We start from the raw sequence: 72,089 nt of genomic DNA on the forward strand, positions 1-72,089 counted from the left end.
ACCTACAGCCATTTGCGCTTCGCAGTTGAAATCTGTCAGAAGTGTTGCCAAATGTCAGACCCTTCCTTAAGGTGACTCGACTGTAGGAGGGTCTTAGTGGTAAAGAATAAATGTACTAAAACTTCATGCATGATCTGGCATCTTTTCACGTATGTCAGCGTTTATAATACCATATATCCGGATCTACGTGTCATAGAACGATATAATTTTGTAGGTGCATTCAGCGGCGTACTCAAATACTGCCTGCGAAATATGTTGGGAATGAAATTAGTAGCAAAGAAATAATAAATCTAAACTTCATGCATGATGCAGCATTTTTTCACGTGTATCACTGTTTGACACGGTATGTAAAATGATTTAGGCTTGGCATCGTGATTTCGATTACCTAAGATTCAAAAATTCGTTTCCGTGTACCAGTGCAACGTAACCAAACTTGCAGTTACTATGTGTTACACAACTATTTGCTATATATCTACGCATTTTTGACAGACGTTTCAGCCCTGAAAAAAACAATGGAACGCCAAGCGTGCTTCAGTAGCGCAGATAAGCGAGTCGAATTTAATTTGTTCTGTTGTTGTTGTTGTGGTCTTCAGTCCTGAGACTGGTTTGATGCAGCTCTCCATGCTACTCTATCCTGTGCAAGCTTCTTCATCTCCCAGTATCTACTGCAACCTACATCCTTCTGAATCTGCTTAGTGTATTCATCTCTTGGTCTCCCTCTACGATTTTTACCCTCCACACTGCCCTCCAATGCTAAATTTTTGATCCCTTGATGCCTCAAAACATGTCCTACCAACCGATCCCTTCTTCTAGTCAAGTTGTGCCACAAACTTCTCTTCTCCCCAATCCTATTCAATACCTTCTCATTAGTTACGTGATCTACCCACCTTATCTTCAGCATTCTTCTGTAGCACCACATTTCGAAAGCTTCTATTCTCTTCTTGTCCAAACTAGTTATCGTCCATGTTTCACTTCCATACGTGGCTACACTCCATACAAATACTTTCAGAAACGACTTCCTGACACTCAAATCTATACTCGATGTTAACAAATTCCTCTTCTTGAGAAACGCTTTCCTTGCCATTGCCAGTCTACATTTTATATCCCCTCTACTTCGACCATCATCGGTTATTTTACTCCCTAAATAGCAAAACTCCTTTACTACTTTAAGTGTCTCATTTCCTAATCTAATTCCCTCAGCATCACCCGACTTAATTTGACTACATTCCATTATCCTCGTTTTGCTTTTGTTGATGTTCATCTAATATCCTCCTTTCAAGACACTGTCCATTCCGTTCAACTGCTCTTCCAAGTCCTTTGCTGTCTCTGACAGAATTACAATGTCATCGGCGAACCTCAAAGTTTTTACTTCATCTCCATGAATTTTAATACCTACTCCGAATTTTTCTTTTGTTTCCTTTACTGCTTGCTCAATATACAGATTGAATAACATCGGGGAGAGGCTACAACCCTGTCTTACTCCTTTCCCAACCACTGCTTCCCTTTCATGCCCCTCGACTCTTATAACTGCCATCTGGTTTCTGTACAAACTGTAAATAGCCTTTCGCTCCCTGTATTTTACCCCTGCCACCTTCAGAATTTGAAAGAGAGTATTCCAGTTAACATTGTCAAAAGCTTTCTCTAAGTCTACAAATGCTAGAAACGTAGGTTTGCCTTTTCTTAATCTTTCTTCTAAGGTAAGTCGTAAGGTCAGTATTGCCTCACGTGTTCCAACATTTCTACGGAATCCAAACTGATCTTCCCCGAGGTCGGCTTCTACCAGTTTTTCCATTCGTCTGTAAAGAATTCGCGTTAGTATTTTGCAGCTGTGACTTATTAAACTGATAGTTCGGTAATTTTCACATCTGTCAACACCTGCTTTCTTTGGGATTGGAATTATTATATTCTTCTTGAAGTCTGAGGGTATTTCGCCTGTCTCATACATCGTGCTCACCAGATGGTAGAGTTTTGTCATGACTGGCTCTCCTGAGGCCATCAGTAGTTCAAATGGAATGTTGTCTAATCCCGGGGCCTTGTTTCGACTCAGGTCTTTCAGGTCTTGTTCTGTTATAGAACAATTTAGAGATGAAGATAAGATAGTGGCACTGTATTATAAGGTCCATTGTGCCTTTTACGAAGTACAGCACAATAATCGAATTTCGGTCATTGACAAATGCATCTTCACTTGTAAATTAGATCGCTAGTACCATTTCTGTGTTTTGTACTGTTACAGAAAAACACAATCTATATATATTTTAATAAACAACATAGACAACTGTGAAAATATTGCTCAAAATGTATCACAAATATGGATTTTGCTCATTGCCAAGTGGGAGGCGCTAAGAATAAAAATGCAAATTGGCTTTTTCGTTGTAATGGCCGGCAAAATACAAAAGTGTAATTGGCTGGAAAAATACTGTGCTATGACATGACAATAGCAATAAATTAATTTCCTGGATTAATAACTCTGTGAAAGACTAATTAGTATGGCTTAAGACTGAGTTGAGAACCGCTATAATAATGGGTTTTGATTGCGGGATTTAAATATGTGTATTAGCCTAGAAACTGTGATTGGCAGTGGTTTCAAAGGGAGTTACAAATATAGTCGGTCGCAAAAATACTGGACTGAGTTTCGGACATGAATAAATGGCTGGATTTTCTCAAATTTCTCTGACTGTCTGAGAAAGAAGAAGAAAAATCTGTTTGCTCGTTAAAATACTAAATTCTATTTGGGAAATCTTAATACGGGTTTGTGTTTGTCGAAGCACTCCTGTTGTCCAAGAAGTGAAAATTAAGATTCTTAAAAGCTCTCTGTTTGGTCTATGGCCAAGAATGGGGGTGTGGATTAGGAGAGGGGGGGGGGATGTGATTATGACATCATAGAAAGTGGGGTGGGTCACGTGAGTGGAAGGCATGATGAAGACTTGGTACAATAGATGTACAGGGAGAGACACTTAAAACTGGCCACCTGAAAAACTCGGCCACTATTACTGATAGAAGTGAATCTTTCAGACAAAAGCTGCTTATCTTGAAGGGAGACATAGTGTGACGTTCGTCATTTCTTCATAGGTGGAAGGGTAGGGTAGATATGACAGTCAACTTCGTTATTTACCAAGTGTTACCAGCTATGGACTTATTTTTAAATATCATGTATGACATGTGACATTTCACGATATTTTTCCACTTTGAAATCGATCAATGATAGAAACCGGTTTCTCCAAGCACATCGTTGCTGTTGACGTCGCCTGAAAAAAAAAAAAACATTTTTCATATAACAATAAGTCTGAGAAAGCATGAACAATCAAGCATGGAACTTCTACAGTCAGCTACGGTACTGGCGAAATCGATGGGATATTACAAATATGATGTAATTTACTGTGTCGTGCTGAATACGGCCTTCGAACATTAAAAGAATTTTAGATCTTTATCTAGTGGTTTTGTAGAGGTACGTTGTTAAAATGAGAATGCGTGATTGTAAGTAGCAATTTTTTATTTTCCTTAACTCTGAATCAAGTCTATTTACGATGGTAAATTGTGACTGGTTAAGCGCTTCTCCCAACCGAAAGCGGAGGAAATAATGGTAGTTTGATTACGAGAGAGGACATAAGTAAACAATAATGATGAGCAACATTTTCTTCGATATAACAGAATGTATACAGGATGTCATAAAATGGTACCGACAAAATTCAAGATGCTGTAGAGCACTGGTCGTCAAACGTTCTTACTGGAAAGCCAGTACCGACACCGCGAGCGGAACCTTGCTCCGCATATCGTTATTATTAATAACAACACACTAATTTGGTAGGGTAGCAAACTTACATAAATTAGCGTGTTATGAGGCTCCAATTGACTACCTATAGTGAATGCGCGGTAAGCTGGTCGGTGGTCCCCAACTGCTGATCGTTGAAACTCGGTACATTTCGGAAGACCCAGCGTCGACAATTTTCTGTTTCAGATTGCTTGTACTCTCAGTGACCCCAAAGTTGTGACACTGTAGTTACCTAAGTGTTGTTGGGTTGTCTGTGTGAGCGGATGGGTAATTTAATAATAAGAAGAACGCACTTCCACTGAAATGCATTATGGAATGTGATATACGATCTCATACGTTTAATATTATTTTGAATGTTTTTTTATATTCTTTTACTCATTGCGTTGCATTACAACAGCCCTAATTTAATGTTTCTTGCCAGAAATATGTACCGTCTTTTAAGATGGTATCCATAACGCACATTCATGAATCCGTGTTTCTTCCATGTTAAAAGTTATGTCATACCAACTGATGGGTTCGAAGCACACATGTCAGTGAGTTGTCAGTCCTGGAAGACAAACAATAACACACTGCCGCTCTCACATTCTCTACCCCGTAGTGACCGTACTATTTACTTACCTTACGGCCGAATTCACTGACATCAAATGAAACTTAGCGTATATTAAAATATTATCGTTTATGCAAATATTTTTGTTTGTCAGGGACCATAAAAATTACAAATTTTCTATGTCCCTTAACGTTACTTGGTGTTTGTGAATATGGCTGTTAGTTGCTAGATGCATTGTATTATAAAATGTGGCTAAGAACAGCGGTCTTCATGAATATTTGATTTGAACCACATGCCATCCAAGGGCCGCAGTTTAACGATAACTGTTGTAAAGTTTATCTTGAGGAACAAATTGAGGATAAGAACACCTGTCGGGGAACCGCATCTGACGACGAAAGTTGTACGCAGCTGAATAGAAATTCTACTTCTCCCATGGGTCTGACGGCACACATCCATGCCTGCAACAACACAGCTCACATTTCGTTACTCAGCTGTTATAGTTGAAGAAAGGTATTGTCCAGTCACAATTGTTGGCTCCTGTGACGTCAGTATCCTGTACAAACGTTGTATAATGTTTCTGCAAAAATTTATAATCTCAAATTACTCCTCGAGGTGCCCACAATGAATTCTCCGAAAGTTGTCGCAATCGTTCTGTTGCACCCTGTATATAGAAAACTGTAATTTTCCAACCGAAAATTACTCTGTGGTCCCTGTACTTTGCCAGGTGCGGTGGATCGCGTGGCTCAGTGATACAGATAGTCGTACTGTAGATGCAACCACAACGGACGGGTGTCTGTTGAGAGACAAAATTAAGACGGGTAATAGGCTTTTCGGTATTTTCTCGGGCAACTGTCTGAATGACTGACAGATTTGTCCCATGTGACGCTGGCTAGTATACACTGCAGTGCCAAAGAAAATGGTATAGGCGTGCGTAATCAAACACCGAGATATGTAAACAGGCAGCATGCGGCGCTGCGGTCGGCAACAACTGTTTGGTGCAGTTGTTAAATCGGTTACTGCTGCTACAATGGCAGGTTATCAAGATTTAAGTGAGTTTGAACGTTGTGTTACAGTCGGCGCACGAGCGATGGGACACAGCATCTCCCAGGTAGAGATGAAATGGACATTTTCCCGTACGATCATTTCACGAGTGTACCGTGAATATCAGGAATCTGGTAAAACATGAAATCTGCGACATCAGTGCGGCCGGAAAAAGATCCTGCAAGAACGGATTCAACGACTGAAGAGAATCGTTCTACTTGACGGAGGTGCAACCCTACCACAAACTGATGCAGGTTTCAGTGCTGGGACATCATCAAGTGTCAGCGTGCCAACCATTCAATGAAACATCATCGATATGATGCTTTCGGAGCCGAAGGCCAAGTCGTATACCCTTGATGACGGCATGACACAAAACTTTACGTCTCGCCTGTGTCCGTCACTACGGACATTGGACTGTTGATGACTGGAAACATGTTGCCTGGTCGGACAAGTCTCGTTTCAAAATGTATCTTGCGGATGGACGTGTAAGGGTATGGAGACAACCTCATCGATCCATGGACACCGCAGGTCAGCTGGGGACTGCTCAAGCTGGTGGATGCTCTGTAATGGTATGAGGCGTGTGCAGTTCCACTGATATGGGACCTCTGTTATGGGACCACTGATATGTCTAGATACGACTCTGACAAGTGACACGTATGTAAACATTCTTTCTGATCATCCATTCATATCCATTGTGTATTCCGACGGACTTGGGCAACTCCAGCAGGACAATGGGACACCACACACGTCCAGAGTTGCTACATAATGGCTCCAGGAACACTCTTCTGAGTTTCAACACTTCCGCTGTCCACCAAACTTACCAGACATGAATGTTATTGAGCATATCTGGGATAACTTGCAAAGTGCCGTTCAGAAGAGATCTCCACCCCCTCGTACACTCACATATCTATGGACAGCCCTGCAGGATTCGTGGTGCCAATTCCCTCCAGCACTACCTCGAACATTAGCCGAGTCCATGCGACGTCGTGTTGCGGCACTTCTGCGTGCTCGCGGGGGCCGTACACGGTATTAAGCATGTGTACCAGTTCCTTTAGCTCTTCAGTGTAGATGTTCTGCGCTGGTACTGCGAACGGCTAAAGAAAGGGGAAACTACAACCGTGATAATTTTTCCGAAGCCAATGAAACTCTGTTGAATATCCTAATGATGATTAAAAATGTATTCTGGAGGTAAAATGGTCACGTTATCGAATTTTCGGGTGGTGACTACTCAGGAGGATGTCGTCATCAGGAAATTAAAGTGAGAGCTGCATCAAACTACTTGTCGTAACAACGACTCTAAAATATTTAGAACCCCAAGAGGGTTTGCGTCTGTTCATCACGAAGTTTGAGGAGAGAGGCCGAGGCTACAGGAGCGACTACTCGGGGCCGAGGTCTGAAGCTAAGAGGGCGCGGAGCTGTTTCCAAGCCGCCCTCGCCGCTCCCGGCCACGTCCCCACGTGATCACACGACTAGTCTCTGATTGGAGGGTTGATTTACCCAACGCGCTTTGCTGGTAGCGTACCCTCGTCAGCACAACCAACCCGTGGGACTAGAGCCTGACCGAGGAGCACCTGGCAGGAACGTGCCGACCACGGTCTTCCGTCCAGCATCTTCCACCACAGTATGCCCAAACCGGCTACAGCCGTATATTATGAATGGAAAAAATTATTTAATAAAATTTTATCGGCAATGATCCCTCTTGGTGGTCTCCTCCCTGCACAATGTTATCATTTTCTGTTGTATCTCTTTTCTAAAGTGTCCTCTAATTACTTTCAAGTTACTCCGTTTAAAGAGTAACAGAGTGAAGGTGATAACACGCTGAAGGAGACCGGTCACCGTTTTCTTTTTTAAATAGAATTATTGTATGCGGCCTAGACTCTTTAATAGTAACGTAAAGCTGTAATACTATTTTATGACTACTGTTATTTCCGACGACTACGTTTCAAAAAATTTCACTAAGGCAATGTATATCAAAAATGTTCTCGGACCCAAGTGGCATCAAATGTTTAAAACAGCAGGCGCTTTCCAACAAGCCATTGTCATAGTAAGCCATTATATAAACCAGCTGCCAGCTATAACGACGCTGGTGCCTTCGATATTGCCACAGTTGTTGCCTCTACTGTTTCTGCCCGCAATACGATCTCTCGTCTGACGTGCTGGCCCCAATACCGTATTACGCCTGGGAGTGTGAGAAGGTGTCGAATGACACGGATCGGAAAAAAAATGTGCTATTGACATAAAAAACCCGTTTCGCTCTTATCAGTTGGCTGGGATGTGACTGGAGTGACACATAAAATCAACAAAATTAATCAAAATTTAAAACCATTACGTCGAATTCATATCAGGTACCGATAATTTGTGTAATGATGGAAGTATATACTTGAAGACTGCTGTAAATTTGTGGTACCAGAAAATAATCGCAGCATCAAAACCGGTAGTTAATAAAGACTTATTTTATCGCCAGCTCTTTGTAAGTACGATACATGTATTTTCTAAAAAAAACTGACGTACTTATACACTACTGGCCATTAAAATTGCTACACTACGAAAATGGCGTTCTACAGACGCGAAATTTAACTGACAGGAAGAAGATGCTGTGATATGCAAATTGTAGGGAAGCAGCCTACTCACGCTGTAGTAAATTCACATCAGTTTCCATTGTGTGCCAGCCAGTCTGCTGTAACTAGCTCTGACGTCATAAATGTTGCGCAATACCTTAAAAATCAAGCAAATGACCTAAAACTTTTCTAGCATGTCAGGAATAATACTAAATTAATGTGTGTTAAATATCAGTTCGATAACTTCAGCCATTTTTGAAATTTGGACGTTTTTCTGAAAAAATCATTGGCGCAACAGAAAAGAGCTAGAGACTTCAAAATTTATATTTAGATTCATCTTTCATAATGATTGAATAAAAACAGTACTTTGGATTTCACAAATTAAGACTTTAGTGGAAATTCATGATTTTCTGGTTTTCGTCTCAAAACTGAAGGAAGCAAGATAGATTAAGTATGCTAATAAATAAGGCTAGGATGTTTAGATTTAAATAGGTTGGCGGTCCGCAATGACTGTGAAGATGTGAAAAGTTTCTTTTGAATACCTATAAAATTATAGCGATAGCGGATCTCAAAAGGGCCAGTTCAGAGCTCATCTACTGCGTGCAGTGTAATTTAATTAATTCTCTCGCCCAAAATATTTAACTTAGCCACGTCAAAATTTTATTATCAATACTTACCTGCGTGCTGAATGCACGTTTAAATTAAGAGCTTCATCGGCCATCAGCAAAAGAAGCTATAAATTATTATGTAACTTGAAGTGGTGCGTTACTAGCCCAGCGGCTAGTCGGGAGAGCCGATTTGATCAGGCGTTCCCTTAGCCGTCCGCACCGCGGCTATATATATAAGAGCGCTGCGCGAGGAAGGAAGGCCCCAGTTCTCTCCAGACGCTGAATAGCACGTCAGCTGTGTCGGGAGTCGCGTCGCTTCGGTAGCACTGCTACAAACAGCCTTGGGTGCCGTATTATGTTACTAGAGATACGCGGAACTGTGAAAGCATTTCAAGTGAAGGGTTAATTCTGGGATGATTTTCATTATCTAGCCTCAGTTTGCGTATTGTCGTATTTTCACGTGTCGTCGCGGGACAGACATTCTACCAATTATTTAGCGTGGCGTTTGATGAAATATTCTCATCAAATTTTGGCGAGATTTCTTTTTAACATTTAATTCGGACATTTATAGTTGCATCAGCGCATTAGGCTCTGAACTGCTCTGTTAGTTAGGTTGTAGGGATACTTGTGTTTTTTATCAGTGAATTTCAGAATATACTCAACTATTTTGGAAAATCGTTTTTGATTAGAAATCCCGGACAATCTCCTAATTCCTCAGAGCTATAAGCTGCAGCTATAATGGTATTCTCAGATGAAGTGGGCACTAGGATCTCTAATTACCGGCTTCATGTTTGGTTAAATCACTTTCTGGGAGCTAAAAAAGTAAATAGAGAGCCAGTGTTGAGAACGGCGAAAGACAGCATTAACAACATTCTAAAAGCCTGAAACTGATTCAACATTCAAACATTTTGAATTGCAAACATTTATACAGCAATTATTCTTAATTATCACGAGTTAACCGCCGCCCCACAAAATGATTAGCTTTTCAGAGTATTGACACAACGTTGGCGCCGGTGGCGACACCTACAATGTGCTGACATGAGGAAAGTTTCCAACCGATTTCTCATACACAAAAAGAGAAGTTGACCGGCGTTGCCTGGTGAAACGTAGTGATGCCTCATGTAAGGAGGAGAAATGCGTACCATCACGAATTTGATTTTGATAATGGTTGGATTGTAGCCTATCGCGATTGCGGTTGATCGTATAGCGACATTACTGCTGGCGTTCGTCGAGTTCCAATGACTGTAAGCAGAATATGGAATCGGTGGATTCAGGAGGGTAATACGGAACGCCGTGCTGGATCCCAACGGCCTCGTTTACTAGCAATCGAGATGACAGGCATCTTATACGCATGGCTGTAACGGATCGTGCAGCCACGTCTCGATCCCTGAGTCAACAGATGGGGACGTTTGGATGACAACAACCATCTGCACGAACAGTTCGACGACGTTTGCACCAGCATGGACTACCAGCTCGGAGGCCATGGCTGCGGTTACCCTTGACGCTGCATCACAGACAGGAGCGCCAGTGATGATGTATTCAACGACGAACCTGGCTGCACGAATGGCAAAAGTCATCTTTGCGGATGAATCCAGGTTCTCTTTACAGCATCACGATGGTCGCATTCATGTTTGGTGACATAGCGGTGAACGCACATTGGAAGCGTGTATTCGCCATCACCATACTGGCGTATCAAACTGCGTGATGGTATTTGGTTCCATTGGTTACACGTCTCGGTCACCTCTTGATCGCATTGACGGCACTTTGAGCAGTGGACGTTACATTTCAGATTTGTTACGACCCGTGGGTCTACCCTTCATTCGATCCCTGCGAAACCCTACATTTCAGTAGGATAATGCACGACCTCATGTTGCAGGTCCTGTACGGGGCCTTTCTGGATACAGAAAATGTTTGACTGCTGCCTTGGCCAGCACATTCTCCAGATCTCTCACCAATTGGAAACGTCTGGTCAATGGTAGCCAAGCAACTGGCTCGTCACAATACGCCAGTCACTACTCTTGAAGAATTGTGGTATCGTGTTGAATCTGCATGGGCAGCTGTACCTGTACACGCAATCCACGCTCTGCGTGACTCATTGCCCAGGCGTATCTACGACGTTATTACGGCCAGAGGTGGTTGTTCTGGGAACTGATTTCTCAGGATCTATGCACGAAAACTGCGTGAAAATGTAATCACATGTAAGTTCTAGTATAATATATTTGTCGAATGAATACGCTTTTATCATTAGGATTTCTTCTTGGTGTAGGAATTTTAATGCCCAGTAATGTATGTGGGATGACAGAACCTAGGCCTCCGTTTTATTCTGAGTAACAACGAAAGTCAGTCGGATTTAATTTGGCGAGTAGATAAAATGAAAACATGTTAGCTCATTATACACAACATATTGCACTTTAAGTTCCAAATCAGCTACCTGGTACCAATCCATACAGCTCTGTATTCAAATACAAATGAATTGACATTGTTTTGCACACGATTTCGGGGTAGCGAGGTGTGTACGTTACGGTGGCAGCGATGCAGTTATAGGGGTCGCATTTAATGTTTGTATCGCTAATTACGGGAAATATCCCTTTGAAAGCGCGGGACAGAGGCGGGGAGCAGAGCACGCCGCAATTGCCCGCATCGCCGGCAAAGTTGCCACTGTGGTGCGTCTCCCGCTAACCGCGACCGATTTGTCGGCGAGTTTGTCCCTGACGCCGCCATGGCGGCGGCACTTCGTTTGTCGACCACAAAGCACCCTGCGCGCCCCACTAACTGGGAGGACTGTACGTTTGCCGTTCAGCAGGGAGGAGCCGAGGCAGGGGAAGCGGGACGGCAACTCTCAACTGCGATCGACAATCGGTGCTCAGCCCTCGGCGAGTCGTTAGTGGCCCCTGGAGAGCACACGGTCCACGGCCATCGACTGCAGGCAGACGTCTGGTCGGGCCCTAAGGACTCGGGAGGTGCGCCCTACGCACCATCGCCTTTCAACTCGCTGCCCGACGAGAGGACTGGAGGCAATGGTAGTGGACGCAGGGGCTGCAAATTTTGAACGGTTCTTCGATCACATCCATCAAGTACCTTCCAGTTTCCCTTTATATTTTATTCAGCTGATTTACTTCTGGAAATACCTCACCAAGTATCACACTCACTTCACCATTTAGAGAGTGACATGTTACTGATAGCTGTGCCACTACAGCAGAGTAACCAAATAACACTTTCCGAAATCCCTTCACCAGAGAAGAGGAAGTACACACATTAAATAAAGTTTTGCATCGCCTTGGTTCCCAGAGTTCTGGAACCTGTACATAAATTTGGAATACAGAACAACATAAATATCATTTCCGCCATTTTTATTGCTAACGAAAATCACACATTGCATGTTTTACCGCCATACAGCGAAACCTTCAGTGGCGGTGGTCCAGACTGCTGTACACGCAGGCATCTGTAGTACCCATAGCACGTCCTCTTGCATTGATCCATGCATGTACTCGTCATGGCATACTACCCACACGTTCATCAAGGCACTGTTGCTCCAGATTGTCCCACATCTCAACGGCGATTCGGCGTAGATCCCTCAGTGGAGTTGGTGGGTCAAGTCGTCCATAAAAAGCTCTTTTCAATTTATTCCTGGCATTTTCGATAGGGTTCAAGTCTGCAGAACATGCTAGTCACTCTAGTCGAGGGATGACATTATCCTGAAGGAAGTCATTCACAAGATGTGCATGATGAGTGTGCGAACAGTCGGGCATGAAGACGAATGTCTCGCCAATATGCTGCCGATATGGTTGTGCAAACGGTCGCAGGAAGGCATTCACGTATGGTACAGCCGTTACTCCGCCTTGCATAAGCGCCAATGGCGTACATCGGAGCCACATAATGACCCCCCCCCCCCAACCAGCAGGGAACCTTCACCTTGCTGCACTCGCCGGAGAGTTTGCCTAGGGCGTTCAGCCTGACGGTGTTGCCTCCAAACATGTCTCCTTCGATTGTCTGGTTGAAGGCATATGCGACACTCATCGCTGAAGAGAACGTGATGTCAACCCTGAGCGGTCCATTCGGCGTGTTGTTGGGCCCATCTGTACCGCGCTGCATCGTGTCGTGGTTGCAAGATGGACGACGCCATGGACGTCGGAAGTTAAGTTGCGCATCGTGCAGGGTATTGCGCGCAGTTGAGCCGTAACACGATGTCCTGTGGCTGCACGAAAAGCATTATTCAACTTGCTGTCAGGATTCGTCCGAGCTAAAATCCGTAGGTAGCGGTCATCCACTTCAGCAGTAGCCCTTGGGTGGCCTGAGCGAGGCATGTCATCGACAGTTCCTGTCACTCGTTATCTCCTCAGTGTCCGAAGAACTTCGCTTTGGTTCATTCTGAGACACCTAGACACTTCCCTTGTTGAGAGCCCTTCTTGGCACTAAGTAACAATGCGGACGCGGTCGAACCGCGGTATTGACCGTCTAGGCATGGTAAAACGACGGACAATACGAGCCGTGTACCTCCTTCCTGGTGGAATGACTGGAACTGATCGGCTGTCGGGCCCCCTCAGTCTAATAGACGCTACTCATGCATTGTTGTTCAAATCTTTCCGTGGGTCTAGTTACATCTCTGAACAGTCAAATAGGACTGTGTCTGTGATACAATATTCAAAATCAACGTCTATCTTCAGAAGTTCTGGGAACCGGCGTGATGCAAAACGTTTTTTGATGTGTGTATAATTCGAGAATACGAATCAGGAACAACTGCCAACATCAGCAACTTAGGAGCTGATATCTGAGTATACCGAAGCACTAAAAGCCACTTAACAATGGCAGGGCCTCCTGTCCAAACTATATAACACTCACGTCTCTTTTTACAACACTATAATGAACTAGCACATGCTTAGCAGTAGTTTACAATCGCTCGCTCATCTAAACTTTCGTATCTAAGGACTGAAAAGTTTCAAAAGACGCACCAATACCCAAGAAAGGAAATAGGAGTAATCCGCTGAACTACAGACACATATCACTAATTTCGAATTGTAATGGAATTTCGGAATACACACTGCGTTCGAACATTAGGAATTACTTCGAGGAAACGATGTATTTACAGAGAGTCAACGTAGATTCAGAAAATTTCGTTCTTGTGGAACGCTACTACCTCCATATTATCACTAAGTAACGAGTGCTATTGATAGGGGATGTAAAACTGATTTCATATTTTTTTATTTCCTCGTAAGCGACTACTAGTCATATTTCATGCCTATGGAATATCATCTCAATTATGCGAATGGATTTGTGATTTCCTGCCAAAACTTCAAATAGATCATGTCGACCAAATAATATGGAAGAACTGACAGCGACGTATATCGGATGGCAGTAAGATCTCTTGCCTTTTGGTTTGGCAGTACTCGATAGCCATTTCTAGGCGCAAGTAAGTGAAGAAAGGCAGCACGTTTTTTGTTATCAAGTAACGTCTTCATCAATTACTTTAGCTTTAATGTAATCTACGAGTAATTACTGATGTTTGATATTAGCATGAGAAGGATTCCGTAGACAGGGAAAGAACCTGTTCTTGGGAAACTACTTCTATAATGACCAAAAGGCATCAAATGATCTTCAAGTACAGTGTTCCAGCAGCGGTATGAAGAAAATGATAGTAATAATGACGGTAATAATCGAATTATCCGGTACCTTCACACTTCCCAGTGGATTTTCTCGAACTTATAAATTTGTTGAATTTGTGAAAATTTCAAAATGGCTTCACATCGAGCCTATGATGCCTAGAAGAGTCTTTACATGCTGCTGACATGAGAATAGCATAATCTTCGCTTTAGAAGCTTGCTTCTACTTAACTATTTAGTAGACTCGCGTTTTGTCCACCGTGACTAATTTTGTAAGCTAAGCACATCATCTGTTATAGCACACTCCTGGGGCTGGGAAATATGGCCACAATGGTCACGCGGAACGAACTATCACAGGTGCAATGCGTGGGTTCAGGCATTTACTTTTGAGAGACACATAGATTTACTTTACCCCTGGTAACAGCAAGAGAAAGACGTTATAATCCAGAATCCGCATCAAACATCACGTTTCTTGAATGAGATTTTCACTCTGGAGTTTCAAGTTTCATCTCGTTTCTTGATTACCAACTGAGCAGAGCCGGTTTACGTTGGGAAATGACATAGCGGAAGTCATGGTAAACAGAACTACAGTCGCCAGTAAACTTACTTACATTAGAAAATTGCACACTTTGTTACTTCAGAATAGAGGTATATCAGACATATTTCGTGGTTAATTAACAGGGACGAAAGGGTCTTGACAGAAGTCCCGGTTTATTACAAAAATTCTCGTCTTTTATTTTCAAGTTTAGATTTGGTTACTGGTATTGGCAAAAACTTCAATAATTCATGACTCTTCATGGCTAGTCTTCAATATGATTTGATTAGATTAGATTACATTAGATTAATTCTTCTTTCATAGATTATGAATACGATATTTCGTAATGATGTGGAACGTGTCATTTTAATGAAAGATTTCTTCACATACCATGATTCAATTTCTTTACGATTTTTTACTCTCTCTCTCTCTCTCATTCTTTTTGATTTTTATCTCTCTCTCTCTCTCTCTCTCCCCCCTCTCTTTCTCTCTCTCTCTCTCTCTCTCTCTCTCTCTCTCTCTCTCTGTCACACACACACACACACACACACACACACACACACACGCACACACACACATTCTTTTGTTATTTTTATTTGTTTGTTGTGATCGACTATTGGCAAGGCAAGAAAACGTCTGTGAATGAATTTCTTAGTTTTGAGTACACTTACGAAAGAAATATAAAAACAACTATGACAGTTACTGATATATGATGCTTAGTTTGCAGTCAGTTCTGAGTATTATTAGTAACTACGCTCCAGTCCTTAAACCTAGTTACAGAAATGCGAATCAGAAGCATTACGTATTCCAAGGCGTTACAGCCGCGACTTGGAGGCACCAGCTATGGTCACTTCCCAGCCCGCTGTAAGATCACATCGGTTCGTCTTCTTCCTGCTGGTATTGTAACAGAGATTTGGCAACAAGGCAATGTATGTTTGGCAACTCTGTGATCGACAAGTTACTTCCTGGTAGGCACAGAATGAAGCCTCAAAGTTCACTTCATTTTACCTGTCATTTCCATTGAATAATCTGAGTTATTATCGCTTGAGGTGTATAAAAGATTGTAAATTTACGGTTTTCAGCCCAGGAAAGTCGTTGCACGTGGAAATCGCAACTAATCTCGTCCTTAAAATAGCGGTTTACAAGTTCTATTCACTATTGGTCTCGTAAGAGGAAGCTGAGACACATACTTCTTCGCTAGCTCTGTGGTAACGTGCTGACCTCTGAAAAAGCGTCTGTTATGGTTCGCAGTTCCAGTCTCACTGAGTGCGGCGTTTTTATCCCTTCTGTGAAAGAGCTACAAGCAGTCAGAGCGAACATCGATAAGGAAATCTCAAGAAAATACTTTCGGCTCATGGTGAAAAACTTACAATGCTGCACAACAGGTAACGCCTCATTCCGCTGCTGACAAGCAAATTTTGGGTTTCTAGGAACACATAAATTTATTTATGAAATGCCACATTTGCATACCTCTTGAGTATGACACAGCATACCAATTAAACACAGACCCAATCAAAATCTATGTGAGTAGTATTTTACCAATTCTTGTCGATAGAGGCACGCTTGTGTACAGACACTCAGTTTTATTAAAATAGACTTTCGTCGTAAGGTTATCGTGGGTAGTTTTATTTCATTTTTTATAATACATTTCACAATTTTCATAAGGTTTCCGTTAATGTTGTTAAAACAATAGTAAACATGAGAGAGAAATTAATCATCAACGATATATACAAATTCTCTGATGTTATCTATAACAGTCTGAAAATGCACATGCAGTTTATTGATTACATGAATGTAGAAAATTTGTTCTGAGTTAAAGCTCTCAAGCAAGGTTTGAAGAAGAATAAAATGCCACTACCAGATGACAGATAATGTAGAAAATACTTTTCCGACGTATTTTGGCACGATGCGCTCTACCCATACATAACACAAAAGTTTCGAGATGCCTCTACTGTCTGGCTGTCTGTTAAACCTGAAATGAACAAAATGCTGCAGAAGTTAGCCCTTTTTCCACATACGTCTATTTTGGTTGAGAAGTGAAGGGAATTATGTTAAAAGTTCCATTAGATTGATAACTTTAGCAGACAGCAGAACTGCGTTTTAAAAAATATAGTGGTGAATGTACTCGAACTCGTAACAGTTTATCTACCGTGCGCGACACTTACCATTACGCTACTAGCTGACACTTAGCTGTAACACCTCCAGTAGTCAACAACAATTCCGCCAAAACTTTTGCATTCCACAGCGCTGTGGAATAATGCATACGGCCAGGTCAATACTTATGAGAGACAAACAGTTATGCCTTTTCTTTTGCACTGCACGACGTTTTCAACAAACAGATAGCGCAATAGAGTAGCACAAGTGGAAAGGAACACTTCCTATTTAAATATCTGCATCCTACACTGTTTGCAGTTCTGTGTAGGTGGCAGTTACGTTATTTTATTTTGGTGATTACAAAATAAAGTTGAAAGTATGCACTGGGTAGCCGAGGCAGCTAGTTCATGGTGATTCGGTCAACCAAGTAAATGAATTTACTGAACATGCTGTGGGGCGGCAGGTGGAATCAATTATTATATATGTTCCTATTATTTATTTATTTTATGTTGTTGTTTGCCATTCTCAACACTGGCTCTCTAACTACAATATTGGCAACCAGAAAGTGATTAGCAAAACGTGAAGCCTGTAATTAGAATTCCTAGTGCCCACTTTATCTGAGAAATACATTTATAGCTACAGCTTATCGCTCTGAGGAATTAGGAGATTGTCTGGGATTCATAATCAAAAACCATTTTCTCTAAAATGTTCACTATATTCTGAAAGTCACAGGCCAAAAAGAATCCACACAATACAACTAACAGAGCAGTTCAGAGTCTAATGCGCTGATGCAACTGTAACTGTTCAAATTAAATGTTTAAGTGAATGCTCGCCATAATTTGATGATAATGTTCATCAAACGCCACGCAAAATAATGGTTTAATGTCTGTCCCGCAGCGGCACGTGAAAATACGACATAAGGAAACTGAAGATAGATCATTAAAGTCATCCCAGAATTAACACTTCACTCGAAAACGATTCATGGTTATGCGTATCCCAAGTAACTTATTACGGCATGCAAGGCTGTTTATAGCAATGATACCGACGCGACGCGACTCCCGGCACAGGTGGTGTGCTATTCAGCGTCTGGAGAGAACTTTGGCCTTCCTCTCTCGTGCAGCGTTCTTAGATATAAAGCCGCGGTGCGGAAGGCTAAGGGAACGCCTGATCAAATCCGCTCTCCCGACTAGCCGCTGGGCTAGTAATGCACCACTCTAAGTTATCAAATAAATCATTGCTTCCTTTGCTGATGGCCGATGAAGCTATCAGTTTAAATGTGCAATCAGCACACAGGCAAGTAATCATAACAAAAGTCTGACGTGGCTAAGTCAAATATTTTGTGCGAGAGAATTAATTTAATTACACTACACGCAGTAGACGAGCTCTGAACTTGCCCTTTGGAAATACGCTATCGCTATAGTTTTATAGTTATTCAGTTGAAACTTCTCACATCTTTATGATTATAGCGGATCTCCTACTTAAATTTAAACATCATAGCTTTATTTATTCGCCTACTTAATCTATCTTGCTTCCTTAATTTTTAAGACAAAAACCAGAAAATCATGAATTTCAACAAAAATTTTAATTTGTGAGATCCAGAATACTGTTTGTACTAAATTATTATGAAAATGGAATTTAAATATAAATTTTTAAGTTTCTACCTCTTTTCTGTTGCGCCAATGATTTTTACAGAAAAACGACCAAATTCCGAAATTGGTTAAAGTTATTGAACTGATATTCAACACATATTGATTTAGTATTACTCCTGACATGCTAGAAACGTTTCAGGTTATTTACTTGATTTTTAAAGTATTGCGCAACATTTATGACGTCAGAGCTAGTTACAGCGGACTAGGCTGGCACACAATGGAAAGACTGATGAGAATTTTATAAGGCGTGAGTAGGCTGCTTCCCTACAATGCTGCAAATTGATAGAGGGAGCCTGTGTGTCAGAATGCTCAGCCGGTGTGGCACAAAGGCGTTATGATAGAAAAATGTGCCACCGAGAAGAGGATTTGGTGGTCTGTTGGGCTGATGATAGGTTCGTATATCTATGGTCTGTGTTCGATTCCAACTTCGGCTAGTGATTTTAGATAGGGAGAGACAGATTCCATTCTCTTCTGGCTATACCAAGTGAAGAAGATATAATGGCATTGTGCTCTGAAATTCACATTAAAAATGATTTTTTTTCTCTACCACGTAGACGTTATGTTGAGCCACAATAAAGTCTGGAGTGGCGACATGTAGAAACTCTATCACCAGTAACCTTTATTATACTAGTTATTTATTTCTAGTGACGAAGCAAACGCTATGTAGGATCACAGGACACTTATGCCATCTTTTATCTGAGCTTCTGTATGTCGATAAAATTGGTTCTCAACTGGGAATGCAACTCAGACCGCCCTTAACGCGGAATTAGATCCCTTCGTGACAATACAGCTTGGCTACAATTTGTTGTTTGTTCAAAACTGCAGATTCCTCAACATCTCCACATATTATGCGTGAATGGGTTCGAACCCTGGCCCGGCACTAAAGATTTCATTATGTATTATCAAGATCTAGCATGAGAACAACTATCTGCTGGTGGATAATAATTAAGATTTTTAATGTATTTTCATTCGTTGTAAACACTAACGATATTTGACGTTTTTCACTCCCAGTGAGACATAGAACTATTTGCGTGATCACTGTAAGTTTAAGATGTTATTCCGAGCTGCTGGTGGAGAAAAATTCGGTAGCTGACGTCTCTTTGTGTGTAGTCAACAACGATATGAGTGGAGCTCTATGCCCAGTCAACACTGAACTCTTCGTCATACTATTTCTAGTTCAAACATGCTCACATGTCGCTGTGGTGCAACAAACCCATATTTAACGTTCGTTTTCTCTACAATAAAACCGGGAAAATCCCGGGAATTTTTTGCAATTCCGGGAACTTTTCCTTGTTTTAGTTACCAGTTAAATTTTTGTTATTTTGACTGGTAAGAACCAATACTCCAACAAAGGATATTACTGTATTCCACGTCTGCAGGATAATATTGCAGCAACAAAACATTAACAAGAGGAAGAAAAACGAAAATAAAACTTAAGCGGCAAAGGAATTGCGCCATATACAACAAAACACAGTGATCATACAAGCGCCTGCCAACCGAAGTGTGTCAAAGGCTTTAGGAAAAATATGCAGTGCTTCCTAACAACAAATTGCCTCCGATGAGTGTGGCATGACAGCTGTTTACATTTGATTCATTTGAGCAGTTGCGGGCGGGCTCTTGCGCATGCGCAGTTGAGTCGCCTATGGCTAGTACCTTCTCCCGCTTCTGGCTACAGATGTGTGGCTGGGCGCCAATTGCTCCGGTTCGGAAATATCGTAGATCCAGGGCCGATGCACAGAGCAGTCTGAGTTGTAGTGGGGGGGGTGGGTAGTCTCCACGTGACCTTTGTTTACGTTTAGTGATTTTGCTGTTTCCTCTTCGTTTATTGCTCTTACATTAAATAAAATGGGCGGGAGCTACCGAATTAATTAAAATACGTTCGCATAATTACGGAAGGCTAAAATATGTTGTTAGTTCCAGGTTTTATTTTCGCCTTTCTGACAATCAAGCATTAATCACCTTGCAGAACAATGAAGTTATTTTTGTCGGTTTGCTAAAGAGGTTGGGCTTTTATTAATATTTTGCGCTCAGGAAGTCAATTTATTTTAAACAGAGTGTTTAATCTCACGCTGTTGGCTAGTTTCAACTATTCGCAGCATTTCAAGTGCACGTTTTCCATCTTCCAGCTCGTGTGACATTATGCCATAATAAAGAACCAAACATGAGGTAATGCAGTACTGGTACTCCAGAAAATTTACATCCGAATCTGGACATACGATTGTGGACTTTAAGCCAAATTACGCATTTTAGTATGGTTCACGAAATTACGATGCACCTGAAGTATCCTTTGGTGTCTTGTTTCTTTTACGACATAATGCAATATCGCACGTACGAACATATGGGCTTCCTGCGTCATCGTAGCTGCGCTGGCGCGGTGGCGCCTGTTACCTGGCGCTCTCTGGCAACTGCTGAAGCGAACCAGTGTCTAACAGGTCACGGGAAAATATTGCGAATGATGGTTTGAAAAGTGTTACTTTCAAAGTAAATTTCCTTTTACGCAAGATGAACTATGTGCGAGAATGTACGATGAATTTCTTAAACCACAGAGCGTTTGACTCTCATGTAAAAATCAACTCCTTGAGGACGACCAACTAGAATAATTTAGAGCCCAGATGATCAGGCATTTACGTCGTTATTAAAAATTTTACTGGCACATTTGTGTCATGCATCTTAAAGTGTAACACGCGCAAAGTGATCAGCATTATATGTGGAAGCTTAGCTTCTCTTGCAGCTTATTAATCTTAGAAACCAATATTATTTTTGAAAGCTTTGTTTTTCTTCTATCAAAACTATGTGTACTAATTTAAACCATTAACTTTTCTTTTTGTGTGTTCGCGCTACTTAAGAGTGATCTTGCTATTGGTTGACTACACTACGTGTCTTGTACTGTCATCAGCTGTCGAGATCACGTGACATGAGCTATGACTGGCTTACAAAAGCGCGTCGCAATCTCGATGTCATTGCTTCGGAGAGTAACATGCAGTGTTTGGTGGAATTCGAATTTATACCTCCGTAAAACGAAGAAATGCAGCGTACATGTTGCTGCACATCAAAGATCCTTCCAAAACGTGTTTTTTTCCCCTGGGTTTCGTTTTCTAAAGTGCCGGTATATTCTACGTCTGTTTAGAAAACCATAAACATTCTAAGGATGGGTAAGTTTTACAGTCCCGAGGAAAAGTATACTGTCATTTAACACGGAAAAAGTGTATTTCATCCGGGAGAAAGTGTATTTTCAACCGGGAAATCCGGGAAAAATCCGGGAATTTTTTTCCTTGTCCACGTATACATCCTGGAAGTGTATGGAGGGTGGCAGAGAACCTCCCATTTGAATTTCTGCAGGAGTGCTCGACTATGTTGGCCGTATGAGGTTTTTCATTGTCGTGGAGCAGAATGACCCCACGGATGAGATTGGTCGTTTTGATTTCATCGCTTGGCGAAGGGAGGTCAAAATTTGCTAATAGCGCTGATCATTTACTGTTGGCCAGTGCAGCAGGAAGTGAATCAGAAGGGGTCCATCTTAGTCAAAGAAGAACGTCAGCATAACCTTCCGATTCACCTCGGACGGCGACGTAATGCTGTACATGCGGAACTGGTTAACATTGCAGCACCAGGAATTTTATGAGACAGCCATTCACCGCGTTGTGAGACAGCCAGGGTCAATACTTTTAACATACAAATACTGGTTTCTTTAATTATGCCTCCCTCTCGTTTCTTTTTGATCGCCCTTATAATATCTGGTGTTTCCCGAAGAAGTATTATAGGCCTTCTGCTGTTCCTAATCTACACAAACGATTTAGGAGACAATCTAAGCAGGTCTCTTAGATTGCTTATAGATAATGCTGTAATTTGTCGTTTTCTAAAGTCATTAGAGGATTAAAACCAGTTGCAAAATGATGTACATAAGATATCTGTATGTTGCGGAAAGTAGCAATTGACTGTACATAATGGAAACTGTTAAGTATGCCACATGAGTAGTGAAAGAAATCTGAAGGATGTAAATTCAACTGAATACTTAGGAACGATAATCACGAATAACTAATTCTTGAATCCCAGCGAGCAGCCTTTCTGCTGTTGGAAAATGTGAAAGGGGTATGGTCGCGAACACGTTGCCAACCTAGAGACAAGAAGGCATTTGAAGTTTGCAAGGAGAAGGACACTTGTCATAAATATAATGGGTGATCAAAAAGTCAGTCTGAATTTAAAAATTTAATAAACCACGGAATAATGTAGATAGAGAGGTAAAAATTGACACACATTCTTGGAATGACATGGAGTTTCATTAGAACAAAAAAAAAAGTTCACAAAATGTCCGACAGATGCGCGCCGTTTTTACCTGAAGTCGCAAGTGTATCGTGATCGACCGACATCTCTATGAATGCTGAAAGACAACATCCGACGGCAATGCCTCACCATAACTCCGGACATGCTTTACAGTGCTGTTTACAACATTATTCCTCGAGTACAGCTATTGTTGAGGAATGATGGTGGACATATTGAGCATTTCCTGTAAAGAACATCATCTTTGTCTTACTTTGTTATGCTAATTATTGCTATTCTGATCAGATGAAGCTCCATCTGTCGGACACGATTTGAAACTTTGTATTTTTTTCGTTCTATTTGAACCCCATGCCGTTCCAAGCATGTGTGTCAATTTGTACCTCTCTACCTACATTATTCCGTGATTTATTCAGTTTTCAAATTTATACTGACTTTTTGATCACCCGGTAATTTTCTTATGGTCTGCTTGTGACCGACTGTTGTTAGAAGCGTGGGAGCTGTAGCACACCCAACACCTTGTCAAGGTGAAATGAATGAAGACGTTAACAGAAGTGCTGGTAACGGTGAGTCCACCGGACACAAGACCTTCATTCGCAGTTGCTGACCTGCAGTTTGCACAGTGGAGGAATTCCAGCTACAGTTAAATAGCGTGTGCACTTTTTTATCTGGCCGTGAAATTTTTGGGCAGTACAAAATATATCATAAAGGTGTTGTCGCGGGTATATCACCACAAACAGCGCTTTAGATTCAGAGCAGCAACTGCCGAAGTCACACGTTGCCCACAAAATTCGCGCCGTCGGATTACTGAAGATGGAGCCAGCTGTGTCACGTATGCCCACTATCTTCACGCCAGTACGGCGTGTCGCTAGCAGCTTCCAGCGCATCTACACTTTTGCCACCACCAGTCTGATCATTGCCCGGTAAATGCATTACAACTCCCTCTAGAATTCTACTGCCAGTTCCGTTTGTCTTTTAGCAAAATGGCTCTGAGCACTATGCGACTTAACTTCTGAGGTCATCAGTCGCCTAGAACCTAGAATTAATTAAACCTAACTAACCGAAGGACATCACACACATCCATGTCCGAGGCAGGTTACGAACCTGCGACGGTAGCGGTCACTCGGCTCCAGACTGTAGCGCCCAGAACCTCACGGCCACTCCGGCCGGCTGTCTTTTAGCAACTATGATTAAATCCGTGTCAATGAACCTCAGGACCTTCTCACTGATAAAAAGTAAATAGTAATTTTTTTGATATAATAGTAATTGCAATTTATAGTATCGTGGTGAAAGGCACATATGTTTATAAAACATAAGTTTTTTTTCCTTGTCTTCATACAATCTTGCACTTGGCGCTCAAGAGGAGGAAAATACACAGTCCAGGTACATTAGTGCCAGCACCTGACGAAAGCCTGAATAGCAACCTTTTGCAACGCTAGCAGCTGCAACAAATGCAGGTAGAGAGTCAGTGAGTTTCTGAGGTTCTGGGAAGTACGGAGAGGGATGTGGAGCCAAACCGACTCCAGTTCCGTCGCCCGCAACGCTAAGTTTCTCGATTCATGACGCGAACAGACCGATCGAGGTAGCCCCACAGATTCTCGACTGGATTTAAATCCAAAGAGTTTGGAGGTGAGGTGAATACTGTAAACTCGTCTTGGAGCTCCTCAAACCACACAGGTTGTAAGGTACCCCTTCTGTTCGAGCCTCATTATACTTTCATATTTTACAGTTTTACGATTTTGTGTCGCGTCTTTATATACGATGTAGCACTCACAAGGGAACCTCCCCATCGCACCGCCCTCAGATTCGGTTACAAGTTGGCACAGTGGACAGGCCTTGAAAAATTGAACACAGATCAATCTAGAAAACAGGAAGAAGTTGTGTGGAACTATAAAAAAATAAGCAAAATATACAAACTGAGTAGTCCATGCGCAAGATAGGCAACATCAAGGATAGTGTGAGACCAGGAGCGCCATGGTCCCGTGGTTAGCCTGAGTAGCTGCGGCACGAGAAGTCCATGGTTCAAGTCTTACCTCGAGTGAAAAGTATACTTCCTTTATTTCCGCAAAGTTATGATCTGTCCGTTCGTTCATTGACGTCTCTGTTCACTGTAATAAGTTTAGGGTCTGTGTTTTGCGACCGCACCGCAAAACCGTGGGCTTAGTAGACCAAAGGACGTGCCTCTCTAATGGGAACCGAAAACATTTGATCGCAAGGTCATAGGTCAACCGATTCCTCCACAGGAAAACACGTCTGATATATTCTATACGACACTGGTGACGGCATGTACGTCACATGACAGGAATATGTTGTCGACCCACCTAACTTGTACACTTGGCGAATGGGTAAAAATATTCTTCTATCTTGCCCGATTTAGGTTTTCTTGTGGCTGTGATAATCACTCCCAAAAAAGTGATGAAAACATAAGAGTTTGTCACGTAAACTGTAACAAATTAATGCAACAGTTTTACATTCACACAGTTTTCCCTGTTCTCTGTCAAAACATCTGTTTTCAACCTTTTTCAAATATTTCCGTGTGTAGACCGTCAAATCCTGCGTGTGACCAAGCAAATCTGAACATGTCTTCGAATTTTGGAGAGTGAAGTTGATTATGTGTGAGTGCCTGAACTTTGATAATTGACACACGATCACGTAAACAATACTGCTCTGTGTACCTGTACAGCTTCTCAAAATCATAGAATCTTTTCACAAAGTATTTCACTTGCAGAAAACTCATACTACGGCGCAGTTACCTCGCGTCGGACGGGCGGACGGACAGACAATAATTGTCTGAAAATAAAAAAAATTAAACTTTTCCCCTCAGGGAAGACTTGAACCGAGGACCTCTCGTTCCGCAGCTACTCACGCTAACCACGCGACCACGGCGCTCCTGAGCTCAGAATTTTGATGTTGCGTATCTTGCGCATGGACTACTCAGTTTGTAGATTTTGCTTATTTTTTTCGTAGTTCCACACAACTTCTTCCCGTTTTCTCGATTGATCTGTGTTCAGATTTTCAAGGCCTATCCACTGAGCCAACTTATAACTATATGTGAGGGGGGTGCGATGGGGAGGTTCCCTTGTCAGTGAGTAAAGTGGTACTGCAAAACGCACACAGTCTGTAGGGACATTCCAATTCCCACGCTGGTTGAAGGAACCAGTGGAGGGTGGGGTGAGGTGCTGTCGCCAGACATGAGAACGCCAGTTACGTCAGCAGCGTGCTACGTAGGAAAAGCACAGTAATTCTGGCGCGAATCAAGTAATTTTACTTAATAAATATTTGCTAAAGAAGTCACATTTTTCCACTACAGATAACAGGAAAGACCATCATGCCATAACTGCTTTCTTAAAATAATATTACAAAACCAGAAATGGATCATCTGAATAAATAAATTAGTAATATTTTAACTAACGAAAATGTACGAACGGCTACCAAAGACGAGCGTAAGCACGTGATATAGATTGCATGCCATAGTAGTTAGTCGCCGAGAGGAAGCCTTCAGATCTACTTCTGTTGTAAAACCGTGCTCTTTATGAAATTTTTAGTTTCAAGTTAATCGTTATTAATTGCGTCGATATTATCCGTTTATGTTTAGTAAAAACTTACATCCTAAAGGGAACGTTTTTTAGCGTTATTCCGAATAATATAGCTTTCCACTTCATCAGTTAGAACCGTATGAAGTAGAACTGTACTTTATATGGAAACTGACGGCACCGATAATGCTTCTGCAAGGGTCATAAAGTTCGGTAGAAATAATCGCACACGACTCATTAAGGTAATCCAAGGACGAATTGTCAATATGCGCAATACTTGGGTGTAAATGTACGGCCAGTCATACTGTATGCCTCTTATACCATCCTCTGCGGACTCACTGGCTGAAATGAGACATTTCTGGAGTTTCAGTGCAAGGGAGGGGTTCTTGCACTGCACTCTGCGACCTGTGTGACATGTTGCGTTGCAAGTTGCTGGTACATTCCTTCGTGCCGAAGGAAAAGAAACTGCATGTCTGGGGGATATGATCGCCATGGATAAATACATACTTGTGTTGAGTAATCGCGCCTTCCAGAATGACGAGGTCAGCCAGAGAACGCCACAAAAACAATCTCCAGACCATATTGCACCTTCCTCCAGTCTGGACCCTTGTGGCGACTTTTGAGGGGCGACTGTTTTCACACGTTCCACGCTGCACACGCTAAAGGCTTTATGTCCTGTAGACCGTAAAACGTGATTTATCTGACAAGTAAAGCTGTCGCCACTCAACGGACGTCCAGCTGAGGTACTGACTTGTAAATTGCAGCTTGCGTCGCCGAAGAGCAACGATCAGCATGAACCAGAGGTCTGCTGAGGAGGCAACGTTCACTGACTAGCCATCGAAGAGACACCGTTGGCAGCCCTTTGGTTCATCTGGGCGGTCAGTTACCCGACAGTTGTACGTCTATTAGCTCGCACACATATCCTAAGAAACTGATCGTTTTGGAAATACTTACACCGTTGGCCCGATTGCCAATGGTCATTCCCTTTAGGACGTCAGACAAATCGCTCGTTTTCCGTATCTCGACAATGATCGTAGTTTTTGACGCGTCCCTCTTGATACGTATTACATTCTCTTCAGCGATCGTTCAACCACCCGCCGTCTGCGGGTGGTTTCTGCACGTTGGCGTCGAACATACACTGTGTGATCAAAAGTATCCGGACACCTGGCTCAAAATGATTTACAAGTTCTTGGCGCCCTCCATCGATAATTCTGGAATTCAATATGGTGTTCGCTGACCCTTAGCCTTGATGAAAGCTTCCACTCTCGCTGGTGTACGTTCCGTCGCTGCTAGAAGGTTTCTTGGGGAATGGCAGCGCATTCTACACGGAGCGCTGCACTGGGGAGAGGTATCGATGTCGGTCGGTGTGGCCTGGCACGAAGTCGGCGTTCTAAAATATCCGAAAGGGGTTCTATATGATTCTGGGTGGGCTCTGTGCAGTCCAATCCATTACAGCAATGTTATTGTCGTGCAACCACTCCGCTACAGGCAGTGCATTATGAACAGGTCCTCGATCGTGTTGAAACATGCAACGGCCATCCCTGAGTCCCTCTTCAACAGTGGGAAACAAGAAGGCGCTTAAAACGTCAGAGTAGGCCTGTGCTGTGATAGTGCCACGCAAAACAACAAGGGTGCAAGCCCCCTCCATGGAAAACACGACCACACCATAACACCACAGCCTCCGAATTTTACTGTTGGCACTGTACATGCTGGCAGATGACGTTCACCTGGCATTCGCTACACCCACACCCTGCCACCCGATCGCCACACTGTGCACCGTGATTTGTCACTCCACACAACGTTTTCCCCCGGTTCCATCGCCCAATATTTACGCTCCTTACAGCAAGCGAGGCGTGATGTGTGTCTTATGAGCAGCCGCTCGACCATGAAATCTAAGTTTACTCACCTCCCGCCTAACTGTCATAGCACTTGCAGTGGATCCCAATGCAGTTTGAAATTTCTGTGTGATGGTCTGGATAGATGTCTACCTATTATTCATTACGACCCTGTTCAACTGCCGGCGGTCTCGGTCAGTCAACAGAAGAGGTCGGCCCGTACGCTTTTTTGTTGTACGTGTCCCTTCACGTTTCCACTTCGCTATCACATCGGAAACAGTGGACATAGTGATGTTTATGAGTGTGGAAATCTCGCGTACAGACGTATGACACAAGTGACACCCAATCACCTGACCACGTTCGAAGTCTGAGTTCCGCGAAGCGCCCCTTTCCGCTCTCTGACGATATCTAATGACTACTGAAGTCGCTGATATGGAGTACCTGGTAGCAGGCGGCGCAGGACAATGCAAGTAATATGAAAAACGTATGTTTCTGGGGGTGCCCGGATACTTTTGATCACATAGCGTAGATGGCGGTCAAATTAACCTAACTGGATGGTGTATATAGTAATTATGATGTGGTATGAAATTCAACCTCCACTACGTCTGTAAAAACAGATGCCAGTTGAAATGGTTCAGAGCACTATGGGACTTAACACCTGAGGTCATCAGTCCCCTAGAACTTAGAACTACTTAAACCCAACTAACCTAAGGACATCACACAAAACCATGCCCGAGGCAGGATTCGAACCGGTGACCGTAGCAGCAGCGCGGTTCCGGACTGAAGCGCCCAGAACGGTTCGGCCACAGCGGCAGGCTTCAGATACCAGTGATGAGGTTTGTAAATGATATAGCTTTCTTGGAAAGAGATTATCTACTACAAGGGATAGGCTGGATATTTGCCGTGGATTATGCGTCAATGATTAACAGAGAGGTGACAAAAGTGGTGAAGGGTAGGTAGAACATGAACAACGATTCGCTTAACTCATAAATTGGGTACAACACAGTAGTCGAAGAAGTGAAAGGATTTTCTTATGTAGGTACTTCAGAAGGTAAGTTCCATACTGTCTCTCGCATTTTCCCTGCATAATTGACTAATGGCGTACTTCAGAGCGTTCTGCTGAGTTGCTGTCTCTATTTTATGCACAGTATTTCGATGACCAACCCAGCCTTCTTCCTGAGGTCTGGTTCAATTCTCAGTCTCTTTGGGGTCCAGGCAGGCAGTACTCACAGCAGCAAATCTCACAACACCTATAGAAGACGGCTCCCTCGATCGTCGAAACGCTGTGCAAGCAACGGAAACTGCAACGCGCTAGAACAACTTTGATGTCCCATGCGCAACACGAGTGTCACATTCTCAGAAGAGAGATCTATTTTCCGGATTCCCAGTAGACACAGTTCTGCTACGGTACGGGTAACAGGTGCCGCGCAGTGTGCGAATGAAATGGCGTGGCGAGTGAAAGCTTACTCTAAAGTTGAAGTGCGTGGGACAGTATGAATCTTATGGGCAAAACATTTAAGTTGCACACAGACTGACTGTGAAGTTCTGGCAGTGTAGGGGCCGAATAGTATGTCATATCCAGCTGTAGTGGAATGGTACCGACAATTTGACTAAGGTCGCTCTTGGGTGGTCCTGATCGGGATGTATACATCGGGTGTAATATGACTGTCACATATCGCTTCACGAATTGGCTTCGGCTCTGTTACGATTACTTGATAATACACAGATTTGTCTCGGTATTTTTTCGTGGGAGTGGAATGTTCTTCAATATCCCGCAGGTAGACCAGCCATAGAAAACAATATATTATATCATTCGCCTTAAGAGCATATACGTAATAGATGCAAAAGTTTTACTGGTAGGAGGAGGGATAAAATTTCTGGAGATGTATTTGTTCCTCAGGGGTATGACATCATGCAATGCTTTATCTGTGACGGACCGCTCCAGTACTACGTTTCCGGTACGGCGACAAAAAAATCAGAACTGCAGAATTTGAGACGTGATACGACAGAAATTTCGGGGCAAAAAATGTTGAGACACTTTCAGTTGAACAAACGTGACGCGATTAAAGAGCTTTGTGTGTTTCTGATAATTGTAAGAACTTTGGTGGAGTCTGTGAAAACAAACGGAAGTATCCCGCAAATTAGCTTCCGTCGCCAACCACCATCATGATATTTCTACAGTAATCTAGTGAATATGAATGTGATCATTACCGACAGCAGAGCCTCTCTGGTGACAAAAACTGTTCCTCCACTCCTTTTTTGTGAAGTGGAATGGCCGCTCAGTGACTCTTTTTCGCCCTTTAAAGTTGGCTAGTTATATAAACTTTGAGTTAAAGCACAGAAGTCTTTTCTCTTAGTCAGTATCTTTTAGTTCAAATTTACGTGTGTTCACCTAACTGGCTTTTGTTTTCGAAACAAATCTTAATTAATGTTTAAAGTAATTAATACATGTAATTGAAGATTGTTGGTGCACAAGATAATTTTATTTTTTAGCGGCACAAATATTGTATTAACAATTTTAAAATGCTCAGAGAAGCATTAAAATAACGTTTAAAGCAGAGCAAATGTAAATAAAAAGAACCCTAAGGTTTAGAATACTGGAGCCTCTTCTCTTATAAATCAAGCACTGACATTATGTATCGTGTTACTTTTCTTGAGACGATGCGATATATTGCATGTGTGCTAATACTAACAACCAAAGAAAGCGCGAAAATGTCAAGATGTTTTGATTTAAATCCCTTTGAAGCTTCCAGATAAGTCGAAAAGCCAGTTTGCTTCTTTTGCATCCCTAACTCCGTGCAGGACACAGTTGCATTTTTTGTCATGTGATACGAGCGTTTTCCGTTCTGATATTCACTAAACTTGGCAACATCTCTTCATGGAAAGGAAGAAAATAAAAAAAACTTTATAAATAAATTAGCAATAACAGATTTAAAAAAAATTCAATCTCTCTGTACTAATGTACAAGACATTACAGTTTTGTAGAAGAATATATGATCGTTTCCAAACATAGGACATCATCGTCAAATGTTACGATATAACATAGCATCTGTGACACCCATATGTTTGTAAGCTCTTTGTATGTACCAAAACATGTGTTGCGTGGTTGGAATGATCTCAGCGACAAATCTAAAGTGTACAGTGAGAACCATTACGTGTGCAACAACGAGCATGCAGTGGGAATGCATTTACATCGATTGGATGAACGTTATGGAAACAATCACTCGAAACCGACGTTTCACGTAAGTCACATGCAACGAAAATCTGCAACGCAACCATCTGTTTGTAGTTATGTTTTATTTATATTTTAGGACAATTAATCTACAAAAAAACACCAAATGTCAGAAAGAAAGCGTGTAAACCGTCTGATGAAGAATCGCAACGATTCGAAACCGGTAACGGTTTCCTTTGAATAAAGGAACTCAAAGTAAATTTGTGGCTGGTTGCTGTCCTAACACCATCAACATTTGTCTTCAAAATAAGCCACGGTATCCAACATGTCATCATATGACAAAATTGCAGGAAGAGAATTGCCTTTGCGGATTCTATCTTAACCCCCATCTTCCGCAGCAGTTTCTAATCCCTGCCTCTCATACACCCGAGTGCTGCACCTTGTGTTTCTTTTCTCGATGCCGAAAGAGAGATCGGTAACGCGAGCGCTCGACTACGAAGATTGTGTACCGAGGCGTGAAATTGGACTCCTAAGGCGAAGGCTGCCGTGTCACTTTGCATTGCCCTCTGAAACCTGCTCTTTGCATTCCGAGCGTCCAGGGCGAGAGGGCAGACCCCATAAATTTCCATCTGGGATCCTCCTGCCGACCCTCACGTTCCGCTGTTGACACGTCATTGACGGCTCCGCATGATGACATTCTTGATTGATGACCAATATGAAGGGAATGCGTCCCGTGCTGTCAATACCGGTCCGCACACGCTGTAGTCATCGTGCGTGTGTGTGTGCATGGGTACGTGTATGAGTGTGTGTGTGTGTGTGTGTGTGTGTGTGTGTGTGTGTGTGTGCATGGGTATGTGTGTGAATGCGTGTTGTGAGTGCGCAGCCGTTCTCGTGTGTTTACGGCATCGGACTGCATCTCCTTTACTTTGGCCAATTCTTGTACTATTATGTGTCACCTGTTTTTATAATGAGTGACATGTACGCCAATTCTACAGAACTGTGGAGAGAAATCGTTACGGCGGTATACAAAGAGAAGAACGAAACCCACAGTGTAGGCAGTTTACGAAATAGATATGTAAAGACTGTTTCATTGGTACGTATTGTGTTCGAGTATAATGAATTTTCTGGAGACTAGAAATCTACTCTGTAGGAATCAGCATGGGTTTCGAAAAAGACGGTCATGTGAAACCCAGCTCGCGCTATTCGTCCACGAGACTCAGAGGGCCATAGACACGGGTTCACAGGTAGATGCCGTGTTTCTTGACTTCCGCAAGGCTTTCGATACAGTTCCCCACAGTCGTTTAATGAACAAAGTAAGAGCATATGGACTATCAGACCAATTGTGTGATTGGATTGAGGAGTTCCTAGATAACAGGACGCAGCATGTTATTCTCAATGGAGAGAAGTCTTCCGAAGTAAGAGTGATTTCAGGTGTGCCGCAGGGGAGTGTCATAGGACCGTTGCTATTCACAATATACATAAATGACCTGGTGGATAACATCGGAAGTTCACTGAGGCTTCTTGCAGATGATGCTGTGGTGTACCGAGAGGTTGTAACAATGGAAAATTGTACTGAAATGCAAGAGGATCTGCAGCGAATTGACGCATGATGCAGGGAATGGCAATTGAATCTCAATGTAGACAAGTGTAATGTGCTGCGAATACACAGAAAGATAGATCCTTTATCATTTAGCTACAAAATAGCAGGTCAGCAACTGGCAGCAGTTAATACCATAAATTATCTGGGAGTACGCATTAGGAGTGATTTAAAATGGAATGATCATACAATGTTGTTCGTCGGTAAAGCAGATGCCAGACTGAGATTCATTGGAAGAATCCTAAGGAAATGCAATCCGAAAACAAAGTAAGTAGGTTACAGTACGCTTGTTCGCCTACTGCTTGAATACTGCTCAGCAGTGTGGGATCCGTACCAGATAGGGTTGATAGAAGAGATAGAGAAGATCCAACGGAGAGCAGCGCGCTTCGTTACAGGATCATTTAGTAATCGTGAAAGCGTTACGGAGACGATAGATAAACTCCAGCTGAAGACCCTGCAGGAGAGACGCTCAGTAGCTCGGTACGGGCTTTTGTTGAAGTTTCGAGAACATACCTCCACCGAAGAGTCAAGAATTATATTGCTCCCTCCTACGTATATCTCGTGAAGAGACCATGAGGATAAAATCAGAGAGATTAGACTGGAATAGAAGGGAGAACCGATAGAGGTACTGAAGGTACCCTCCGCAACACACCGTCAGGTGGCTTGCGGAGTATTGATGTAGATGTAGATGTAGATTTACTTTACAACAGAGTTCTTTGATGGTTGGTTGGTCATCAGTCCCATCGGATTAGGGAAGGATGGGTGAGGAAACCAGCCGTGCTCTTTCAAAGGAACCGTCCCGGCATTTGCCTGAAGCGATTTAGAGAAACCACGGAAAAAATGAATTAGAATGGCCAGACACGGGTTTGAATCGCCGTTCTCTCCCATGCGAGGCCAGTGTGCTAACCACTGCTCCATCTCGCTCGGTCAGAATTCTTTCATACGTATGTCTAACTCATAAAGGCTGCTCAGAATCTCGTCTGAAAACCTTGTCGGGATGTAGCATGGGAGGTCATGCTGAGAAACAATTGTTAAGAGACAAATTCGATACACTTCGCCATTTCCGAGTTGTTTAGCATTAAAGTTAACCGATTCAAGCACCTGCACGCGCTAAAATCCGGTTATGGGCTGACATATGTGAATCGGTGAGTCAGAACCTGTTAAAAAGCACATTAGCAGTTAAAATGTGCGTTTTTAGGAAGTGATAAATTTACGCTATGTGGGCAAAAGCCACGCTTGTTCGGTCTGATGAAACCAAACGAAGGACATGTATGGCAAACCGCCTCTGTCAGCATGCCTGAATTTGCTCGCGTAACGACGTAATTGGCTAACTGCGGTGCTAAATAAATTCGGGATGGTGCAACATAACGAATGTTTTTCATAACATTTATTTCTCAGCACACTCTTCTTGCAACACCCTAGCAAGCTTTTTAGACTGTTTCTGACCACCCTCTATGCCTGCTCATATCATTTTAGCTTTCCAGACAATTTCGTCCCCATCCAAGGATATATTCAAGATTCTGGGCATCATTCAGGAAAACTTTCCAATAATTATGCAATACGTCGTGGAACTGGAAACAAAAATGGTGACATAATCGAAATGTAGTACTCGACCAGGGCTCCAGAATAATAAAAGATACAAAACGTTAACATTTGGTCGTTCGCAATCACAAAAGATTTCTTACAGTTGAAAGGTGGCTACACTGAGCCACAGCGCCAGAAATCGCGCCAGAGAGTATTGTTCCGCCGCCTCCACTGGCAGTGCTTGGTGGCTACACTGAGCCACAGCGCCAGAAATCGCGCCAGAGAGTATTGTTCCGCCGCCTCCACTGGCAGTGCTTATTGAGACGTAGCGGCAGGCAGTGCTTACCGAGAAGTTGTGGTGGACACTGCTTGTCGTGAAGTCAGAGTGAGATGTGGTAGTGGAGAGTGTTGTTCCATGTTTTATGCAGTGGTTTGATGGGAGAGATGGCAGATGTTATTCTAATGGAGACATTGTAATGATCAGAGTGCATTTCGTCAATATAAATTAAGGTAACAAACTACTTTTATTTTTCTCTCTCATTATTTCAGTGACCTAAATAATGCATCATTACAGGTTCAGTCAACAAAGCATCTGGCTTGTGTTCTTGTATTAGAGTGTAATTTTGGTTTTCTTGCACAATTATAGTATTTCTAATTTTCTTTTATCACGTCAGTATAATTGGCATTTAAAAATTCTTGTCTTGTTGAAGAAGAACCGTGCCAGATGTGCGTTGAGTCATACTACCACATACAGAACAGCTACACTTGTGTTTATTGTTTCGTAGGTTTTATAGTTGCTGGGGACTTAATTAATTAATTGTGCTAACAGAAATTCTCTTACATTCTTTGTTGTCATTCTAAGCAGTCAGATTGCGTACTAAAACTACTCAGGGCCAGCCGTTTACGAAACAGCGTAATCGGACTTACAGCTACTAAAAAAATATCTGCAGTATTATTTTAAATAAGCCCCCATGCACAGTTCTGAGAAAGCTAATGTGGTTATAGGCTTTCAGACCACAGTCTGGGAAATTGGTGACGCCGCAAAGTTACAATCAGGCACTACAACTGCTCATGGGCGTATAAAATAAGATGCAAAGCTTGTGATAAGTTTTATACACTACAGACAGGAAGGAAACACATGATGAGGTTCAGGGTACACTTTTACCACGGGAGCGGTAGTGCACTGGCGACACACTAAAATCTCATAAGCGTAAGCTAAGCAGGATAAGTAAAAGCATGGAAGTATTGCAGACAGGCCTAAATGGACATCGCGTAAACGTACTGTAAGGCCCAGAAATTTTTATCCACATAAACAGAACGAGCCGAACAATTCTGAGTGAACAGAATGAGTTTTACGCTAAACGTTTTTTTTGTCACATTTTTGAAGGACTGCTAGTGCGATGCGTGCTCTCCCGCTGTTAATGGGCTACACATCGCCTCGTACACTCCTGGAAATGGAAAAAAGAACACATTGACACCGGTGTGTCAGACCCACCATACTTGCTCCGGACACTGCGAGAGGGCTGTACAAGCAATGATCACACGCACGGCACAGCGGACACACCAGGAACCGCGGTGTTGGCCGTCGAATGGCGCTAGCTGCGCAGCATTTGTGCACCGCCGCCGTCAGTGTCAGCCAGTTTGCCGTGGCATACGGAGCTCCATCGCAGTCTATAACACTGGTAGCATGCCGCGACAGCGTGGACGTGAACCGTATGTGCAGTTGACGGACTTTGAGCGAGAGCGTATAGTGGGCATGCGGGAGGCTGGGTGGACATACCGCCGAATTGCTCAACACGATGTTGTCGCCAGTGGTCGGCGGAAGGTGCACGTGCCCGTCGACCTGGGACCGGACCGCAGCGACGCACGGATGCACGCCAAGACCGTAGGATCCTACGCACTGCCGTAGGGGACCGCACCGCCACTTCCCCGCATATTAGGGACACTGTTGCTCCTGGGGTATCGGCGAGGACCATTCGCAACCGTCTCCATGAAGCTGGGCTACGGTCCCGCACACCGTTAGGCCGTCTTCCTCTCACGCCCCAACATCGTGCAGCCCGCCTCCAGTGGTGTCGCGACAGGCGTGAATGGAGGGACGAATGGAGACGTGTCGTCTTCAGCGATGAGAGTCGCTTCTGCCTTGGTGCCAATGATGGTCGTATGCGTGTTTGGCGCCGTGCAGGTGAGCGCCACAATCAGGACTGCATACGACCGAGGCACACAGGGCCAATACCCGGCAACATGGTGTGGGGAGCGATCTCCTACACTGGCCGTACACCAATGGTGATCGTCGAGGGGACACTGAATAGTGCACGGTACATCCAAACCGTCATCGAACCCATCGTTCTACCATTCCTAGACCGGCAAGGGAACTTGCTGTTCCAACAGGACAATGCACGTCCGCATGTATCCCGTGCCACCCAACGTGCTCTAGAAGGTGTAAGTCAACTACCCTGGCCAGCAAGATCTCCGGATCTGTCCCCCATTGAGCATGTTTGGGACTGGATGAAGCGTCGTCTCACGCGGTCTGCACGTCCAGCACGAACGCTGGTCCAACTGAGGCGCCAGGTGGAAATGGCATGGCAAGCCGTTCCACAGGACTACATCCAGCATCTCTACGATCGTCTCCATGGGAGAATAGCAGCCTGCATTGCTGCGAAAGTTGGATATACACTGTACTAGTGCCGACATTGTGCATGCTCTGTTGCCTGTGTCTATGTGCCTGTGGTTCTGTCAGTGTGATCATGTGATGTATCTGACCCCAGGAATGTGTCAATAAAGTTTCCCCTTCCTGGGACAATGAATTCACGGTGTTCTTATTTCAATTTCCAGGAGTGTATATGCTGAGCCGCGTAGCGCCCACTGGTGCGCCTTCCATAATATTCCAATTTAACAACTACGTTGTTCATTCCTTTTTAATGTTCTGCACGTTTACAGACTTTAATGTGTTGTTTAACAACATCTTGGTTAACAAGACGCAGCTTTTTATTTACCAGACGCTCGTAATTAAAGCAGAAAGTATTGATGTCATAATTGCGACACCATAATTGTGTAAAAAGTGTTTGTGAAACTTAAGTTCGTGCTACTGATCTATAGACATTACTATGCAGTGTATTTGATGAATACTTGTTGTTAGTTTGAGGAATTCCACATGGACTCATTGACGTCATCTGAACAGAAATATAATCAGTAATTTTTGACACCGTTTCTCGTGGAAAATGTGAGGCGTTTCGACATAATATTTTAAAACTGAGTTAAAAACGCTCTTGGCAGCAGTAAAATATTTAATGTCAATGGTTTTGGTTAAAATGTGAACTTCTTCAGATTATATCATACTGCAATATAAAAACTGAATGGATTTGGACGGAAATGTGATAATAATAATAAAATATAAAACAGATGAATTTTATGACAATTAACAGAAAGAAATAATGCCAATAGTGTGTGGTGGTGGCAGTGAGTGGAGCAGTTATCAAGGATCTACGAATGTAAACCGCTGAAGGTTCAAAATGGCTCTGAGCACTATGGGACTCAACTTCTAAGGTCATCAGTCCCCTAGAACTTAGAACTACTTAAACCTAACTAACCTAAGGACATCACACACATCCATGCCCGAGGCAGGATTCGAACCTGCGACCGTAGCGGTCACGCGGTTCCGGACTGTAGCGCCTAGAACCGCTCGGCCACACCGGCCGGCAAACCGCTGAAGGGTATAACGGAGTTGTTACCTAAGGGCGCGATGCTCCCCCCACCGTATACCACATTAATTCAGTAACAGCTAGTCTCGTGTTCAAGAAATAAAACCGTTACCAGCATAAGATAAGAGATACACAGAATAATTACACTCCTGGAAATGGAAATAAGAACACCGTGAATTCATTGTCCCAGGAAGGGGAAACTTTATTGACACATTGCTGGAGTCAGATACATCACATGATCACACTGACAGAACCACAGGCACATAGACACAGGCAACAGAGCATGCACAATGTCGGCACTAGTACAGTGTATATCCACCTTTCGCAGCAATGCAGGCTGCTATTCTCCCATGGAGACGATCGTAGAGATGCTGGATGTAGTCCTGTGGAACGGCTTGCCATGCCATATCCACATGGCGCCTCAGTTGGACCAGCGTTCGTGCTGGACGTGCAGACCGCGTGAGACGACGCTTCATCCAGTCCCAAACATGCTCAATGGGGGACAGATCCGGAGATCTTGCTGGCCAGGGTAGTTGACTTACACCTTCTAGAGCACGTTGGGTGGCACGGGATACATGCGGACGTGCATTGTCCTGTTGGAACAGCAAGTTCCCTTGCCGGTCTAGGAATGGTAGAACGATGGGTTCGATGACGGTTTGGATGTACCGTGCACTATTCAGTGTCCCCTCGACGATCACCAGTGGTGTACGGCCAGTGTAGGAGATCGCTCCCCACACCATGATGCCGGGTGTTGGCCCTGTGTGCCTCGGTCGTATGCAGTCCTGATTGTGGCGCTCACCTGCACGGCGCCAAACACGCATACGACCATCATTGGCACCAAGGCAGAAGCGACTCTCATCGCTGAAGACGACACGTCTCCATTCGTCCCTCCATTCACGCCTGTCGCGACACCACTGGAGGCGGGCTCCATGATGTTGGGGCGTGAGCGGAAGACGGCCTAACGGTGTGCGGGACCGTAGCCCAGCTTCATGGAGACGGTTGCGAATGGTCCTCGCCGATACCCCAGGAGCAACAGTGTCCCTAATTTGCTGGGAAGTGGCGGTGCGGTCCCCTACGGCACTGCGTAGGATCCTACGGTCTTGGCGTGCATCCGTGCGTCGCTGCGGTCCGGTCCCAGGTCGACGGGCACGTGCACCTTCCGCCGACCACTGGCGACAACATCGATGTACTGTGGAGACCTCACGCCCCACGTGTTGAGCAATTCGGCGGTACGTCCACCCGGCCTCCCGCATGCCCACTATACGCCCTCGCTCAAAGTCCGTCAACTGCACATACGTTTCACGTCCACGCTGTCGCGGCATGCTACCAGTGTTAAAGACTGCGATGGAGCTCCGTATGCCACGGCAAACTGGCTGACACTGACGGCGGCGGTGCACAAATGCTGCGCAGCTAGCGCCATTCGACGGCCAACACCGCGGTTCCTGGTGTGTCCGCTGTGCCGTGCGTGTGATCATTGCTTGTACAGCCCTCTCGCAGTGTCCGGAGCAAGTATGGTGGGTCTGACACACCGGTGTCAATGTGTTCTTTTTTCCATTTCCAGGAGTGTACATTAAAGGTAAGAACAGATGCAGAAATGGCTACTTGAAATATATAGAATAGAAGAAGAACAGAAAGAAGCACTCCGTCTTCAGGCCACGAGTGGCCTACCGGATGTATCCAACCGCCGTGTCATCCTCAGTGGAGGATGCATATGGGAGGGGCGTGGGGTCAGCACACCGTTCTCCTGGACGTTGTGATGGTATTCTTGACCGAAGCCGCTACTATTCGGTCGAGTAGCTCCTCAGTTGGCATCACGAGGCCGAGTGCTCCCCGAAAAATGGCGACAGCTCATGGCGGCCTGGATGGTCACCCATCCAAGTGCTGACCACGCCCGACAGCGCATAACTTCGGTGATCTCACGGGAACCGGTGTATCCACTGCGGCAAGACCGTTGCCGCAATATATGTAGAATAGCTGCCATAAAAAGCATTGCCACGCGGAATGGCCACTCAGTTGGAGGCGCTATGTCACTGACTGCGAGGCCACTCCCGTCGGAAGTTCGAGTCCTCCCTCGGGCATGGATTGTGTGTGTTCTTCGCAGCATAAGTTAGTTTAAGTAGTGTGTAAGTCTAGGGACCGATGACCTCAGCAGTTTGGTCCCTTAGAAATAAAAAAAAGCGTTTCGTCCAAATGTAATAAAAATATATACAAGAGAGATAATCAGCCATAAATGGCTATGAATATACTAACTGCCACCTGTGGAGATTTTCAGGAAACTCGTAGATTGTATGTTAGGAAAGACAGAGCTTGACTGACGCCGAGGGTTCCTATGGAGACGGCGTGCGAGTATCGATAAGCACCATCCAACAGAAGACGCTTTCAGAGCTCCGATAGCAGCTGGCGTTAATATGTACTCGCATACAGGTATGGATGTAAAAGTGCATGTCAGATAATGCTGGATGCTCGACGATCGTGGTGCCAGCAAAAGTAAATCTTGACTGACGCCGGTAAACACTGACGGGTCGTAGATTTATCGATATGCACATTTCAACAGAAGACGAATTCAAAACCACGGGAACGACTAACTGTTAAGAAGTACTGGCATACAGGTAAATAAGCGGCAGAAGTGTGCAGTTTTTTCTTTAAACTTTGGTTTACTTCACAATGCTATATTTTACTATTAGTATCAGATTTCTGTGTAAATCCCTCCTATACTTAAAATTCAGTGTAATATGGTCTACAGATTGTCACATTTTGACTAAAACTGGTACCACTGCCAATGAATATTTTATTGCGATCAACACTGTTGCTAACTCAATTCAGAAGTATATTTATTTAAATCCCGTTTTATAATTTCACCTTTAATGTCTATATTTTGAAGACGATCTGTGTTTTCAGAAATGTGAAGAAACAGAAGCACATGTAAACAGCAAAATAAAATGAAATTTGAAGGCAACGGTTCGAACACCAGCGAAACCTGTCGGCTAAGACTTACGTCCTTGTAAAATTTTTTGAAGCGAAGTGTTAGATGATGCCCCCCAAAACGCATTGGTCTTAGCAGTGACGGACCCCTCCTTTATAAGTTCTAAACTTTCTGCTGAGTGTATCTTTACCAATACTTTTTAATCTTTAATTTATTATCTATTGTTAGCTTTTTGTTGTGTAACAAGTGCTGTCTCTCAAAAAAATAGCTCTGAGCACTATGGGACTTAACATCTATGGTCATCAGTCCCCTAGAACTTAGAACTACTTAAACCTAACTAACCTAAGGACAGCACACAACACCCAGTCATCACGAGGCAGAGAAAATCCCTGACCCCGCCGGGAATCGAACCCGGGAACCCGGACGTGGGAAGCGAGAACGCTACCGCACGACCACGAGCTGCGGACTGCTGTCTCTCCTTGTGCCTTTCAGCTTAATTGCAAATATGTGAATACGGCATCGACCGACTCATAGTGATAAGTAAAGAAATATTAATAAGTGATCCAGGCAGTTCTGTTTACTAAATAATTACTCGTGTCGGGTTCCTATCTGAATAGTTGAATACACTCCTGGAAATTGAAATAAGAACACCGTGAATTCACTGTCCCAGGAATGGGAAACTTTATTGACACATTCCTGGGGTCAGATACATCACATGATCACACTGACAGAACCACAGGCACATAGACACAGGCAACAGAGCATGCACAATGTCGGCACTAGTACAGTGTATATCCACCTTTCGCAGCAATGCAGGCTGCTATTCTCCCATGGAGACGATCGTAGAGATGCTGGATGTAGTCCTGTGGAACGGCTTGCCATGCCATTTCCATCTGGCGCCTCAGTTGGACCAGCGTTCGTGCTGGACGTGCAGACCGCGTGAGACGACGCTTCATCCAGTCCCAAACATGCTCAATGGGGGACAGATCCGAAGATCTTGCTAGCCAGGGTAGTTGACTTACACCTTCTAGAGCACGTTGGGTGGCATGGGATACATGCGGACGTGCATTGTCCTGTTGGAACAGCAAGTTCCCTTGCCGGTCTAGGAATGGTAGAACGATGGGTTCGATGACGGTTTGGATGTACCGTGCACTATTCAGTGTCCCCTCGACGATCACCAGTGGTGTACGGCCAGTGTAGGAGATCGCTCCCCACACCATGATGCCGGGTGTTGGCCCTGTGTGCCTCGGTCGTATGCAGTCCTGATTGTGGCGCTCACCTGCACGGCGCCAAACACGCATACGACCATCATTGGCACCAAGGCAGAAGCGACTCTCATCGCTGAAGACGACACGTCTCCATTCGTCCCTCCATTCACGCCTGTCGCGACACCACTGGAGGCGGGCTGCAGGATGTTGGGGCGTGAGCGGAAGACGGCCTAACGGTGTGCGGGACCGTAGCCCAGCTTCATGGAGACGGTTGCGAATGGTCCTCGCCGATACCCCAGGAGCAACAGTGTCCCTAATTTGCTGGGAAGTGGCGGTGCGGTCCCCTACGGCACTGCGTAGGATCCTACGGTCTTGGCGTGCATCCGTGCGTCGCTGCGGTTCGGTCCCAGGTCGACGGGCACGTGCACCTTCCGCCGACCACTGGCGACAGCATCGATGTACTGTGGAGACCTCACGCCCCACGTGTTGAGCAATTCGGCGGTACGTCCACCCGGCCTCCCGCATGCCCACTATACGCCCTCGCTCAAAGTCCGTCAACTGCACATACGGTTCACGTCCACGCTGTCGCGGCATGCTACCAGTGTTAAAGACTGCGATGGAGCTCCGTATGCCACGGCAAACTGGCTGACACTGACGGCGGCGGTGCACAACTGCTGCGCAGCTAGCGCCATTCGACGGCCAACACCGCGGTTCCTGGTGTGTCCGCTGTGCCGTGCGTGTGATCATTGCTTGTACAGCCCTCTCGCAGTGTCCGGAGCAAGTATGGTGGGTCTGACACACCGGTGTCAATGTGTTCTTTTTTCCATTTCCAGGAGTGTATATTCTTCACGAACTTCACCGCGTGCAAAACGTAAGTATGAAATAGATATCAGATAATGTTACGCTACCAAGTAACACAGTTCTACGAAATAAGGACATACTGTTGCAGTATGGTACAGAAACTAACTGAAAGAAATATGCAGTAATGAAGAGAAATTACACTTAAATTGGAAGATAGTAAATACACTGAAGACGCTGAGGATTACTGCGTATTACTGAGTGTACCATTAACAATATCTTGTTAGTGGTTTAATTTGTTACCTAATGTTCGATTATTGGCGTATAACAAACGTCTGCCTTTCTCCGTATTTTCATTTCTCCTTAACTGGATATATCTGAAGACGACAGCTACCGATTCATCATAATAAATAAAGAAATTGTAATAAGTGATCTGGACGGATCTGTTAACTACATAATTACGTTACAGTGGATACACCAAATAACTGCTTATAATGAGAAATCTTTATTTACAATTACGACAGACTGTTTGGGCTTTACCGCCATTTTCATGTACGTCTAGATTGGTGCGACGTCCATATTGCGTCGTTAGTGGACTGTTTTGTAACTGTCACTGCTTTAATAAGATCGTGAACGTTGTTGTCTGGATGTTATAATTAAATGCTAATTACGACGTGACAGCAGTTTGACAGTTCCACTTTACCGTCGTAGCTGCACTTCACTTTCTGACTATTCACCATCTTACTGCGTGTAACACGTCAACAGTTTTACATCGCGCACAGTTGGCGATTTAACTAACAGCGGTACTTGCCGTAATGGAATAAGCTCAGTGGACAACAATTTTTGCATAACGCTGGGATGCAGAAGTACCAAATATGTTACACATTAAATTAACACCGTAACTGGAGCAATCTATATGGAGCCTCACAGTAAATTCTTATTCGTATTGCGGTAAATGGATTTGGCAATTCGCGTTGTGTCTAAAACATGTCGCTTTTCGCAGATGCCGGCCGCTGTGGCCGAGCGGTTCTACGCGCTTCAGTCTGGAATCGTGCTGCTGCTACGATCGCAGGTTCGAATCCTGCCTCGGGCATGGAAGTGTGCGATGTCCTTGGGTTAGTTAGGTTTAAGTAGTTCTAAGTCTAGGGGACAGATGACCTCAGATGTTAAGTCCCATAGTGCTTAGTGCCATTTGAACAACTTCTTTTTTTCACAGATAACTGAAGGAACAAAGCGCCTGAGGTGGAATCGTTGGTTTAATGTATTAACAACTCTGCTGGAGCACCACGAAAAGTACCCCAGTGTAGAAAGCACAATAGAGAGTACTTCAGTCCAATAATGGGAAGTCTCCTATTAGCGCATCGAGAGTAGGAAAAATAAGTAGCTGTCGGTATGCACCATACCACGTCTTTGTTTATTATTTTTCTGATTTACTCGTCAAGTTCCGCAGGACCAAACTCAGGAGCAAATCTCCAAGGTCATGGAACGTATTAGTACATGAAATTACACCATAAACGTAATAACAGATAAAAATAAATGTTCATGAAGCTTAATAAACTCCGTCCATATGTTTAAGTAATCACTATCAGCAATACAATAAAAATCAGCTTAATTTTTCAAGGAACTCCTCGACAGAATAGAAGGAGTGACCCATGAAGAAACTTTTCAGTTTCGATTTGAAAGCGCGTGGATTAGTGCTACGATTTTTGAATTCGAGTGGCAGCTTATTGAAAATGGAGGCACTACTTTTTGCACAAGAGTTAAGGAAGTCCGATCCAAATGCAGGTTTGATTTCTGCCAAGTTTTAACCGAGTGAAAGCTACTTATTCTTGGGAATAAACTAATATTGGTAACAAGAAACGACAATAAGGAATATACGTATAGAGAGGCCAATGCCAAAATACCCAGACTCGTGAACTGAGGTCGACAAGAGGTTCGTGAACTAACAGCACTTATTGCCCGAGCCGCCCGTTTCTGAGCCAAAAATATCCTTTTAGAATGAGAAGAGTTACCCCAAAATATAATACCATACGACAGTAGCGAACGAAAATAAGCAAAATAGACTAATGTTCATGTCGAACGATCAGTCACTTCTGATACTATTCGAATAGTAAAAGTGGCAGTATTAAGTCTTTGAACAAGATCCTGAACGTGGGCATTCCACGACCGCTTACAATCTACCTGAACACTTAGATATTTGAACTGTTCAGTTTCGCTAATCATATGCCCATTCTGTGAAATTAAAACGTCAGGTTTTGTTGAATTGTGTGTTGGAAACTGTAAAAACTGAGTCTTGTTTTAATTTCGTGCTCGGTAAGCTAAATCCAGGAAACGGGCAACTGTTCTGTTAACAATTCTATTCTAATATCGGTTTCGTAAATTTACAAAGCGAAGTTTCACGATAACAGCGTCATCATTCATCAAATGATTCTCATTTCAGTTCGCCGAATATCTATGTTATACTTTTGTGTTGACATTATTGATTTCTTGTTCCCTGATTACGACACATGATCTTACGGTCGCTTGACAGAAGCTTGAAATGCTGGAGCGGTACTCTGGAATAGTTGCCGTTGCCGTTCTCTTTGCAGATCGCCCGCAGTTTACCATCCTATTTCAAATATGTTAATAGTGTAGCTTTGCAGAGTGGGCAGAAATTTTTCGCTAATTTTATTATCAATTAGTGTTGGGTACTACCTCTCTGTTACAGCGAATAGAACGTCTGGTATCACAGACAGATTAGACTTGCTAGTTGGAAGTCTGTTTATAGTGACATGCCGAAACATTAGGTGTAGTGAGTTCAAAAATTAATCTGACAACGAAATAATATAAACAAAGGCAACAGGGATAGTTGTTGTTGTTGTGGTCTTCAGTCCTGAGACTGGTTTGATGCAGCTCTCCATGCTACTCTATGCTGTGCAAGATTCTTCATTTCCCAGTACCTACTGCAGCCTACATCCTTCTGAATCTGCTTAGTGTATTCATCTCTTGGTCTCCCTCTACGATTTTTACCCTCCACGCTGCCCTCCAATACTAAATTGGTGGACCCTTGATGCCTCAGAACATGTCCTACCAACCGATCCCTTCTTCAGGTCAAGTTGTGCCACAAGCTCCTCTTCTCCCCAATTCTATTCAATACCTGATCATTAGTTATTTGATCTACCCATCTAATCTTCAGCATTCTTATGTAGCACCGCATTTCGGAAGCTTCTACTCTCTTCTTGTCCAAACTATTTATCGTCCATGTTTCACTTCCATACATGGCTACACTCCATGGAAATACTTTCAGAAACGACTTCCTGACACTTAAACCTGTACTCGATGTTAACAAATTTCTCTTCTTCAGAAATTGCCAGTCTACATTTTATATCTTCTCTACTTCGACCATCATCAGTTATTTTGCTCCCCAAATAGCAAAACTCCTTTACTACTTTAAGTGTCTCATTTCCTAATCTAATTCCCTCAGCATCACCCGACTTAATTCGACTACATTCCATTATCCTCGTTTTGCTTTTGTTGATGTTCATCTCATATCCTCCTCTCAAGACACTGTCCATTCCATTCAACTGCTCTTCCAAGCCCTTTGCTGTCTCTGACAGAATTACAATGTCACCGGCGAACCTCAAAGCTTTTATTTCTTCTCCATGGATTTTAATACCTTTGCTCAATATACAGATTGAATAACATCGGGGAGAGGCTACAACCCTGTCTTACTCCCTTCCCAACCACTGGTTCCCTTTCATGTCCCTCGATAGTATGCGTTGATTAAAACAAGAGTCTTTATTCCGACCACCAGATTCATAGACCATACAGTGTGATTTATCGGCAGGGAAGCTGTCAAAGCGGACATCTACAAAAAGGCAAAAAATTAATAAGTTTATTTTTATTAAGTACACTTAATAACAGAGTAACATAAACTCTGAATGCTGTAGATTGTTCTGTGGTGCCCATTTCTATGCAAATGGTAGCGATGTTCTTGACTTAAAAAAAAGAAGAAAAACAGTCTTAAATGCTGGTTTAGAAGTACAAATACAGGACACTCAGAAACAAGCCGAAAAACTTGTAAGGATGTTGCAAAGTAGGTTTTCTGAGAAATGTTGGTTAAGAAAAAAAATTCGATACTTGTCGCCGTTTCTGAGTTAATTAACACTGAGGTTAGCCAATCAGGCCGTTGCGCGCGTAGATTGAAGCGGCTCACGATGTACAATTAGTGTTAGGTTTTTTTTCAGTGCGTAGATGATAGCGCTCGCGGCTCCTCAGCCTTTGCCTCGGGTCTGATCCTTCCTACCATTCCACGTCCAATTTTTGTATCACTCTGTCATTCGGTTTTAGGAAACAAAACGAGGAACACGTTTGGCGGCACCGTCTCTGGCGGGCAGGTCGAATTTCCCAGCGCAAAGACCTGATTGTATAACTTCATTTCCCGGGTTCGATTCCCGGCGGGGTCAGGGATTTTCTCTGCCTCGTGATGCCTGGGTGTTGTGTGCTGTCCTTAGGTTAGTTAGGTTTAATTAGTTCTAAGTTCTAGGGGACTGATGACCATACAAGTTAAGTCCCATAGTGCTCAGAGCCATTTGAACCAATTTTTATATCTTCATTGACGTATCAAACTCTTTCCTGAACAATTATTTCTCAGCACAATCCAGCCCAAATCACCCCTAGAAGATTTTAAAAATGTTTCTGATTACCGTATTAGTAAAGTTCAGTATAGTCTTACTACTTCGCTGTAGCGTTCCTTACTATTGTGTTCCACAGTAATGTTACTTATATAGATGCGCCGGCCGCGATTGTCGAAGATGGAGCCGATACCTCATAAAGTTGATTACTAAAACTAACAGCAAGCAAATACCTTGGACAAACTGTGCCAATACATCGTGACTTTAACCTTTCTAAAACCACACGGGAAAGCTACACATACGTTGTAGGCGGGAAGGACAAAATGTCTTGTGCTGTAACATTGAATATATTGTCTGACCATAGCCTGAAAGAACTAGTGCAACAATCCGAGTGCAAAAGACATTTTAAACCGCCTACCTGCAAACAGACACCAACTTTTCGAGACTGTCTCAGAAGACAGAGGAATTAACGACCAAGATGTTACTACACGAACGATGGTCTTCAAGAAAGGTAGGAGAGTATTTGTATTTGGTCAAACTGATAGTCACTATCAGCTTACGGCTGACTGAGAATATCTAGTTCAGAGATGGTAAATGCAACAAGATTAGGGTTAAACCTGAAACATATCATGAACGGTATTATAAATAAATACATGCCAATTAAAGTAATAAAAGATGGGAAAAATCATGCTTCACTGAAATGTACAGTTCGGAGAATGTTGCGCAAACAAAGACCATAACTCTCTCGCCGCGTAAATGACTACAGGGAAACGGATGCAGAAAATAAACAGTAACTACTGCATACGTGTGAATCCTACAGTAACTTTGAAAATAATATCTGCCGAAATATGTATCGGTAAATCCGGTGAAGTTCAGGTCGTATATAAAGTCGCTGAAGAGATTATAATCTTCCAATCAATCTCTACATCTACATCTACATTTATACTCCGCAAGCCACCCAACGGTGTGTGGCGGAGGGCACTTTACGTGCCACTGTCATTATCTCCCTTTCCTGTTCCGGTCGCGTATGGTTCGCGGGAAGAACGACTGTCTGAAAGCCTCTGTGCGCGCTCTAATATCTCTAATTTTACATTCGTGATCTCCTCGGGAAGTATAAGTAGGGGGAAGCAATATATTCGATACCTCATCCAGAAACGCACCCTCTCGAAACCTGGCGAGCAAGCTACACCGCGATGCAGAGCGCCTCTCTTGCAGAGTCTGCCACTTGAGTTTGTTAAACATCTCCGTAACGCTATCACAGTTACCAAATAACCCTGTGACGAAACGCGCCGCTCTTCTTTGGATCTTCTCTATCTCCTCCGTCAACCCGATCTGGTACGGATCCCACACTGATGAGCAATACTCAAGTATAGGTCGAACGAGTGTTTTGTAAGCCACCTCCTTTGTTGATGGACTACATTTTCTAAAGACTCTCCCAATGAATCTCAACCTGGTACCCATCTTACCAACAATTAATTTTATATGATCATTCCACTTCAAATCGTTCCGCACGCATACTCCCAGATGTTTTACAGAAGTAACTGCTACCAGTGTTTGTTCCGCTATCATATAATCATACAATAAAGGATCCTTCTTTCTATGTATTCACAATACATTACATTTGTCTATGTTAAGGGTCAGTTGCCACTCCCTGCACCAAGTGCCTATCCGCTGCAGATCTTCCTGCATTTCGCTACAATTTTCTAATGCTGCAACTTCTCTGTATACTACAGCATCATCCGCGAAAAGCCGCATGGAATTCCGACACTATCTACTAGGTCATTTATATATATTGTGAAAAGCAATGGTCCTATAACACTCCCTTGTGGCACGCCAGAGGTTACTTTAATGTCTGTAGACGTCTCTCCGTTGATAACAACATGCTGTGTTCTGTTTGCTAAAAACTCTTCAATCCAGCCACACAGCTGGTCTGATATTCCGTAGGCTCTTACTTTGTTTATCAGGCGACAGTGCGGAACTGTATCGAACGCCTTCCGGAAGTCAAGAAAAATAGCATATACCTGGGAGCCTGTATCTAATATTTTCTGGGTCTCATGAACAAATAAAGCGAGTTGGGTTTCACACGATCGCTGTTTCCGGAATCCATGTTGATTCCTACATAGTAGATTCTGAGTTTCCAAAAACGACATGATACTCGAGCAAAACACATGTTCCAAAATTCTACAACAGATCGACGTCAGAGATATAGGTCTATAGTTTTGCGCATCTGCTCGACGACCCTTCTTGAAGATTGGGACTACCTGTGCTCTTTTCCAATCATTTGGAACCTTCTGTTCCTCTAGAGACTTGCGGTACACGGCTGTTAGAAGGGGGGCAAGTTCTTTCGCGTACTCTGTGTAGAATCGAATTGGTATCCCGTCAGGTCCAGTGGACTTTCCTCTGTTGAGTGATTCCAGTTGCTTTTCTATTCCTTGGACACTTATTTCGATGTCAGCCATTTTTTCGTTGGTGGGAGGATTTAGAGAAGGAACTGCAGTGCGGTCTTCCTCTGTGAAACAGCTTTGGAAAAAGGTGTTTAGTATTCCAGCTTTACGCTTGTCATCCTCTGTTTCAATGCCGTCATCATCCCGGAGTGTCTGGACATGACGTTTCGAGCCACTTACTGATTTAACGTAAGACCAGAACTTCCTAGGATTTTCTGTCAAGTCGGTACCTAGTATTTTACTTTTGAATTCAATGAACGCTTCACGCATAGCCCTCCTTACGCTAACTTTGACATCGTTTAGCTTCTGTTTGTCTGAGAGGTTTTGGCTGCGTTTAAACTTGGAGTGAAGCTCTCTTTGCTTTCGCAGTAGTTTCCTAACTTTGTTGTTGTACCACGGTGGGTTTTGCCCGTCCCTCACAGTTTTACTAGGCACGTACCTGTCTAAAACGCATTTTACGATTGCCTTGAACTTTTTCCATAAACACTCAACATTGTCAGTGTCGGAACAGAAATTTTCGTTTTGATCTGTTAGGTAGTCTGAAATCTGCCTTCTATTACTCTTGCTAAACAGATAAACCTTCCTCCCTTTTTTTATATTCCTATTAACTTCCATATTCAGGGATGCTGCAACGGCCTTATGATCACTGATTCCCTGTTCTGCACTTACAGAGTCGAAAAGTTCGGGTCTGTTTGTTATCAGTAGGTCCAAGATGTTATCTCCACGAGTCGGTTCTCTGTTTAATTGCTCGAGGTAATTTTCGGATAGTGCACTCAGTATAATGTCACTCGATGCTCTGTCCCTACCACCCGTCCTAAACATCTGAGTGTCCCAGACTATATCTGGTAAATTGAAATCTCCACCTAAGACCATAACATGCTGAGAAAATTTATGTGAAATGTATTCCAATTTTTCTCTCAGTTGTTCTGCCACTAATGCTGCTGAGTCGGGGGGTCGGTAAAAGGAGCCAATTATTAACCTAGCTCGGTTGTTGAGTGTAACCTCCACCCATAATAATTCACAGGAACTATCCACTTCTACTTCACTACAGGATAAACTACTACTAACAGCGACGAACACTCCACCACCGGTTGCATGCAATCTATCCTTTCTAAACACCGTCTGTGCCTTTGTAAAAATTTCGGCAGAATTTATCTCTAGCTTCAGCCAGCTTTCTGTACCTATAACGATTTCAGCTTCGGTGCTTTCTATCAGCGCTTGAAGTTCCGGTACTTTACCAACGCAGCTTCGACAGTTTACAATTACAATACCGATTGCTGCTTGGTCTCGCGTATCTCCAGCTATTGCTGAAACTGTAAACAGCAAAATGGGATCAGAAATATTATATGCAGTAGTTTAATTATGTAATATAGCATGATGATATTTTTTTACCATCGTTTAACCGAAGCACAGGTACATAAACGAGTGGTATTGAAAAAATAATCAACACTTCTTTAAAGACAATAAGCCTTGAAGGATTTCCAGTCCATTTTTGTTTAATACACTACGGAATGACCCTGCAGCCTATGTCATATTTATGGAGAACCTCTACCGTATTAAAACGGGAATGAAAGCCCCTTCAGCGGGAGTCAAAATGTAGTAAAATAAACGATTAAAAGAATCAAAACTCAGAAACAACTATGGTCGTTATAATATATTTGATACACATATAAATCTCGGGGTGATCTGATTGGGCATAGAGACGACCCGGTAATTGGGCAAATAGTATCGCACCACTGAACAAAGTGTTTGCAGCAGGTGACAGCTCGGTGCAACTCGAACAAGTGGTTTTCTGCGTAGCAATGTGTTGACACACAGCAGCTTTCATTTTCTGTTTTGTGTAGGTTTTAACTTAACCCATTTGTTCGTCAGCGCCGGCTGACGTAATCCCCGCATGTAGAGCACTCGGCGGCCGGCACGGTCTTCCTGTATTTGCACCCGAGGCGGCTAATACCCGCAGTAACTCTCTTGCACAAGCACTTTTATCGTAATACTCGGAGACCGGGGTTAGACAAGTAAGTGCAGGTGGGTACTTTTAGAACAATGTACAGGATCGCAACAATTCGTCCATTCAAGAAGGAGAGAAAATTTATATAACAGAGCTGCATCATGAAGTCAAGAAGAAGATACGAGGCCACGCCAAATAATATGTGTTGTCTGTGAAAATCTGACTAGGTCTCTGAGGAAACAGTCATTGATTGGAAGCAATTTGACTTTATTATCTCAATATTAGTGAAACGTCCCCTTAGAAAAATTTATACATGACTGTGCTTAAACTGACACACAATATTTTTAGCGCAACGCAATCTGACTTTCAAAAATCCCTACAAACGAATGGCCCTGACTAACATTAACCTATACCTTTCACAAATCACTTACCTCACAAAAATCTTCATTACTCGAACTACTGCAATACAGCGAGCGCCACTACTGCCAGCTAAATAAAAGATTCAAACTACGGAATGCACTAACTACTGATAGGGATAGTTAGCAAATGAAAGATTTTAATAGAGAACAAACAATGTATTTACCTTAATAGTCATAATATATATAGCAGTTCATGACATCTAGTCTTACAAATTTCAAAACTCCGCCATCTCTCTCCCCACATCCACCACTGCTGGCGGCTCACCTCCAACTGCGCAACGCTACGCGCTGTTCACGTCCAGCTGCCCAACACTACAATGGCAGACAACAATGCAAACTAGCCACAGACTGCACACAGCACAGCCAGTGATTTTCATACAGAGAGCGCTACGTGGCGGCGGCGTTACCAATATAAGAACCTAAACAGCCTACTTACATTAGGCGTTTAGGGCATTGCCATCACCAGATATCTGTATAAACGAAGGTAAAGTAACGTGTAAGGCAGACTGGTGAAAGTTTGCTGGTTGCCATACTAAGGCAACAAATTTTCGGCACCAAACGGCTTTGATTTCGATTCGATTGGATTGATTTGGGGGAAGAGACCAAACAGCGAGGTTATCGGTCTAATCAGATTAGGGAAGGATGAGGAAGGAAGTCAGCCGTGCCCTGTCGAAGGAACCATCCCAGAATTTGCCTGAAGCGATTTAGGGAACTCACGGAAAACCTAAATGAGGATCGCCGGACGCGGGATTGAACCGTCGTCCTCCCGAATGCGCGTTTTGTGTGCTAACCATTGCGCCACCTCGCTCGGTCAGACGGCGTTGATGCGGCGGATGTGTCGTTATGTAGTGACGAAGTGTAAACCACATTTGCGCGAAATTCTGACTAGGTATCTGAGGAAAAAGTCATTAATTGGAAGCAATTTGACTTTATTATCTCAATATTACGTGTTTAGGTCATTGCCATCACCAGATATCTGTATAAACGAAGGTAAAGTAACGTGTAAAGCAGACTGGTGAAAGTTTGCTGGTTGTCATACTAAGACAACAAATTTTCTGCACCAAACGATTTTGATTTCGCTTCGATTGGACTGATCTGGGGGAAGAGACCAAACAGCGAGGTTATCGGTGTCATCGGATTAGGGAAGGATGGGGAAGGAAGTCGTTCGTGCCCTGTCAAAGGAACCATCCCAGCATTTGCCTGAAGCGATTTAGGGAAGTCACGGAAAACCTCAATCAGGATGGCCGGACGCAGCATTGAAGCGTCGTCCTCCCGAATGCGAGTCCTGTGTGCTAACCACTGCGCCACCTCGCTCGGTCAGACGGCGTTGATGCGGCGGGTGTGTCGCTATGTAGTGACAAAGTGTAAACTACATTTGCCTCACGAATAAATAATAAACGCATATAACTGAAGATAAATAGTAGAGGGCGCATGTAGGTCCCTCGCGACTGCAGCGCTCTTCACGGCGACGGGCACGCTACGTAGTGGCGCGGTGTGTGATCCTGGACGCTGTCGCAGTCGCCGGGGGCTTGGCGGTAAACCGTGCGGTGGATCTGTTGGTGAACAGCTGCCGGAGGTAATGCAGGGGCCGCGCCGTGACCGCGAAGCATATCCATGCATGTGGTGGCTGAATATCCAGGGGCCCTGCACTGCATATGTACACTGAGGTTGTAACAACACAAACGTTATCCTACTATATATGTAATACATTTTTTCTTCTGAATTTCAATAAGTTTGTATAATCGATGTTCTGATTTCATTTCTTTTTTTTTTTTTGTTTCATGCCATTATGTTGAAGAAGCTATAAACAATTTTCGATGTAAAATTTAATATTTATGTCAAATTTCAAGCAATGTTGTAATCGAAGGGAAGTGTACCTAATGTTGGAAATATTGTTAGATGTGAAAGATGTAATTGTATGCCTGGTCCATACGTAGGTAATGTATTAGAATATGTGGAATGTAAAACCTTTGGTGAATACCCTGTCTGTAGGGGAGCAGGAAAAGGTGGAGGTAAGCGAGCGCGGGAAAATACACACGGGCACGGTACGGCACAACGGGCTCAGCAGTAGTAGTAGTCGGAGCTGGGCATCGATCTGAGAAACACGTGCTTGATCGAGGAGGCTCTCCTGGAAAAAGTGGTTTCGTTGAGCCTCGGATGCGCTGTTTCCGACGTCTATACAGCATGGCAATATTCCATAGGCACTAAATGGAAAAGTATTGCGATGCTATGAAGAAGTGAAGTGCCGATATTTCATGAGCCATTGCTGTAATTGCACGTGTGCTTTGTGCCTCGCCATCTCGCCGCCTGCCGACCGCCTCATCGATACGAACAGGTAGAAACTTTCAGTACTGTATTCGTATGGACCAGTGTCACTTTTGCTACATACTGTTCAATAATAACTTAAATTTTACCAGAACTGTCCTATCAATTAATTATCCTCACAACTAACCTAGACAGGGCCCTTTCCACATGTTGTGCAATCCGAGTATCCTAAGATGAAGATTTAAAGTTTCTGTTAATAATAATTACCTGCAGACCTATCTATGTTAGAATGATATTTAAAGAACTTTGTTGTTAATGAAATACTGGACGAATAATATAGGTCTGACCAAGTTGGAAGATAATATCGAAATTGGTTTAGTAATGAAGTTTATTTAAATTGAGACAAAAATAACGGTAGTTAAATGAGCAGGAAATAAGACAAAAAGAGTGGTAAATCATATATTGGAAATCTAGAATGCTTAAGACTCTCAATGATCAAACTTTCACTACAGTGATCATAACAATTTCAGGGTCCCCCCCCCTTTTTCCTTTCTTTCTTTTCTATTCATTTGAATCCTGAAATGTACTGAACTGCTTTGACCAGCAAAGTTAAAGTCAATATAAAACCTAAATTTATCAGTGTTTTACCCTTCTTAAAATTGACATTGTATGTGTGTTTCAAAAGTGCTGTTTCTAGGGTAACCTATGCCCGATTTCAGTCGGATCAATAGACAATACGCAGTTTGTAGTAATCATTATAGTGTATTGTTGGGTATTTATGGTGTGTCCATATTAGTACAGAAAGTGAGATTCTTAGTTCAGTAGATTTTTCTGATTCTAAAATTTACCATATAATGCAGTATTACTACGTGTTGTTATGCTTGCACGTACATCCACTTGTACAAGGAAAAAACTCACTTAATGCCTAATTAGGCTGGCGACCGTATTATTAACAATTGGTAGCATCTGCTGTGTATGTTTCTTGTCCATCCTAACGTGTAGTTGCACTTTAGACTTGCTTGACGTATCATTGTTGTTACTGAGTGAGCGTAAGGCTGATTTTGCCTCCATTCAGGCACACGCGGTCAACATATTTACTAAAATCCTTTCTTATAAGGTGAAGCCCGTCAACTTACCATAGTACAGGCTTTAAAGAGTTAACGTACGCGAGAGCGTACACGTTACAAGGTGACAAAAGTTATGAGATAGCGATATGCACGTATACAAATGGCGGTGATAGCGCGCACACAAGGTGTAAAACGGCAGTGCATTGGCGGAGGTGTCATTTGCACTCAGGTGACTCATCTGAAAAGGTTTCCGACGTCTGCGTGGAGTTCTGAGTGCTAACGGTACAGTAAAACTGCCTGAAGTAGTCGCAGAAATCAACGTTGGACGTACGACGAGTGTATCCGATAGTACAGTGCTATGTAATGTGGCGGTAATGAGCTGTGGCCGAAGACGACCGAGGCCAGTGCCGTTGCTAACAGCTCGACATTGGTTGCAGCGTCTCTCCGGAATCGTGACCATTTCGGTTGGACTGTGGTCGAAGGGGTAAACCGCGGCCTGATCAGATGACTACCGATTTCAGTTGGTAAGAGCTGATGGTAAGGTTCGAATATGGCGCAGATTCCACGAAGCTGTGGACCCAAGTTGGCTACAAGGCATTGTGAAAGCTGGTGGTGGCTGTGTTTGCGTCGAATGAACTGCATCCTCTGATCCAGCTGAACCGATCATTCAGTGGGGTTGGGGTTGTTTGGAGGAAGAGACCAAACATCGAGGTCATCGGTCTCATCGGATTAGGGAAGGACGGCGAAGGAATTCGGCCGTGCCCTTTCAGAGGAACCATCCCGGCATTTGCCTGGAGCGATTTAGGGAAATCACGGAAAACCTAAATCAGGATGGCCGGACGCGGGATTGAACCGTCGTCCTCCCGAATACGAGTCCAGTGTGCTATCCACTGCGCCACCTCGCTCGGTGATCATTCAGTGAAAATTGTTATTGTTGTGTTGGCAGAAGAGCCAACACCGTCTTACCAGAGGAGGCCGAAATGCACGCTTTTTAGCTCACGCAGGCTGGCGTGAGAAGGGAAGAACTATACTGACGTGAGGTCTGGAACATGACAAGGGATGAGAATTGAGAAATTGGGCGTAATTAGTGATACTTAACTTTAATCCATTAATGATGAACGGCGCTATTGACGGTACATGATTCACAATATTGTCTGTTCAGAATACATTCGTGAAGAATATGGCGCCTTGCTAGGTCGCAGCAAATGACGTAGCTGAAGGCTATGCTAAACTGTCGTCTCTGCAAGAGAGATCGTATGTAGTCAGTGAACCATCGCTAGCAAAGTCGGCTGTACAACTGGGGCGAGTGCTGGGGAGTCTCTCTAGACTAGACCTGCCGTGTAGCGGCGCTCGGTTTGCAATCACTGATAGTGGCGACACGCGGGTCCGACGTATACCAACGGACCGCGATCGATTTAAAGGCTACCACCTAGCAAGTGTGGTGTCTGGCGGTGACACCACAGTTATCTTCGCCATCTGGAGACCATTTGCAGCCATTCATCGGCAATGTTGGGCTACTTGGAGACCATCTGCTGCCATTCATTGCCTTCATGTTCCTGAACAACTGTGTCATGTCACCAGGCCACAACCGTTCGCGATTATTTCTAATAAAATTCTGGATAATTCAGGCGACTCGTGTGGCCACCCATATCGCCCCACATACATCTCATGGAACATTTATGGGACGTAATTGAGAGTTCAGTTCGTGCAGAATATCCTGCATCGGTATGTTGTTGTTGTGGTCTTCAGTCCTGAGACTGGTCTGATGCAGCTCTCCATGCTAATCTATCCTGTGCAAGCTTCTTCATCTCCCAGTACCTACTGCAACCTACATCCTTCTGAATCTGCTTAGTGTATTCATCTCTTCGTCTCCCCCTACGATTTTTGCCCTCCACGCTGCCCTCCAATATTAAATTAGAGATCCCTTGATGCCTCAGAACATGTCATACCAACCGATCCCTTCTTCTGGTCAAGTTGTGCCACAAACTTCTCTTCTCCCCAATCCTCTTCAATACTTCCTCATTAGTTATGTGATCTACCCATCTAATCTTCAGCATTCTTCTGTAGCACCACATTTCGAAAGCATCTATTCTCTTCTTGTCCAAACTATTTACCGTCTATGTTTCACTTCCATACATGGCTACACTCCACACGAATACTTTCAGAAATGACTTCCTGACACTTAAATCTATACTCGATGTTAACAAATTTCTCTTCTTCAGAAACGCTTTCCTTGCCATTGCCAGTCTACGTTTTATATCCTCTCTACTTCGACCATCATCAGTTATTTTGCTCCCCAAATAGCAAAACTCCTTTACTACTTTAAGTGTCTCATTTCCTAATCTAATTCCCTCAGCATCACCCGACTTAATTTGACTACATTCCATTATCCTCGTTTTGCTTTTGTTGATGTTCATCTTATATCCTCTTTTCAAGACACTGTCCATTCCGTTCAACTGCTCTTCCAGGTCCTTTGCTGTCTCTGACAGAATTACAATGTCATCGGCAAACCTCAAGGTTTTTATTTCTTCTCCATGGATTCTAATACCTACTCCGAATTCTTCTTTTGTTTCCTTTAGTGCTTGCTCAATATACAGATTGAATAACATCGGGGAGACGCTACAACCCTGTCTCACTCCCTTCCCAACCACTGCTTCCCTTTCATGTCCCTCGACTCTTATAACTGCCATCTGGTTTCTGTACAAATTGAAAATTGCCTTTCGCTCCCTGTATTTTACCCCTGCCACCTTTAGAATTTGAAAGAGAGTATTCCAGTCAACATTGTCAAAAGCTTTCTCTAAGTCTACAAATGCTAGAAACGTAGGTTTGCCTTTCCTTTATGTTTCTTCTAAGATAAGTCGTAAGATCAGTATTGCCTCACGTGTTCCAGTATTTCTACGGAATCCAAACTGATCTTCCCCGAGGTCGGATTCTACTAGTTTTTCCATTCGTCTGTAAAGAATTCGTGTTAGTATTTTGCAGCTGTGGTTTATTAAACTGATTGTTCGGTAATTTTCACATCTGTCAACACCTGCAGTCTTTGGGATTGGAATTATTATATTCAGGACTGGCTCTCCCAATGCCGTCAGTAGTTCCAATGGAATGTTGTCTACTCCGGGGGCCTTGTTTCGACTTAGGTCTTTCAGTGCTCTGTCAAACTCTTCACGCAGTATCATATCTCCCACTTCATCTTAATCTACATCCTCTTCCATTTCCATGATATTGTCCTCAAGTACATCGCCCTTGTATAGACCCTCTATATACTCCTTCCACCTTTCTGCTTTCCCTTCTTTGCTTAGAACTGGGTATCCATCTGAGCTCTTGATGTTCATACAAGTGGTTCTCTTATCTCCAAAGGTCACTTTAATTTTCCTGTAGGCAGTATCTATCTTACCCCTAGTGAGATAAGCCTCTATATCCTTACATATGTCCACTAGCCATCCCTGCTTAGCCATTTTGCACTTCCTGTCGATCTTATTTTTGAGACGTTTGTATTCCTTTTTGCCTGCTTCATTAACTGCATTTTTATATTTTCTCCTTTTATCAATTAAATTCAATATTTCTTCTGTTACCCAAGGATTTCTAAGAGGCCTGGTCTTTTTACCTACTTGATCCTCTGCTGCCTTCACTACTTCATCCCACAAAGCTACCCATTCTTCTTCCACTGTATTTCTTTCCCCCATTCCAGTCAATTGTTCCCTTATGCTCTCCCTAAAACTCTGTACAACCTCTGGTTCTTTCAGTTTATCCAGGTCCCATCTCCTTAAACTCCCACCTTTTTGCAGTTTCTTCAGTTTTAATCTACAGGTCATAACCAATAGATTGTGGTCAGAGTCCACCTCAACCCCTGGAAATGTCTTACAATTTAAAACCTGGTTCCTAAATCTCTGTCTTACCATTATATAATCTATCTGATACCTTTTAGTATCTCCAGGGTTCTTCCATGTATACAACCTTCTATCATGATTCTTAAACCAAGTGTTAGCTATGATTAAGTTGTGCTCTGTGCAAAATTCTACCAGGCGGCTTCCTCTTTCATTTCTTAGCCCCAATCCATATTCACCTACTACGTGTCCTTCTCTCCCTTTTCCTACACTCGAATTCCAGTCACCCATGACTATTAAATTTTCGTCTCCCTTCACTATCTGAATAATTTCCTTTATATCATCATACATTTCTTCAATTTCTTCGTCATCTGCAGAGCTAGTTGGCATATAAATTTGTACTACTGTAGTAGGCGTGGGCTTCGTGTCTATCTTGGCCACAATAATGCGTTCACTACGCTGTTTGTAGTAGCTTACCAGCATTCCTATTTTCCTATTCATTATTAAACCTACTCCTGCATTACCCCTATTTGACTTTGTGTTTATAACCCTGCAGTCACCTGACCAGAAGTCTTGTTCCTCCTGCCATCGAACTTCACTAATTCCCACTATATCTAACTTTAACCTATCCATTTCCCTTTTTAAATTTTCTAACCTACCTGCCCGATTAAGGGATCTGACATTCCACGCTCCGATCCGTAGGACGCCAGTTTTCTTTCTTCTGATAACGACATCCTCTTGAGTAGTCCCCGCCCGGAGATCCGAATGGGGGACTATTTTACCTCCGTAATATTTTACCCAAGAGGACGCCATCATCATTTAATCATACAGTAGAGCTGCATGTCCTCGGGAAAAATTACGGCCGTAGTTTCCCCTTGCTTTCAGCCGTTCGCAGTACCAGCACAGCAATGCCGTTTTGGTTATTGTTACAAGGCCAGATCAGTCAATCATCCAGACTGTTGCCCTTGCAACTACTGAAAAGGCTGCTGCCCCTCTTCAGGAACCACACGTTTGTCTGGCCTCTCAACAGATACCCCTCCGTTGTGGTTGTACCTACGGTACGGCCATCTGTATCGCTGAGGCACGCAAGCCTCCCCACCAACGGCAAGGTCCATGGTTCATGGGGGGCTGCATCGGTAAGGACTTCACAATTGCGGATGACCATTGAAGCACCATGGGTCGGTATTTCTGCAGGGGACTTCCAAGTCTTGCTGAGTCCATGCCACAACGAGTAGCTGCACTACGCGCTACAAAATGATGTATTCCGTAAGTTTTGCCACCTCAGTGTGTAACAGATAGAAAAGTAATCCACGAATCTTATCATCGATATCCTTTCGCGCTGGAGATTAACCTCATTGTTGTACCTACCTGTTATTTCCATCATTGCTTTCACGACTCTTAGGTTGAACACTAGAGGCATTTTTCGCACAATTTCGAGCGTCTTGCCTCCTGTTTGGACTGTCGAACGCTTTTTACAGGTTCACAAATCCTATGAGTGTTTCTTGATTTTTATGCAAATTTGCCTGAATAATCGATTTATTTCACACTGACTGGCTGCATGAATCTCTTATCTGTTGCTTCTTTGCAGTTTTAGTCCTCATTTCTTTCTCTTCGTTCCCTAGGATACCGAATTCTCTGTGATATCACCTCTGGCGTGGCGAGCAAAATTCGCAAATACAACCAGTGACCGAATGGTGGTCCGCAGCTCGTGGTCGTGCGGTAGCGTTCTCGCTTCCCACGCCCGGGTTCCCGGGTTCGATTCCCGGCGGGGCAGGGATTTTCTCTGCATCGTGATGACTGGGTGTTGTGTGATGTCTTTAGGTTAGTTAGGTTTAAGTAGTTCTAAGTTCTAGGGGACTGATGACCATAGATGTTAAGTCCCATAGTGCTCAGAGCCATTTGAACCATTTGAACCGAATGGTGTTGCCTAACATCATTTCTGAGTCTTCGTGTAGGATGAGAATTTTCGATCTTGTGGCGAATGGCTTATAACCCGAGAACAACTGTCTCATTGTTTTTTTCCTTGTTGCGGTTGTTCCCAGTGCTGGCTGTGGTCTTCACAGCGAATCGTTTTATACGTTTGTCCGCTTTCCTGAGCCGGTACGGCGGCCTCACAATGTCAAATTCGCTTCTTTATTGCTAATAAAGTAGGCAGTCTTGATCCAGTATATTTTATTCATGTTTTAAGTGTTTCAGTCTTTATAGATCATTTTCAGACCATTAAGTGTCCCCTTTAGCGATTTGTGACAGGAGTCGAAGAATGTGCCTTCTGGCATACGTTTTGCTCTGCTTGCTATCTCCACAGATCGCCATAGCAGGCACTTAATTGTCTGAAGATGAATTTCAAAGATTGAAACCGGTTACCACTAATAAAATATTTTTAAATCAAGACACATCACTTTATTAAGACTGGAATGCCTGTGGCTTGTTCAAGTTCAAAAATGGTTCAAATGGCTCTGAGCACTATGGGACTTAACTTCTGAGGTCATCAGTCCCCTAGAACTTATAACTAATTAAACCTAACTAACCTAAGGACATCACACATATCCATGCCCGAGGCAGGATTCGAACCTGCGACCGTAGCGGTCGCGCGGTTTCAGACTGTAGTGCCTAAAACCGCTCAGCCACTCCGGCCGGCGCTTGTTCAAGTGTCTACAGGTGTTTGTGACTTAGCGGGATTCAGCTTACTTTACGTAAGACCACATGGGGCAACCTCCTTCTGCGCAAGTCTTACACTTCGATTAGGTCATCATGCCTAACATTTAGAAATACTCGCACACTGATTAAAAATTAAATCTCCAAAAATGGTTCAAATGGCTCTGGGCACTATGGGACTTAACATCTATGGTCATCAGTTCCCTACAACTTAGAACTACTTAAACCTAACTAACCTAAGGACAGCACACAACACCCAGCCATCACGAGGCAGAGAAAATTCCTTTTCCGGCAGGGAATCGAACCCGGGAACCCGTGCGTGGGAAGCGAGAACGCTACCGCACGACCACGAGATGCGGGCATTAAATCTCCCTCTCATCCTCATCACCCATTGTCACTATTGGAGAAAAGCGTAAAAAGGGTGTAAAGGATTCTAAATTTTCAGGCTAATGCTGTTGACATCCGTCTGTTGCAGAAACTTACGCTACATTCTAAGATCAAGCAATATAAAATTATTGGAGTAAACACAGTTTTCTTGAGTAATCACAAACGATTTAACTTGTGTGAAACGCAGCTTTATTTACACGTGCTTGACAACTTCCAAACAACAGATGCAGTTAAACAGGTTCTTTCCATTTTGAGGTTTCCAAAGGGCATTAACACTGTACCAATCGACTAGTAACCAAGATACAAGGGCGTATTGAAGAGTAAAATGCCTCCGTATTTTTATGTGAAATTCTGAAGCCTATTAAAATATCACGAATGTTATCAACGTTCTATGTCTTCATTCTTCATGACTACATGTTTCCAGCTCTCTGTCGCAAGAGGTCTCCAACAGCAGAGTGTAACATGGCAGGATGTAATGTAACTATGTAGGTGCGTGAGAAACAGCGTTCTATAATCGAGTTCCTAATTCGAAAAGTTCCTCCACATATGGAGCATGCACTTCGTCTGCCGCAATCCTACTCTTTGGGTTCATTGTCATCCATCAGTCTCCATACTGTCCCGACTTGGTTCCATTCCATTCTACAGTAACGGTGTGAAATAACTGGCCTCTAGTTGAGAGAATTGTGTTCATCGCATGGCTGACTTCATTGAAAAATAAATATATAGAAGTAAAGAATAAAGATTGTGTTGCAAAGTTCGTTTTACTTACAAGGTTTCAAGAATTTTCTCATGGACAATTCAGAGGCATTGCTTTTGAGCACACCCTTGTAAAATTTCACGGAGCCCCTTTGCAGTCGTCTGATCGGCTCGATTAACTGGCATAAAATTTTCCCTTCGGGTAATGAATGAGAGCTCTCTTTGAATGTGAATAACTATAAGTTAACTCCTGCTCCCAAGGCAAAGGAATAGATAATACTAGTCTACATGATTTGTGACGAACATCTTGGGCATGTCCCACCATATCCTTTAAATATTGGGTCGTAATTGTAGGAGTAATTAGAAATGGGAAGATCACATAAAATCAGTATTGGGGTAGGAAGGCAAATTTGTTTTCTGAATTCTGGAAAAGTACAATGGATCTCTGACACAAGAAACTACAGCGAGCAGTCGAATAGCATTTTTTTCAGAATGTTTACCGTTCATCAAGTAAACATGACAATTAACGTCGATCTATTTCGTCGGTATAGCCCACACGAAAGCGCAACGCAACTGCTCGGGGAACTTCAACGGCAATCCTTGTGAGAAAAACGATGTGGTTTTGACGAAACGAGTACGGTTGAATTTAGGCAATCTTTTTTCCAAGATTCCTCAAGACATCACAAAAAAGAGGTAAAGTTTATTCCGTTGCACCCAGGAAATTTGACGGATGAATTACTATGCCCCGAAAATGCCTAGATACACTCCCGCCATTCATATTTACAAGTAAGCTGTATTAAGAACTGTTTACCCGAAGGATGTGAAGACGGAAGTACTGGATCAAACATCCGAGGTTAGGTTATTGTGGACGTAGCACAAGATCGAACAGGGCAAGGGAGGAGGAGAAAAACAGCTGTGAAGAATCCGAAGGAATCGTCCTAGCACTCGTTTAAACCAAAATCTCTGACTGGGACTGAAAATACCGTTCTCCGAAATGCGAATTCAGTTACTCATAACTGTTTACAGATGTTTTTAAAACCAATATCAAGATGTGAAAAGTGTCATCTACTAACAGAATGATCAGTTCACCTCTGCAACAAATTCACTCAATACTATTTTTTAAATTTTAAATAAATATATGTGAAATTGATCAAGAGAAATATAGGCAATATATTTTTCTACCTTCACTTCTTTTCGTTGGAAACTGTAGTGGAGAGAATATCAGCATTTCATATCAAATTGCATTGAGTTGTGCGAAATGAAATTACGGCCGGCCGCGGTGGCCTAGCGGTTCTAGGTGCTTCCGTCCGGAACCGCGTGACTGCTACGGTCGCAGGTTCGAATCCTGCCTGGTGCATGGATGTGTCTGATGTCCTTAGGTTAGTTAGGTTTAAGTAGTTCTAAGTTCTAGGGGACTGATGACCTCAGACGTTAAGTCCCATAGTGCTAAGAGACATTTTGATTTGAAATTACGAAACCTCTAATAAAACAATAGAATTTTGCCACCTGCAACGGAGTTTCGAAGCGTATGCACGCCTCGTTTAATGCATGTATTTAAAGAGTAAACGGACTAAGATGATATGTAAAGAAAGTTAATACTTTGCAAAGTACACTCCTGGAAATTGAAATAAGAACACCGTGAATTCATTGTCCCAGGAAGGGGAAACTTTATTGACACATTCCTGGGGTCAGATACATCACATGATCACACTGACAGAACCACAGGCACATAGACACAGGCAACAGAGCATGCACAATGTCGGCACTAGTACAGTGTATATCCACCTTTCGCAGCAATGCAGGCTGCTATTCTCCCATGGAGACGATCGTAGAGATGCTGGATGTGGTCTTGTGGAACGGCTTGCCATGCCATTTCCACCTGGCGCCTCAGTTGGACCAGCGTTCGTACTGGACGTGCAGACCGCGTGAGACGACGCTTCATCCAGTCCCAAACATGCTCAATGGGACAGATCCGGAGATCTTTCTGGCCAGGGTAGTTGACTTACACCTTCTAGAGCACGTTGGGTGGCACGGGATACATGCGGACGTGCATTGTCCTGTTGGAACAGCAAGTTCCCTTGCCGGTCTAGGAATGGTAGAACGATGGGTTCTATGACGGTTTGGATGTACCGTGCACTATTCAGTGTCCCCTCGACGATCACCAGTGGTGTACGGCCAGTGTAGGAGATCGCTCCCCACACCATGATGCCGGCTGTTGGCCCTGTGTGCCTCGGTCGTATGCAGTCGTGATTGTGGCGCTCACCTGCACGCCGCCAAACACGCATACGACCATCATTGGCACCAAGGCAGAAGCGACTCTCATCGCTGAAGACGACACGTCTCCATTCGTCCCTCCATTCACGCCTGTCGCGACACCACTGGAGGCGGGCTGCACGATGTTGGGGCGTGAGCGGAAGACGGCCTAACGGTGTGCGGGACCGTAGCCCAGCTTCATGGAGACGGTTGCGAATGGTCCTCGCCGATACCCCAGGAGCAACAGTGTCCCTAATTTGCTGGGACGTGGCGGTGCGGTCCCCTACGGCACTGCGTAGGATCCTACGGTCTTGGCGTGCATCCGTGCGTCGCTGCGGTCCGGTCCCAGGTCGACGGGCACGTGCACCTTCCGCCGACCACTGGCGACAACATCGATGTACTGTGGAGACCTCACGCCCCACGTGTTGAGCAATTCGGCGGTACGTCCACCCGGCCTCCAGCATGCCCACTATACGCCCTCGCTCAAAGTCCGTCAACTGCACATACGGTTCACGTCCACGCTGTCGCGGCATGCTACCAGTGTTAAAGACTGCGATGGAGCTCCGTATGCCACGGCAAACTGGCTGAAACTGACGGCGGCGGTGCACAAATGCTGCGCAGCTAGCGCCATTCTACGGCCAACACCGCGGTTCCTGGTGTGTCCGCTGTGCCGTGCGTGTGATCATTGCTTGTACAGCCCTCTCGCAGTGTCCGGAGCAAGTATGGTGGGTCTGACACCCCGGTGTCAATGTGTTCCTTTTTCCATTTCCAGGAGTGTATAATACACGCGGCTGACATGTACGTTTGACATAACTGAGATCGATCTTTTTCTTTCAGGTTAGTACAGCCTTCTTGACGCCAACGGCTGTGTTATCGAGTGCCCTCTGGCGTCGTACAACCAAGGCAGGTAATAAAATACTGTTCGTACATAGCTAACAGTCTAAAGTGGTCTAGTACTTCAGCTAAATATTTTTGTCAACTCGTCTTGAAAGATATGGTTACAAATCCGGCAAAAGCATCTTCTTAAACTCACTTTTTTGTTAGACTAAGTTCAAATGTACAACGTATTATTTTGTGGATGTGTCGTACCTGAGCTTCCATTATACGGAGATGCAATACACAGAAGACTAAATATATAAACAGCCAAAATTTTACAGCGTTAGATGAGAAATTAAATACACTATGTGATCAAAACTATCCGAACACCTGGCTGAAAATGACTTACTAGTTCGTGGCGCCCTCCATCGGTAATTCTGGAATTCAGTATGGTGTTGACTCATATTTAGCCATGATGACCGCTTCCACTCTCGCAGTCATACGTTCAATCAGGTGCTGGAAGGTTTCTTGGAGAATGGCAGCCCATTCTTCACGGAGTGCTACACTGTGGAGAGTTATCGATGTCGGTCGGTGAGGCCTGGCACGATGTCGGCGTTCCAAAATATCCCAAAGGTGTTCTACAGGATTTAGGTCAGGACTCTGTGCAGGCCCGTGCATTATGAATAGTTGCTCGATCGTGTTGAAGGATGCAATCGCTATCCCCGAAATGCTCTTCAACAGTGGGAAGCGAGAAGTTACTTAAAACATCAATGTAGGCCTGTGCTGTGATAGTGTCAGGATAAATAACAAGGGTGCAAGCCTCCTCCATCAAAAACACGACCACACCATAACACCACCGCCTCCGAATTTTCACCGTTGGCATTACACATGCTGGCAGATGACGTTCAACCGGGCATTCGCCTCACCCACACCCTGCCACCGGATCGCCACACTGTGTACCGTGATTCGTCACTCCACACACCGTTTTTATACTGTTTGTTCAATCGTCCAATGTGTACGCTTCTTACAACAAGCAAGGCGTCGTTTGGCATTTATTGGCGTGATGTGTGGGTTATGAGCAGCCGCTCGACCATGAAATCGGAGTTTTCTCACCTCCCGCCTGTCATAGTAATTGCACTGGATCCCGATGCAGTTTGGCATTCCTGTGAAATGGTCTGGATGGATGTCTGCGTATTACACATTACGATCCTCTTCTAATGTCGGCTGTCTCTGTCAGTCAGCAGACGAGGACGGCCTGTACGTTTTTGTGCTGTACGTGTCCCTTCACGTTTCCACTTCACTACGACATCGAAAACAGTGGACCTCCGGATGTTTATGAGTGTGGAAATATCGCGTACAGGAGTATGACACAAGTGACACCCAATCACAGTCACGATCGAAGTCCGTGAGTTCCGCGGAGCACCCCATCTGCTCTCTCACGATGTCTAATGATTACTGAGGTCGCTGATAGGGAGAACCTGACAGTAGGTGGCAGCACAGTGGATCTGATATGACAAACTTGTGTTTTTGTGGATGTCTGTCAACTTTTGATCACATAGTGTACTTCAGGCGCAGTTCCAGTTTACAGCTCATGTTAGCACCAAAAGCGTAATTCATCACGTAATATAGAAATATATAATACATTCTTACTGGTTTTCTGTCAATTTTATCACGTATATGCTTCCGGCGACACGTAAACTTACCAGGAAGCTACTGTCGCAGCCGCAAAAATGCGAGCACAGGACAGGAGCAAAGATTATACAGGAAAGATGATATAACTCCAAAACGATACGTCGAGCTTGTATGAACTCAAACTTGCTGCACATTACAAACAAAGCAAATTCTACGCTACTCTCATACCTTGGATAGGTGCATAAATTCGCACTGTTCTTCGATAAGTTTAATCCACACAATAGATACATCGAACAGAGACTTAAGTCAGCAATAATATATTCTCCTTCAGTGATTATAACAGTCAGCTAACGCTGCGGAAACTTTTCGATTCCGCAGCTGTAGAAATCACATGGTTGAGGCGAAGAACACGTCGAGCCAGGTTCGAGTGCATTTTCATGTAGAAAGGAAGTCTCTTGGCGGTTGTTCGGTAGAGATCGGAGAAAGTGAAAAATCTGTCTGCGTAACTTCCCAACCCAAGTGTTTTCTGTCAATTAGGAAGCGTGTGGGTGTTATCATGGAGTAGCATCTCCGATCTGAGCACACTAGTAAGAGTTAACACGAAACTCTCGGGTTAATGGAGAATATTTGCAAGAAACTAACCCCAGAATACTGCTTTCGTGAAATACTATTACGCTATAATAATTATTCCTGTAGGTTTATTGTGTACAACTGAAGTCTACGTGCAAATGTATAATTTGTCAAAAAACTGTTACCACAAATTTTCGGCGATGTGTCCGATATCGTCCACGTTGTTGTTGTTGTGGTCTTCAGTCCAGAGACTGGTTTGATGCAGCTCTCCATGCTACTCTAACCGTGTAAGCTTCTTCATCTCCCAGTACTTACTGCAACCTACATCCTTCTGAGTCTGCTAAGTATATTCATGTCTTGGTCTCCCTCTACGATTTTTACCCTCCACGCTGCCCTCCAGTACTAAATTGGTTATACCTTGATGCCTCAGAACATGTCCTACCAACCGGTCCCTTCTTCTTGTCAAGTTGTGCCACAAACTCCTCTTCTCCCCAATTCTATTCAATACCTCCTCATTAATTATGTGATCTACCCATCTAATATTCAGCATTCTTCAATTGTCTTCTTGTCCAGACTAGTTATTGTCCATGTTTCACTTCCATACATGGCTACACTCTATACAAATATTTACAGAAACAACTTCCTGACACTTAAATCTATACTCGATGTTAGCAAATTTCTCTTCTTCAGAAACGCTTTCCTTGCCATTGCCAGTCTACATTTTATATCCTCTCTACTTCGACCATCATCAGTTATTTTGCTCCCCAAATAGCAAAACTCCTTTACTACTTTAAGTGTCTCGTTTCCTAATCTAATTCCCTCAGCATCACTCGACTTAATTCAACTACATTCTATTATCCTCGTTTTGCTTTTGTTATGTCCGATATCATCCACAGTTTAATTTATTTCACCATTGGAATGGGCGTCTTCGTAGTTGAGCATGTTATACATGATTTTCCAAATTCTTGATGTTCTGCGGCTCAGAACTGCACGGTTGACAGTACTTTAATTTAGTACTCGTCTTCGGATGCGAACGAACTCCATAATTTATATCTTTGTCACAATCGGTGCTGTACGTAAATCATCGTCATCGACTACAGGAAATCAATGCAATGGTACCTACGGATAGTGCACTAAGGAGAAATTTCTCCAAAAATTTTATAAAATGTCGGCTCATTTTAAGTCTCCGTCTTTTTCCGAGGCGCCAAAGAATCTGGTACTTCGGTGCAAAGCACAAACGATATTCAATCATATGTAACGATTCAATGGCACGCAAGAAACTCAAGAAGAATTTTTTTTTTCCTTGATTCCAGGTAAATATATTTGGAGCAACTGCTTTCAATAGTAAAATTTCAAGTGTGATTTAAGGCCTTGATCGTGATGGTGTCAAAAGCTTTCTTAAAAAATTATTACTGAAGTGTGAAGGGTGATTATCAACTATTACTGTTGCTTGCCTCTTAAAAGCTGTTATCGGAAATAAGAACGCAATCCCGACAACGAATAAATGTAGTTTTATAGCCTTTTCAGTGAGAATCGCTTCATACCAGTTGATAAATAAGCCGTAAAACGCGTCGGTTTCATCTACGTTGAAGACATGTTGAGCAGTATTTATTCAAGTATTGAAAACTAACAGCAGGCTGAACTCGGTAAAACGTAGTATACAGTACATAAATAATTTTTAACACTATGCCGTTCATTTTATTGAAACCTTCTAAGCGGTTTACTTTTTCAGAAAATTCTATTCCGATTTGTTCTTCGAATTCATCATCGGTGTCGTTACATTAAGATCCTGATGTGGGGGCATTCTGAGTCCTAGGTTCTTTGAAGCAAACAAGTATCACAGTCTTTGTGTTTAGCTTTTCTTGTAGATTTCTCTCTGACTCGAAAGTACGGCTCCGGAATTTTGCTTCAGTGTGACCTCTTATTTAATTATTATTGGTTGTGTAGGATTACTGATACGAGAATCTTTATAGATGGTGGTCAGAAACAGTCTGGAAAGTTGATTCGGCAGCGTAGGCCCTGCTCAGAAATAATAGTTAACAAAAAGCTTCGATATGTTGCGCCGTGTCCGTATTAATTACCACTGAAGTTAGCCAGTTCAGCCTGTCGCACAGAAATGCAAATTGCCCGCCCGAGGCCGTGTCGCCAAATATGTGCTTCTTTACGCCTCAGAGACGGCGTAACGTATCGATTTTTTTTCTTAACCATTATTTTTTAGCAAACCCAGTCTACAGCACCCTTATAAGTTTTTCAGACTGCTTCGAACCACCCTGCATACTTCCTTTGTCAGCTTCAATTTTTTGTCAGTTACTCTAAGCAGTTCCACTATCGTTTTCACCGAAACAGAGGTTTGTGTTCGTTCCCATTTTTCTGTTATGATGCGAAGAAGATATTGGCAGTACCTGCATGTAAAAAGAAAGCACAGGAATATTTGGACTCAAAATTCACTGCTTTCGACAGATAATGTCTGTTGCTCAACTTATTTTGTGGTAAAAAATCATCAAAATCGAATTTAAATAATTTCTTTATTTAATGCTAAATTTCACCTGCTGCCATCAGATATCTGCAGCTAAGGTTAGAGGAAGATAAACAGCGTTACCCGTCTGCCGGGAAACAACAACGTGCGACAGACAGAAAATTAAAAAGTTCAAAAACATATTTAAAAATAGTCACAAAAATCTTAGTTGAAAAGAGGTTATTAAATTTTTTTAAAATATTCACTAAAGAGCTCAGAGTGTGATTTTAAAACTACTTACAGTTTTTAGTTTTCCATCTTTTAACCCTTGCAGTGAAGCAAACGGATGCACTCTTTATGTTCCTCCAATCTAAACTGCAGATATCAGTTGACATCAGCAGCCGAAACGACGTAATAAATAAAGAAAAATTCATTGGTGTTCTATAATGTCTTATTCACAAAACATACGCATGGATCGCAGGCCCATACGAGAGATTCATTTCCTTTATTAATACACTGCTGGAAATTGAAATAAGAACACCGTGAATTCATTGTCCCAGGAAGGGGAAACTTTATTGACACATTCCTGGGGTCTGATACATCACATGATCACACTGACAGAACCACAGGCACATAGACACAGGCAACAGAGCATGCACAATGTCGGCACTAGTACAGTGTATATCCACCTTTCGCAGCAATGCAGGCTGCTATTCTCCCATGGAGACGATCGTAGAGATGCTGGATGTAGTCCTGTGGAACGGCTTGCCATGCCATTTCCACCTGGCGCCTCAGTTGGACCAGCGTTCGTGCTGGACGTGCAGACCGCGTGAGACGACGCTTCATCCAGTCCCAAACATGCTCAATGGGGGACAGATCCGGAGATCTTGCTGGCCACGGTAGTTGACTTACACCTTCTAGAGCACGTTGGGTGGCACGGGATACATGCGGACGTGCATTGTCCTGTTGGAACAGCAAGTTCCCTTGCCGGTCTAGGAATGGTAGAACGATGGGTTCGATGACGGTTTGGATGTACCGTGCACTATTCAGTGTCCCCTCGACGATCACCAGTGGTGTACGGCCA

General features: G+C 43.5%; 1 pseudogene; it reads right to left on the bottom strand.

Annotated features, from left to right (window-relative positions):
- Window positions 1–39,870: 39,870 nt before the first annotated feature.
- LOC126102509 (5S ribosomal RNA) lies at window positions 39,871–39,988 on the bottom strand (annotated as a pseudogene).
- Between the last annotated feature and the right edge of the window lie 32,101 nt (window positions 39,989–72,089).

The sequence above is a fragment of the Schistocerca cancellata genome, chromosome 9 (genome assembly GCF_023864275.1).
Source record: "Schistocerca cancellata isolate TAMUIC-IGC-003103 chromosome 9, iqSchCanc2.1, whole genome shotgun sequence".
Lineage (NCBI taxonomy): Eukaryota > Metazoa > Arthropoda > Insecta > Orthoptera > Acrididae > Schistocerca > Schistocerca cancellata.